Source organism: Triticum aestivum, chromosome 3A (genome assembly GCF_018294505.1).
Source record: "Triticum aestivum cultivar Chinese Spring chromosome 3A, IWGSC CS RefSeq v2.1, whole genome shotgun sequence".
Classification (NCBI taxonomy): Eukaryota; Viridiplantae; Streptophyta; class Magnoliopsida; order Poales; family Poaceae; genus Triticum; species Triticum aestivum.
In genome coordinates, this window is record NC_057800.1 from 481,900,554 (window position 1) to 481,972,642 (window position 72,089).

The window sequence follows — 72,089 nt, forward strand, 5'->3', positions numbered from 1 at the left end:
AGGCTAGACATCTAGGGTTTAGCCATTACAATCTCGTGGTAGATCAACTCTTGTAACCCCTATATTCACCAAAGTCAATCAAGCAGGACATAGGGTATTACCTCCATCAAGAGGGCCCAAACCTGGGTAAACATCGTGTCCCCTGTCTCATGTTACCTTCGATCCTTAGACGCATAGTTCGGGACCCCCTGCCTGAGATCTGCTGGTTTTGACACCGACAGGGGCACCGCATGATACGTCTCCAACGTATCTATAATTTATGAACTATTCATGCCAAGTTTACAATAGTTTTATATGATTTTGCTATGATTTTATTAGAACTAACCGGTCTAATGCTGTTTTTAGCAGAACTACCGTGGTGTTGTTTTTGTGCAGAAATAGAAGTTCCCGGAAAGCGATGAAAATCAACGGAGACTGGAAAAAATAAAAAATACTAGAAGAAAAATCTACAGGAGAGGAGTCCCGTGGGCCCCACGAGGGTGGGGGCGCGCCCACCCCCCTGGGGAGCGCCCCTGTGCCTCATGGACTTACTGTGGGGCCCCCTGACTTGTTCTCGATGCCAACCTCTCCTATAAATGCCCAAACCTCCAGAAAATAACCTAGATCGGAAGTTCCACCGCCGCAAGCCTCTGTATCCATCATCACCAGAGGCTATGGAGGAGGATGCCAAAGGGGCCATCATCACCATGAAGGTCAAGGACCAGAGGGGGAACCTCTCCACATCCAGGGGAGGCCATGGAGGAGGAAGCACAAGGGGGAGAACCTCTCGTCCTCTCTCTCGGCGGCACCGAAGTGCCATTGGGAGGGGAATCATCAACGGTGATCATCTTCATCAACATCACCATCATCATCACCATCCTCATCTCTTTTACGCAGTCCACTCTCCCGCACCCCGTTGTAATCCCTACTTGAACATGATGCTTTATGCCACATATTATGATCCAATGATGTGTTGCCATCCTATGATGTTTTGAGTAGATATCCTTTGTCTTTGGGTTGATTGATGATCTAGATTGGTGTGAGTTGTATGTTTTATTTTGGTGATGTCCTATTGTGCCCTCCGTGTCACGAAAGCGTGAGGGATTCCCGTTGTAGGGTGTTGCAATATGTTTATGATTCGCTTATAGTGGGTTGCTTGAGTGACAGAAGCATAAACCCAAGTAAGGGGGTTGTTGCATATGGGATAAAGGGGACTTGATGCTTTAATGCTATGGTTGGGTTTTACCTTAATGATCTTTACTAGTTGTGGATGCTTGCTAGAGTTCCAATCATAAGTGCATATGATCCAAGAAGAGAAAGTATGTTACCTTATGGCTCTCCCTCATATGAAATTGCAATGACGACCACCGGTCTTGTTAACGATTGCCTAGGATAATTCCGCACATCGACCCATCATTATTCCACACTCGCTATTTATAATATTTAGTAATATATTCTAACTTTTTGATAACAACACCTACTTTTATATTTTAGCTCTCCGATATCATGCAAAGTTATCCTCTTCATACCCACAACATAGTTTTATTTCTTGTTTCTAGTTGGAAGCAAACGTTCGGTGTACGTAGAGTCGTATCAGTGGCAGATAGGACTTGAGAGAATATTGATATTACCTTTACCTCCTTGTGGGTTTGACACTCCATACTTATCACTTCCACCTTTGGGAATTGCTACGATGATTTCCTGCACTTGGGGATTACCGAGCTCTTTTGGGGATGCCCAAGGCACCCCAAGTAAATATTCCAAGGATACTCAAGCATCTAAGCTTGGGGATGCCCCGGTTGGCATCCCATCTTTCTTCTTCAACAATTATCGGTATACCTCGGTTTTTGTTTTGTTCACACGATTTGTGTCCTTTGTGTTTTTTGTTTTTCCTTTAATACCATGCTTCCATGAGATAGCCCTTCATTGATTTATAGAATGCTTCATGTGCTTCACTTATATCTTTTAAGTATGATCTTATAGAATTGTTCTTTGTGCTTCACTTAAATCTTTTGAGTATGGTTTTATAGAATGCTTCTTGTGCTTCACTTATATATTTTGAGCTTGGATATTGGTTAGTCTATATTAATTGTAGAATGCTCCGTGAACTTCACTTATATCTTTTGGATTATGAATAATACTATAATGTAAAGTGGATTTGGAAGAGTTTCAACTTTATTTAGTAATGATTCCACTATTTCGGAGGAGGTTCCCATTGATTATGAGAACAAAGTTGTTATCTATGATGATTATTGTGACGACATGTATGCTATAAAGAATAATGTTAACCATGAAAATTGTCATCATGATTTTAATTTTCAATTGGATTATGCCTCACATGACAGTTACTTTGTTGAGTTTGCTCCCACTATTCCAAATGAGAAGAATTTTGCTTATGTGAAGACTAGTAAAATTTCTATGCTTGTAGATCATGAACATAATGCTTTAAGTGCTGGTTATATTGTTGAGCTCATCCATGATGCTACTGAAAATTATTATGAGGGAGGAATACATGCTTGTAGGAGTTGCAATAATATCAAGTTTCCTCTCTATGTGCTTAAAGTTTTGAAGTTATACTTGTTTTGCCTTCCTATGCTAGTTGATTCTTGTTCCCATAAATTGTGCGCTCACAAAATCCCTAGGCATAGGAAGTGGGTTAGGTTTAAATGTGCTAGTCATATTCTTCATGATGCTCTCTTTATGTTTCAATTCTTATCTTTTATGTGAACATCATTGAAATCATCATGCCTAGCTAAAAGGCATTAAAGAAAAGCGCTGTTGCGAGACAACCCAATATTTACCCTTAATGTTTTTGTGTGTTCTCATGATTAAGCTACTATAGTAATCATGTATTATAGATTTAGTTTCAATAAAGTTCCAAGTAAGACCTTTGGGAAGATTTGGGTGAAAGTTAATGTGATCTTGTTGTAAAAAACAGAAACTTTGCGCTCACGAGAGTAGCTGTCATGTTTTACAGAAGAGTGCGATTGATTTGATTCTTTTTTAAGAAGATTAATAGACAAATTCCTCACGCCCACCAATTTATTTCATATATTTTCGAGTAGAAGAAGGATGGTTTCTGTTCAGATCATTACAGACTGTTTTGTTTCTGACAGATTCTGTGTTCATTGCATAGTTTGCTTGTTTTCTATTTTCTATAGCTTATATTTCTCAATATAAATTGTAGAAATTATATGGTACAGTAGGAATTGTGTGAGAACAATTATTAATCTTGTCTTTTACAGTACCAAAATGAATGGTTTACTCTTTATCATACTAACCTATGTCACAAAGTTCCGTTAAGTTTTGTGTGATTGAAGTTTTCAAGCTTTGGGTGAGATATCGATATGAGGAGAATAAGGAGTGGAAATACCCTAAGCTTGGGGATGCCCAAGGCAACCCAAGGTAATATTAAATGAAGACTCAAGCGCCTAAGCTTGGGGATGCTCCAGAAGGCATCCCCTCTTTCATCTTCAAAACTATCGGTATACCTTACTCGGAGCTATATTTTTATTCGTCACATGATATGTGTTTTTCTTGGAACGTATTTTCAATTTTACTTTCTGTTTGAATAAAATCATTGGATCTGAAATCTTGAATGAAAAAGAATCCTCCCATGGCTAGTTAATTATTTGACTACTAAGTGTTCTTCACTTATATCTTTTTGGAGTAGTTTGTCATTTACTCACATGCTTCACATATATCCTATGAGTAAATGGTTGAATGAATTGAATATCATAAATCTGAATTTATATAAGTTTCATATGCTTACAACATGGGGAGTAATGACTTCACACATAATAAGTATAGGTAGTAAACTTATTGAAAGTTAGCAAACGCATAATTGGTCACTTGAACAATTCATGAAAGAATATTGAAGGAAGAGAGTTTTAACATATAAATATACTATCTTGGACATCTTTTGTAATTGTGAGCACTCATTAAAATATGCCATGCTAAAAAGTTGATGTTGGACAAGGAAGACAACTTAATGGGTTATGTTTTCCTATATTCGAAACGTTACATTTTCTTGGATCATCCAACATGTTGAGCTTGCCTTTCCCTCTCATGCTAGCCAAATTCTTTGCATCAAGTAGAAATACTACTTGTGCTTCTAAACATCTCTTAAACCAGTTTTGCCATGAGAGTCCACCATACCTACCTATGGATTGAGTAAGATCCTTCAAGTAAGTTGTCATCGTTGCATGCAATAAAAATTGCTCTCTAAATATGTAAGATCTATTAGTGCGAAGAAAATAAGCTTTATACGAACTTGTGATAGGGAAGAAATAAAAGTGACGGACTGTATAATAAAGGTCTTTATCACAAGCGGCAATATAAAGTGACGTTCTTTTGCATTAAGATTTTGTGCATCCAACCATAAAAGTGCATGATAACCTCTTCTTCCCTCTGCGAAGGGCCTATCTTTTACTTTTATCTTCTACCCTTATACAAGAGTCATGGTGGTCATCACCTTTCCTTTTTACACCTTTTCCTTTGGCAAGCACTTTGTGTTGGAGAGATTCAAATATATATATATATATATATATATATATATATATATATATATATATATATATCCACTTGGATGTAGGTTTTCATAAACTATTATTCGTTGACATTACCCTTGAGGTAAAAGGTTGGGAGGCGAAACTATAAGCCCCTATCTTTCTCTGTGTCCGGTTAAAACTTTGAACCCATAAATATCACATGAGTGTTAGCAATTATGAAAGATTAAATGATAGTTGAGTATGTGGAGTTTGCTAAATCAAAGATCTTACATAGACCCTTCCCGAAAATAAGATGAATTGCAATAGTTTGATGACTAAGAGCACGGTTTGTTAGTTTTCAAGAAAGTTTATGATCTATACTTTAACATGTGAATATCTTGTTACTTGATCATGAGAAGTTTCATGAGTTGAGCTACTGTTATGATATCTAATGATGCTAGAAAAAGTGATTGGAACTATCATTGATCAAAATTATGCACTTGCTAGCATTCACACTTCATAAATTATTTCTTTTATCATTTACCTACTAGAGGACGAGAAGGGATTAAGATTGGGGATGCTGATATGTCTCCAACGTATCTAATTTATGAAGTATTCATGCCAAGTTTACAATAGTTTTATATGATTTTGGTATGATTTGATTAGAACTAACCCGGACTGATGCTGTTTTTAGCAGAACTACCGTGGTGTTTTTGTGCAAAAATAAAAGTTCTCGGAATGCGATGAAAATCAACAGAGAATTTTTCTGGAAAATATAAAAAGTACTGGAACATAAATCTACCGGAGGGGAGTCCCGTGGGCCCCACGAGGGTGGGGACGTGCCCACCCCCCTAGGGTGCGCCCCTGTGCCTCGTGGACTTCCCGTGGGCCCCCTGACTTGTTCTCAACGCCAACCTCTCCTATAAATGCCCAAACCTCCAGAAAATAACCTATATCGGAAGTTCCACCGCCGCAAGCCTCTGTAGCCACGAGAAATCAATCTAGGCCCTCTGTCAGTGTCAAAACCGGTGGATCTCGGGTAGGGGGTCCCGAACTGTGCGTCTAAGGTGGATGGTAACAGGAGGCAGGGGACACGATGTTTACCCAGGTTCGGGCCCTCTTGATGGAGGTAATACCCTAAATCTTGCTTGATTGTTCTTGATGATATGAGTATTACAAGAGTTGATCTACCACGAGATCATAGAGGCTAAACCCTAGAAGCTAGCCTATGGTATGATTGTTGTTTTTTATCTATCGACTAGCCTGGCCCTGGTTTATATAATGCACCAGAGGCCTAGGATAACAAGAGTCCTAGCCTAATACGCCGGTGGGGGAGGAGTCCTTGTCTTGACTAGCAAGTCTTCTGGAATCTTCCTTGTATGCGATAGCTGTTCGAACTGGCCCATGAGTATACGGCCATGGGGGTCCTCGGCCCAATCTAACTGACCGGGAGACGGCGTGGTGAGTACCCCCTAGTCCAGGACACCGTCAGTAGCCCCCTAAATCGGTCTTCAAGTTGGGGACGCTCCTCGATTCTTCTGAAGTGTTCTTCATCTTTGGTCGTCGGTCTTGAAAACTGGTTCAACAAATCTTCTTCGATCTTGAGGATCACCATCGTGCATCGGAAGAGTTTATACATCGGGTATCCGAGGAGCCCCTTTAAGTTTTCGTCCTTTATCAATGCCTTGTTTACTTTTATGCCACGCATCAGGTTCGAAGTTGTTCAAATGCAGTCCGGCGCTGGAGCCCCTTTAAGTTTTTGTCCTTTATCAGCGCCCTCTTGCGTCCGAGCTCCAGCGCCGGACTGCATTCAAGGTATCTTTTTTAGACGAGTACCAACGCCGGACCGCTTCCGAGCTCCAACGCCGGAATGTATCCGAGCTCCAACACCGGACTATGTCCAAGCTCTAACGATGGACTGTATCCGAGCTCCAACGCCAGACTATATCCGAGGTGTCATAAATCACGTTGGTTCAAAAAAGTTGAAGGAGTTTAGCCGAGCTTAATGCCGGAAATGCCCTCTATGGAGCCAGCCACTAGCGCCCGAGCTTTATGCCGGACTGCTTCCGAGGTGTTGCACCACCCCGATTGTGGGCCGATTTTTTGTCAATATTTTTTATTGGTGCAATTTATTCTCTGCCGAGATATATAGCCAGTAGCCCTCAAGGTGTGTATTGGTCTAAAACCCGAGATGCACCTGAAGGATGACATAAAACCGCTGATCCCAGTAGCCGCTGAGACTCAGGTTGATTTGCAAAATCGGTCTGAGGACCAACTCCTAGCTCGACAGAATACTTCGGGACACAAAAAGCAGTGTGCAGAGTCCTCGAGACTCAAGTTGGGTGCGGTCGACCAACCTGAGGATCATAATCTCCTCGAAAACTATATTGCACTTAAATTTTCTGCACTGGATTGCCAATGCAGTAGCCCCCGAGACATTGGTCGGGTGGCAACACCAGATCAGGGTATCGATACGCCCCTTTTATATGATTAAATGATAAGGCCAAAGCCCAGTAGCCCCCGAGCCTTAATGCAGGCACGGGTGGCCGAATTAAGGATTGATATCCAGAGTAAAATCACAAATTATGTGTAATGATTCTATGTATCCAAGTACTTTACATCATTAATGCTCGGATCCGCATTATACAAAACTTTGTTGACTGACATCGGCTTCCACCTCCTCGGCCAGTAGCCGAGGAGTGTTCGTCCTACTTTATAAAGCCTTTATGAGGGCAAAGATTTACGACAAACAAGGCAATCTGGCCATACGATTTTATAAACAAAGGTACGCAGAGAGATATGTTATATTACTTGTTTAATATAAGAAATGTCTTCTAAAGAAAATAGTCCCGCTATCGGTTCCTTTCTTTGGGTTGTCATGCTAAGCATGATCATGAAACCTCAGCTCTAATGTAAGAGCAAAATATTGAGGATTTTGTTTGGGAGGCCAGTTACTAGCCCCCGGTAGTGTTCGGCGACAGTCGAGGTCAAGCCGTAAACACTTCGGCCAATGTTATGAATGGCCTGTCATTTAACACAGTCATCGGATCGCTGGCCCATTTACGTTTATTGTGACAGTCAGTTTTCAGCTTTCTCCACTGAGGTGCTTAACCATTTGAGCTGGAAGCACAATCGCAGTGGTTCTCCCTTTGCACACCTAGCCGAACAAAGCGGAACATAGGAGGCAAGCGCAGGAGCCGGGCAACCCAACTATTGACCGAAGACACAATTCGAAACCGATGCATATTTAGCAATATCCGAGAATGTTTTTGCCGAATCTCTAAAGGTGTCCGGCGTTGCACTGCGAGACTTGTGCTGAAAACACACAAATAGTTTAAAAGTGCCATAAGCTTGGAAAACCAAAAAAACGTCAGTAAAAACTTGATGTCCGAACAAGATCAAGTGTTTGGTGCCAATCCGAAAATTGGTCTTACTTTCGTGCTTTTGTCGTGCATTGATATGACACATCCGATCTCAAGACTTCAAGCGGGTTAGACTACGGCTGCAGCCTCCTATCCCGAAGGCGGAGTGCTGCTCGTTAGACCAGTTTAGCGAACTACACTCGAGCGGTCACTAGAGAGAAAATGGGTTATCTGGCTATTAACCACACACTCGCGTCGAAAAAGGAGTGATAGAAAATGATTTTGCGACGACCAGGAAGAAAACACATTTGCTATAAAACAACTCCTACAGATTTTAAGAGCCCCCAAGTGACTTGGGTAAAAGAATTTTATGTATAATGATTGTATGCACCGAAGTACTTATATCATATCTATGTTCACCCGAACTTTAAACGTGTCTTAACCGACCGTCGGCTTCTCCCTCTTCGGCCAAGGGCCGAAAAGTGTTATGTACTCCACCTGTCGAGAATATCGACGATGTTTCCGATAACCAGGCAATCAGGCCATAAGTCTGTAACAGACAAAGCGCGCTCAGGGAACTTATGCTATATTACTAACGAAGTGTAAGAAGCATCTTCGAAGAAAATAGTACCCCCACCGATACCTTTCTTCGGTTGCTCATTGTTACTATGAGACTTGTGCAATAGATTTTTTGTACTCATGAGTTCCGTTGTGTGCCGACCATGATTGAAAACAATAAGAGCGCTAGCTTTCGGCTTCACCCAGTCTGAGGTACTAACTCGGATGATCCGGTAGTAACAATCGCAGAGGTGCTCCCTTTACTCCCTAGCTGAACAAGAGAGAACGTAGGGGTAAGCACAGGAGCCAGGCAACCCAGCTTGCGAACCGCTTAGGTCAATATGGTGCATATTGTGGCGTAATACACGAACAATGAACGAAGTCGTACAAGTATAATCATATGCAAGAGGAAAAGCTCCATCAAGGGAGCCCCCAAATAAACGGGATATTTGAATATGCGCATCACAAACAAAGTTTTGACAAGGAACTTTTCACAAACAACTTTGTGCCGAAAAGTATAATGCTTGGTCAAACCGAACAAAATTTAAAACTGAGAGGTTTTTAGCATGAAAGCAACTTAGCTGGTTAATGTGCTTGGTGTTGATGACGCGATTCGGGCTTGTGGAGGGACGAAGACACCCATTGACCTGTGACAGATCCGACAAGGTTTGCAGTCCTCGGCATGGCCGAGGTCCCAACCCCCAGGCCCGAGGTGTCCGAGCAAGGAGTTCGGCACTCTGGAGTAGTGACCGCCTAACGCAGTCAAAATCGATTACCTACACACATTAAACAGCGCGGTCCAGGAAATAATATATATATATATATATATATATATATAATCCTTGCATAATTGCTTTATGAAAACATATTTAAAGAAATGTGGCCTGGCGCCGAAGCCAATGTCGATGCAGGGTGTCAGCGTGACGCAGACAAAGCCTAAATTTGCAGGGCGGTCCGGGCTCCGGATGCGGCATTCGCCGAACTATGTACGAAAACTGACCGAACCACCACGGGACCGTTTTTAATGTGGCCGCCATTTGATAGACATGTGTACAGATGACGGAACAAACCAGATTAATAATTCCTTAAGAAAAATAAACTCAACAAGCAAAAATTGTTAGGATTAATAGCACCTAGTTTATTTGTTGTAGCATTCCGAAGAAAAACGACTCCCAAAATCAGGAATCGATTCGCACACCCATTGCCTGATGGGCGATAAAGCGATGGCCTGGTGATGCTGGCAAAGGTTGGCTTGCCAAGGCGAAGCCCTCGGTCCAGCTAACGTGATGAAGCTGGTCGGCTGTTGACGCCGAAGTCACCGGAGTATGTTGATGAAGAAATAGCCAAGTCCCCGGTCTAGCTGAGGTGACGGAGCAGGCTGGTGAGGAGTAGTTGTAGCTTCCATGTCAGCCGAGGTGTTGAAGTAGTTCGCCGTGATGGACATTGGCTCGAAGAAGCAACAGTGCGGCCATGCCAGCCCATGTCGTAACTTGGGACGCGGCCAATGATGGTTTGATGAAGTGACCATGCGGTGATGCCGGTGTGCCTGCTCCATGTAATCCATGGGGTGGCGATGTTGGTGATGATTTATCCTTGGCAATTCCGAACTCTTATTTGGCTTGCCGAGGTGAGGATCCGAAGAAGTTGAGCTCGGCTTAAAAAGCGATGAAATGTCCAGCGCAGGTCGGCAGTCGTGGAGCTATATTGCCGAACTGGTTTGACACCAGCGTGATGGCGAAGATTACCTTAGAGGAGGATTAAATTTTTATGGGCACGTGTTAAAAAATGCACAATACCTTAGAAGAAAATTCATTTTAAAAAGGTTGTCAAATATCACGTTCATAAAGAAACATGAATTCGGGTAGGATCCGTGTTCACGCAGGAAACAGACCTGAAAAGTGATGCACTAATAGGAAGGTTCCCGAAATTTGGACGGTCGGATCAAGCTGAAATTTTGAGGGGTGGTAGATATATGGGAATTCTGCAGCCAATGAATGGTTGGATCTTCCAAAGGACTTCCGAGCTGGGCTCTCGAGACCACGCCCTAAACTCGTCCAGATTCCCGTCTGGATTTGACAGGGCTCCGATATATCGTAGATTGTCAGAGATTCCTCCATCGGAACTCGACGAAATTTTCCAGGGTTGTTGTAGACTCAATTCCTCACAATTCCATCGAAGTGATCGTTAAAACGACACTCGAGGAGGCGGTGGCGGCGGATACGCGTTCGCTGTCCAGAAAAACAGCACGGTCGCCCGAGGGCAATGTTGACGTTGAGCCCCCGGGCTCCATGGACGATTCCTCCATGATCTTGATAGAGATCGGAGTTGGTGTTGATGAAGGCCCTCGTCCAAACATGACGATCGGAGGCCGGGCACAGTCCTCGATCAAGCCAAGGTGACCAGTCGAGCCAGTGATGAAGATGCTGATGTCGCAGTTAATCTGCAGACAAGCCATCAATCCTTTTGCCGATCGCACAGCAGAACTCTCAATGAAAGCACCAATGTCGGTGTCAAAACCGCGGATCTCGGGTAGGGGGTCCCGAACTGTGCGTCTAAGGCGGATGGTAACATGAGGCAGGGGACATGATGTTTACCCAGTTTCGGGCCCTCTTGATGGAGGTAATACCCTACGTCCTGCTTGATTGTTCTTGATGATATGAGTATTACAAGAGTTGATCTACCACGAGCTCGTAGAGGCTAAACCCTAGAAGCTAGCCTATGGTATGATTTTTGTTTTTTTATCTATCGACTAGCCTGGCTCTGGTTTATATAATGCACCAGAGGCCTAGGATAACAAGAGTCCTAGACGAATACGCCGGTGGGGGAGGAGTCCTTGTCTTGACCAGCAAGTCTTGTGGAATCTTCCTTGTATGCGATAGCTGTCCGAACTGGCCCATGAGTATACGGCCATGGGGGTCCTCAGCCCAATCTAACTGACTGGCCCATGAGTATATAGCCATGGGGGTCCTCGGCCCAATCTAATTGACCGGGAGATGGTGTGGTGAGTACCCCCTAGTCCAGGACACTGCCACCCTCTTTGGCACCCTGCCGGATGGGGCCTTCATCACCGGAGGCTATAGAGGAGGATCCCCGAGGGTCCATCATCACCATGAAGGCCAAGGACCAGAGGGAGAACCTCTACCCATCGAGGGGGGAGGCCATGGAGGAGGAAGCACAAGGGGGAGAACCTCTCCTCCTCTCTCTCGGCTTCACCAGAGTACCATCGGGAGGGGAATCATCGCCGCGGTGATCGTCTTCATCAACATCACCATCATCATGACCATCCTCATCTCTTTTACGCGGTCCACTCTCCTGCACCCCTCTGTAATCCCTACTTGAACATGGTGATCTATGCCACATATTATGATCCAATGATGTGTTGCCATCCTATGATGTTTTGAGTAGATATCCTTTGTCTTTAGGTTGATTGATGATCTAGATTGGTATGAGTTGTATGTTTTATTTTGGTGCTGTCCTATTGTGCCCTCCGTGTAGCACAAGCGTGAGGGATTCCCGCTGTAGGGTGTTGCAATACATTCATGATTCGCTTATAGTGGGTTGCTTGAGTGACAGAAGCATAAACCTGAGTAAGGGGTTTGTTGCGTATGGGATAAAGGGGAATTTATGCTTTAATGCTATGGTTGAGTTTTACCTTAATGATCTTTAGTAGTTGCGGATGCTTGCTAGAGTTCCAATCATAAGTGCATATGATCCAAGAAGAGAAAGTATGTTAGCTTATGCCTCTCCCTCATATGAAATTGCAATGACAACCATCGGTCTTGTTAACAATTGCCTAGGATAATTCTGCGCACTGACCCATCATTATTCCACACTCGGTATTTATAATATTTGGTAATATATTCTAACTTTATGATAACATCACCTACTTTTATATTTTAGCTCTCTGATATCATACAAAGTTATCCTCTTCATACCCACAACATAGTTTTACTTCTCGTTTCTAGTTGGAAGCAAACGTTCGGTGTACGTAGAGTCGTATCAGTGGTAGATGGGACTTGAGAGAATATTGATCTTACCTTTGGGAATTGCTACGATGATTCCCTACAATTTGGGATTATCGAGCTCTTTTCTGGCGCCGTTGCTGGGGAGCAATAGCGTGGGGTTGATATTATCGTTGGAGTAGGAGAAGAAGGAAGAGGGAGAGGGACAGAAGGAAAGGGGGGCCGGGCCCCCACCCCAATTCAGATTGGGATTGTGGGGGCACCCTCCACCTGGCTGCCTCCTTCTCTCTTCCACTAAGGCCCATTGACTCCCCGAGGGGTTCCGGTAACCTCACGGTACTTTGAAAAATGCCTGAACTCATCCGGAACCATTCCGGTGTCCAAACATAGCCTTCCAATATATCGATCTTTATGTCTCGACCATTTCGAGACACCTCGTCATGTCTGTGATCACATTTGGGACTCCGAACTACCTTCGATTCATCAAAACACATAAACTCATAATATCGATCCTCATCGAGCGTTAAGCGTGCGGACCCTACGGCTTCGAGAACTATGTAGACATGACCGAGACTCATCTCCAGTGAATAACCAATAGCGGAACCTGGATGCTCATATTGGTTCCTACATATTCCACGAAGATCTTTATCGGTCAAACCGCATAACAACATACTTTGTTCCCTTTGTCATCGGTATGTTACTTGCCCGAGATTCGATCGTAGGTATCTCAATACCTAGTTCATTCTCGTTATTGGAAAGTCTCTTTACTCGTTCCGTAATGCATCATCCCGCAACTAAGTCATTAGTCACATTGCTTGCAAGGCTTATAGTGATGTGCATTACCGAGAGGGCCCAGAGATACCTCTCCGATACACGGAGTGACAAATCCTAATCTTGATCTATGCCAACTCAACAAACACCATCGGAGACACCTCTAGAGCATCTTTATAGTCACCCAGTTACGTTGTGACGTTTGATAGCACACTAAGTGCTCTTACGGTATTCAGGAGTTGCATAATCTCATAGTCATAGGAACATGTATAAGTTATGGAGAAAGCAATAGCAATAAAATAAACGATCATAGCGCTAATCTAATGAATGGATCTTGTCAATCACATCATTCTCTAATGATGTGATCACGTTCATCAAATGACAACTCATGTCTATGGTTAGGAAACTTAACCATCTTTGATTAACGAGCTAGTCAAGTAGAGGCATACTAGTGACACTCTATTTGTCTATGTATTCACACATGTACTAAGTTTCCGGTTAATACAATTCTAGCATGAATAATAAACATTTATCATGATATAAGGAAATATAAATAACAACTTTATTATTGCCTCTAGGGCATATTTCCTTCAGTCTCCCACTTGCACTACAGTCAATAATCTAGTTCACATCGTCATGTGATTTCACACCAATAGTTCACATCTTTATGTGATTAGTTCACATCTTCATGTGACTAATACCCAAAGGGTTTACTAGAGTCAATAATCTGGTTCATATTGCTATGTGATTAACACCCAATGAGTGATCATGTTTTGCTTGCGAGAGAAGTTTAGTCTACGGGTCTGCAACATTCAGATCTGTATGTATTTTGCAAATTTCTATGTCTACAATACTTTGCATGGAGCTACTCTAGCTAATTGCTCCCACTTTCAATATGATTCTAGACCGAGACTTAGAGTCATCTAGATCGGTGTCAAAAGCTTGTATCGACGTAACTCTTTATGACAAACTCTTTTATCACTTCCATAACCGAGAAATATTTCCTTAATCCTCTAAGGATAATTTTGACTGTTGTCTAGTGATCTACTCCTAGATCACTATTGTACTCCCTTACCAAAATCATGCTAAGGTATACAATAGGTCTGGTACACAACATATCATACTTTATAGAACCTATGACTGAGGCATAGGAAATGACTTTTCATTCTCTTTCTATTTTCTGCCATGGCCGGGTTTTGAGTCTTTACTCAATTTCACACGTTACAACTCAGGCAAGAACTCCTTCTTTGACTGATCCATTTTGAACTCCTTCAAAATCTTATCAAGGTATGTAGTCATCGAAAGTCTTATCAAAAGTATTGATCTATCTTTATAGATCTTGATGCCCAATATGTATGTAGCATTACAAGTAATTCTTCTTTGAAAAACTCCTTTCAAATTCTCCTTTATGATTTCTAGAAAAATCTACATCATTTCCGATCAACAATATGTCATTCACATATACTTATCAGAAAGGCTATAGTGCTCCCACACACTTTCTTGTAAATGTAGGCTTCTCCAAAAGTCTATATAAAACTATATGCTTTGATCAACTCATCAAAGTGTATATTCTAACTCTGAGATACTTGCACCAGTCCATAGATGGATCCCTGGAGCTTGCACACTTTGTTAGCACCTTTAGGATTGACAAAACCTTCCGGTTGTATCATATACAACTCTTCTTTAATAAATCCATTAAGGAATGCAGTTTAGATATCCATTTGTCAAATTTCATAAAATGTGGCAATTGCTAACATGATTCGGACAGACTTTAAGCATCGATACGAGTGAGAAAATCTCATCGTAGTCAACATCTTGAATTTGTCAAAAACACTTTTCGACAAGTCGAGCTTTGTAGATAGTAACCCTACTATCAGCGTCCGTCTTCCTCTTGAAGATCCATTTATTCTCAATGGCTTGCCGATCATCGGGCAAGTCCATCAAAGTCCACACTTTGTTCTTATACATGGGTTCTATCTCAGATTTCATAGCCTAAAGCCATCAGTCGGAATCTGGGCTCATCATTGCTTCCTCATAGTTCTTAGGTTCACCATGGTATAGCAACATGACTTCCACAATAGGATTACCGTACCACTCTTGAGGGAGTCCTGGATTGGGGGGTCTCTGGACAGCCGGACTATATCCTTTGGCTGAACTGTTGGAATATGAAGATACAAGATTGAAGACTTTGTCCCGTGTCCGGATGGGACTCTCCTTGGCGTGGAAGGCAAGGTAGGCAATACGGATATGTAGATCTCCTCCCTTGTAACCGACTCTGTGTAACCCTAGCCCCCTCCGGTGTCTATATAAACCGGAGGGTTTAGTCCGTAGGACAACATACAATCATACCATAGGCTAGCTTCTAGGGTTTAGCCTCTACGATCTCGTGGTAGATCAACTCTTGTAATACTCATATCATCAAGAACAATCAAGCAAGACGTCGGGTATTACCTCCATCAAGAGGGCCCGAACCTGGGTAAACATCGTGTCCCCTGCCTCATGTTACCATCCACCTTAGACGCACAGTTCGGGACCCCCTACCTGAGATCCGCCGGTTTTGACACCGACAAAGGGCCTAGATTCATTTCTCGTGGCTACAGAGGCTTGCGGTGGCGGAACTTCCGATACTAAGCATTTTCTACGCGCGGAAGAGTGAGCGGCGGCTTTAACAGCCGAGCACTAGATGGCCTCACCAACCAGAAAAATGACAGGTCGTCAATACCACGGACACGGCTAGACGAGTCCGGTGCACCATTACATATACATGAGATTGGTTTGATGATCAAACCCTCCTATACGGTACCAGGGGCTTCCCGCGTGTAATCAGGGCTAGTCCGGCTCAACTTGACTTATCTTGAATTTTAATGGTTTATCGATAATAACCAATTTTCTAGCACGGCAACTTTCACCTAAGTTCTTCTCTTTTACAGATGAAAATTGTGCTACACCCGTCCAGGACACGGCACAACAGAGAGATAGGCGCAGACATGCAACAGTGACCTACTCAAAGGTTTCTTTTTAGATTAAGACCCTGCATAAACCTTTTTTACCGTCTCTTGTTGTTCACATCCTCCGGATACTCAATACAACTGACGAGGATGCTGACGTTATTGGCATGTGGCCACGTCAAGATATTGCACGTACCTGGAAACCCGGGGTTTATTATTAAGGGCATTGTTTAGCCCGGCATATGTTATAAAGACCGAATACCTTAGGGAGTGTTCGGCGTCGCGAGTTTGGCCTTATATGCATCAGCTCCAAATCATGTCTTTGGTCAAATGTTGGGGTTGCCCGGCTCCCATGTTTTGGTACCTTACGTTCCGCTATATCGGCTAAGGTAGCACTAGGAGAACTACTGTGATTTTGCCCTGGTTCATCCGGATGAGCACCTTAGTAGAGAAAGCCGAAAACTGACTGTCATGATATAGCGCGAGACTGGTCAACCACTCGATGACTCAGCGGAATCTTCGGGATTCCTCCGCATTAACGAAGGGCCGTTTCTCGGTCATGTACGTACGCGCCCCGTATTTGGACGAGCGCGGAAGTACCAGGGGCTATACAGTAGCCCCATCATCAAACTCCTATGGCTAAGTGAAAGTGTTAAAGCAATATAGTCTGATTGCCTCGTTCGCTACGCTACCACCTCCTTAATGAACCAAGACGTTGCATCAAGTGTGAAAACTCATTTTTTGCGAACACCCCCGCATTATATGCGTGGGGGCGGAAGCCGACGACTGCAAACTTTCAGGTTATATACATATATACATAAACGGCCGCACAGGAGGCATCATAATACTTTCAGGCAAAAGTATAAACACAGCCTTGATAACTCAATAAAACATTGCTATTACAATGGGAGTACATGTCACTAGAACATAATATTCTTCGAGCACTGAGTCTCTATCGAATGAGCGCCTTCAAGGACTTCTTAAAAGTAGTGCTCGGCAGCCACTCGGCCCACGGCCGAACCCTGTGTTGCAACAGTGGTGGCCTCCATCTCTGCCCAGTATGTCTTGACACGGCAAAGGTCATCCGCGCACCCTCTATGCACGCCGACCTCTTCATAGCATCGATGTGCGGCACAACACCAAGGAATTGTTGCACTAAACTAAAGTAACTATTCGGCCTTGGCCCTCCCGGCCATAGATGATCCACAACAGACCTCATGGCAAGTCCGGACAATCTATGGAGCTCGGCCCACTCGGCCATTCGCTCATTCAACAGCAGCGGACGCACTGGAGCATGGAACTGTGACCAAAAGAGCTTTTCCACTATGCGATCTTTTTGATCCTTGAAGTACTCGGCCACATCAGCAGCACTTGCCGCCAAATCCACGTAGGCGTCCATAGAACTCCATAGTTGATCAAGAGGACCATACTTCGGATCTCCGAACTTAGTCTGCAACAAGAAGGGCTTCCCAGCCATGATATCTACAGCTTGATGCAGCTCCTCCTTCGTCGCTCTGATTTTGGAGCGGGCTTCCTTGGCTGCTACCATGGCCTTCTCCAGGTCCGTCGCCCTTGCTCGACTTTCTTTTTCAAGAAGTTGGTAATAGTCAGCGGCATCTTTCAACTCAACGGCCATCTTGGCTATTCTTTCCTTGCTCTGGCAATGTGCGGCCTGTTCGGCCCTCAACTCTTCAACCGCCTTTAGAGCAGCCACATCGCTATTCCTTGCTTGTTCCTTGGCTCGGGCAAGCTTCGCCCGGAGGGTCTCCATGGTGGCACCTCCATTTGCAGTCACAACATTTTAAAGATACTGGCATCATGCTCCTCTTACTATGTATTGATCACCAGATAAATCACTTACCCCGTGCCTTGCCAAGCCGCTTGTTGACAAGAACGATGTCGGCATCTACCACATCAAGTTGCCACTTTAGCTCGGCAAACCCATCAGTCCGGCTAGCCACCGGAGCTTCAGCCACCTGCACATAAAGGCGGTCTGGTTATTACCTGGGACTATTATCCTCTGTTTGCCGCCGTTTTTGATGACAACCAGAGTCTCAGGGGCTACTATCTCCATAGAGCACACCTAATGTGTGTGGTACTATCAAAAACATACACTATTTCACGTACCTCAAAGCCTTTCAGCAGACTCATAAAATCTTCATGCAATCCGCTTTCAGCGGATGAAATCCTTTCAATTACCGTACCCATTAGTGTACGATGTGCTTCTGAGATGGCCGCTTGCTCCAGAAGATCCTTCAGTGCGTCCGACCGCACACTGTGCGGTTCCGGACTCTTTCTATTCCTCTCTTTAGGAGCCGAATACTGAGGACTTCGGGTAGCCAAAGGATTACCCTCTGGCCTTGGCGGATTAGGAGAGACCCTCCGCGACGACACTTCAGGGTCGCCCGCCTCATGAGGCAGGGTGGCAGGGGGAGGCGTTTCGCTCTCCATCATCTCCGTAAGAAGATCCCCCGAAGACGAACTCTGTCGAGAAGGGTTGCGATCCGAACTACAAGATATAAGCTTCGGTTATTGTGTCCAGAAGTAAGGTAGGACACTTTCACTATTAAAATACCTTTTGATTACTTATGGCTCGGTAGAGGGCTGATCCCCGTGCGGACATTGTGCGGCACGAATACCCTCCGAGGCAGGACCCTCTGGTGAAGATTTCTTCTCCCATTTGGAAACCTTGGTTTCTGGATCTTCAGAGGTGGTCCTCTTCCTTCCTTGGGGAGAGGGAATGTCAGATTCTTCTCCTTGGTTATCCTCCCTCGCAAAGGCTCTCATTCCCCTGGTTGGGACGAGTAGCGAGTGAGGCCCGCTTTCGTCCTCTTTATTCCCCCTTCATCTTCCTTTGAGGGCACCTGATGAGGCGCCGGCTCGAGCATTCTGTCCAGTACTGGATTGGCCAAGCCTTCGGGAAGGGGGGGCCGAACACCTGATCATCTTCACCTTTGTTATCCAATCCTAGTCAAAGAGCGACTTTTCAGAATGATGTCATGATAAATAAAAGGACAACGTGTTTGGTCATGGGATTACTTACTTGGGTATCAGGGCGGTTGCAGCTCAGACCCGCATCCTTGGTGGTGTCCGGACACTCTATTTGGGGTCCGAAGAAAAATGTGTACATCTCTTTGAGCGTCATGCCAAGGAAGTGCTGAATAGTTCACGGTCCTTCCGGGTTGAATTCCCACATACAGAGGGGTCGACGTTTACAAGGCTGGACTCGATGAACTAGCATAACTTGCATTACCATTACCAGGCTGAAATCTCTCTCAAAGAGATCTCAGATGCGGCTCTGCAATATGGGCACATCCTTTGCTGGACCCCAGCTCAGCCCCTGCTGATCCATGACGTCAGTTGTGGTGGGGGGGCTGAGCGAAAGGCAGGGGCAGCTACCCACTTGGCACTTCGGGGAGCTGTGATATAAAACCACTCCCGCTGCCACAAACTAGACACCTCTGGGAAGCAACCCTCTGGCCATGAAGTATCAACGCTTTTGCTTATTACGGCACCTCCGCACTCTGCGTGCCGCCCCTCGATCATCTTTGGCTTCACATTGAAGGACATGAGCCACAAGCCAAAGTGAGGGGTAGTGCGAAGGAAGGCCTCACATACGACGATGAACGACGAGATGTGAAGGAGGGAATCCGGGGCCAAATCATGGAAATCCAGCCCATAATAGAACATGAGCCCCCTGACAAAGGGATCCAGAGCGAGGCCTAGTCCTCGGAGGAAGTGAGAGATGAACACAACACTCTCATTGGGTTCAGGAGTAGGGATGACCTGCCCTCGGGCGGGCAGCCTGTGTGAAATTTCGGCGGTTAGATATCTGGCCTCTCTCAGTTTCTTGATGTCCTCCTCTATGACAGAGGAAGGCATCCACCGACCTTGGAAGTTGGATCTGGACATGGTTGAAGGTCCGAAGCGCCTGACCTGAGCCTGGGGTGTTGGAACTCGAGGCGGGGGAAGGATTTGATTGAGCACGAGAGGAAAAAAGGACAGGTCTTGGCCTCTTTATAAAGAGGGTGAATGTCAAGCGTCCTCCTCGCGACCGTTTTGGACTCGCCTAAAATCGAGGAGTCATACCAATGGGCACGAGTGGGTTACCCACGTCCATATTGATGAGAATCCTGTAATAAGGGGGACACGATCTTTGCTTCGACATGACGTGTTAAGGAAACCGCCTCGCAATATGTGCAGTGTTGGTTGGGAAAAACGGTTTGGATAATGACCGGGCCATGACATAACGTTGTGCTGTCAAAACACCTTGGCAGATTAGATTTGTAGAAATATTATTCTCTGTACGGTGGTATGTGGAAATTGTTTTGCAGAGCTGGACACTATCCCTGGGTCCAAAATCTTCTGTGGAGTATTCGGAGGAGGAACCCTCTTTGTAATGCTGAAGACAATACTGCGCGCCGGACTCATCGTCATTGAAGCCTGATTCAGGGGCTACTCAGGGAGTGCTGGATTAGGGGGTCTCCGGACAGCCGGACTATATCCTTTGGCTGGACTGTTGGACTATGAAGATACAAGATTGAAGACTTCGTCCCGTGTCCGTATGGGACTCTCCTTGGCGTGGAAGGCAAGCTAGGCAATACGGATATGTAGATCTCCTCCCTTGTAACTGACTCTGTGTAACCCTAGCCCCCTCCAGTGTCTATATAAACTGGAGGGTTTAGTCCGTAGGACAACATACAATCATACCATAGGCTAGCTTCTAGGGTTTAGCCTCTATGATCTCCTGGTAGATCAACTCTTGTAATACTCATATCATCAAGAACAATCAAGCAGGACGTAGGGTATTACCTCCATCAAGAGGGCCCGAACCTGGGTAAACATCGTGTCCCCTGCCTCCTGTTACCATCCGCCTTAGACGCACAGTTCGGGACCCCTTACCCGAGATCCGACGGTTTTGACACCGACAACTCTGGTGCAGATCGTACTCTGGTTGACCTACGAGGTTCAGTAGTAACTTGATCTGAAGTTTCATGATCATCATCATTAACTTCCTGACTAATTGGTGTAGGCATCACTGGAACTGATTTCATTGATGAGCTACTTTCCAATTCGAGAAAAGGTACAATTACCTCATCAAGTTCTACTTTCCTCCCACTCACTTCTTTCGAGAGAAACTCCTTCTCTAGAAAGGATCCACTCTTAGCAACAAAGATTTGCCTTCAGATCTGTGATAGAAGGTGTACCCAACAGTTTCTTTTGGGTATCCTATGAAGACACACTTCTCTGATCTGGGTTTGAGCTTATCAGGCTGAAACTTTTTCACATAAGCATCACAACCCCAAACTTTAAGAAACGACAGCTTAGGTTTCTTGCTAAACCACAGTTCATACGGTGTCGTCTCAACGGATTTTTAGACGATGCCCTATTTAACGTGAATGCAGCTGTCTCTAATGCATAACCCCAAAACGATAGTGGTAAATCGGTAAGAGATATCATAGATCGCACCATATCTAATAAAAGTACAATTACGACATTTGGACACACCATTATGCTGTGGTGTTCCAGGTGGCGTCAGTTGCGAAACTATTCCACATTGTTTCAAATGAAGGCCAAACTTGTAACTCAAATATTCGCCTTTGCGGTCAGATCGTAGAAACTTTATTTTCTTGTTACGATGACTCTCAACTTCACTATGAAATTCTTTGAACTTTTCAAATGTTTCAGACTTGTGTTTCATTAAGTAGATATACCCATATCTTCTCAAATCATCTGTGAAGGTCAGAAAATAATGATACCTGCCGCGAGCCTCAACACTCATCGGACCGCATACATCGGTATGTATTATTTCCAATAAGTCAGTGGCTCGCTCCATTGTTCCAGAGAACGGAGTCTTAGTCATCTTGCCCATGAGACATGGTTCGCAAGCATCAAGGGATTCATAATCAAGTGATTCCAAAAGCCCACCAACATGGAGTTTCTTCATGCGCTTTACACCAACATGACCTAAATGGCAGTTCCACAAATAAGTTGCACTATCATTATTAACCTTTCATCTTTTGGCTTCAATATTATGAATATGTGTATCACTACAATCGAGATTCAATAAACAATTCACCTTGGGTGTGTGACCACGTAAGGTTTTATTCATGTAAACAGAATAACGATTATTCTTTGACTTAAATGAATAACCGTATTGCAATAAACATGATCCAATCATATTATGCTCAACGCAAACACCAAATAACATTTATTTTAGGTTCAACACTAATCCTGAAGGTAAAGGGAGTGTGCGATGGTGATCTTATCAACATTGGAATCACTTCCAACACACATCGTCACCCCTCAACTAGTCTCTGTTCATTTTATAACTCTTGTGTCAAGTTACTAATCATAGCAACTGAATCAGTATCAAATACCCGGGGGCTACTATGAATAGTAGTAAAGTACACATCAATAACATGTATATCATATATAATTTTGTTCACTTTGCCATCCTTCTTATCCGCCAAATATTTGGGGCAGTTCCTCTTCTAGTGACCATTTCCTTTGCAGTAGAAGCACTCAGTTTCAGGATTGGGTCTAGCTTTGGGATTCTTCATGGGAGTGGTAACTTGCTTGTCATTCTTCTTGAAGTTCCCTTTCTTTCTCTTGCCCTTTTACTTGATACTAGTGGTCTTGTCAACCATCAACACTTGATTCTTTTCTTCATTTCTACCTTCAACGATTTCAGCATCGCGAAGATCTCGGGGAATCGTTTTCGTCATCCCTTGCATATTATAGTTCATCACGAAGTTCCAGTAACTTGGTGATAGTGACTAGAGAACTTTGTCAATCATTGTCTTATCTAGAAGATTAACTCTCACTTGATTCAAGCGAATGTAGTACTCAGACATTCTGAGCACATGCTCACTGGTTGAGCAATTCTCCTCCATCTTGTAGCCAAAAAATACTTGTCAGAGGTCTCATTCCTCTCGACACGGGCATGAGTCTGAAATATCAATTTCAACTCTTGGAACATCTCATATGCTCCATGGCGTTTCAAAGCATTTTTGAAGTCCCAGTTCTAAGTCGTAAAGCATGGTGCACTAAACTATCAAGTAGTCATCATACCAAGCTTATCAAATGTTCATAACGTCTGCATTTGCTCCTGCAATAGTTTTTTCACCTAACGGTGCATCAAGGACATAATTCTTCTGTGCATCAATGAGGATAATCCTCAGATCACGGACCTAGTCCGCATCATTGCTACTATCAACTTTCAACTTAGTTTTCTCTAGGAACATATCACAAATAAAACGGGGAAGCTATATGCGAGCAATTGATCTACAACATAGATATGCAAATACTATCAGGATTGAGTTCACGATAAATTTAAGTTCAATTAATCATATTACTTAAGAACTCCCACTTAGATAGACATCCCTCTAATCATCTAAGTGATCACGTGATCCATATCAACTAAACCATGTCCGATCATCACATGATATGGAGAAGTTTTCAATGGTGAACATCACTATGTTGATCATATCTACTATATGATTCACGCTCGACCTTTCGATCTCAGTGTTCCGAGGCCAAATCTGCATATGCTAGGCTTGTCAAGTTTAACCTGAGTATTCTGCTTGTGCAAAACTGGCTTGCACCCGTTGTATGTGAACGTAGAGCTTATCACACCCGATCATCACGTGGTGTCTCGGCATGACGAACTGAAGCAATGGTGCATACTCAGGGAGAACACTTATACCTTGAAATTTAGTGAGAGATCATCTTATAATGCTACCGCCGTACTAAGCAAAAAAAGATGCATAAAAAGATAAACATCACATGCAATTAAAATAAGTGATATGATATGGCCATCATCATCTTGTGCCTTTTGATCTCCATCTCCAAAGCACCGTCATGATCACCATCGTCACCGGCTTGACACCTTGATCTCCACCAAAGCATCGTTGTCGTGTCACTAACTATTGCTTCTACGACTATCACTACCGCTTAGTGATAAAGTAAAGCAATTACATGGCGATTGCATTTCATACAATAAAGCGACAACCATATGGCTCCTGCCAGTTGCCGATAACAGTGTTACAAAACAAGATCATCTCATACAACAATTTATATAATCATGTCTTGACCATATCACATCACAACATGCCCTACAAAAACAAGTTAGATGTCTTCTACTTTGTTGTTGCAAGTTTTACGTGCCTGCTACGGGCTTCTAGCAAGAACCGTTCTTACCTACGCATCAAAATCACAATGTAGTATAGTGATTGCTTTTTGATCTTCAGAAAGAACCCTGTTCATTGAAACCGATTCAACTAAAGTTGGAGAAACAGATACCCACTAGCCACCTGTGTGCGAAGCACGTTGGTAGAACCAGTCTCGCGTAAGTGTACACATAATGTCGGTCTAAGCCGTTTCATCCAACAATACCGCTGAATCAAGAATCAACTAGTGACGGCAAGCAATATGTATATACCCACGCCCACAACTCCTTCGTGTTCTACTCGTGCATATAACATCTACACATAGACTTGGCTCAGATGCCACTGTTGGGAACTCAGTATTTCAAAAAAAATCCTACACTCATGCAAGATCTATCTAGGAGATGCATAGCAATGAGAGGGGAGAGTATGTCTACGTACCCTCGTAGACCGAAAGCGGAAGCGTTATGAAACGCGGTTGAAGTAGTCGAACGTCTTCGCGATCCAACCGATCAAGTACCGAACGCACGACACCTCCATAATATGCACACATTCAGCTCGGTGACGTCCCTCGTACTCTTCATCCAGTTGAGGCCGAGGGAGAGTTTCGTCAGCACGACGGCGTGATGACGGTGATGATGAAGTTACCTAAGCACTACAACGATATGACCAGGGTGGAATTCCGTGGAGGGGGGCACCGCACACGGCTAAACAATAAACTTGTGTGTCTATGGGGTGCCCCCTCCCCCGTATATAAAGGGGGGAGGAGGAGAGGGCCGGCCCTCATAGCGCGCGCCCAAGGGGGGAGTCCTACTCTCCTTAGGAGTAGGTTTCCCCCCTTCCTAGTTGCAGTAGGAGAAGAAGGAAGAGGGAGTGGGAGAGAAGGAAAGGGGGCCCGGCCCCCCACCCTAATTCGGATTGGGCTTGGGGAGCGCCCTCCACCTGGCTGCCTCCTTCTCTCTTCCACTAAGGCCCAATAAGGCCCATTGACTCCCCGGGGGGTTCCGGTAACCTCCCGGTACTCCGGAAAATGCCCGAACTCATCCGGAACCATTCCGGTGTCCAAACATAGCCTTCCAATATATCGATCTTTACGCCTCAACCATTTCAAGGCTCCTCGTCATGTACGTGATTACATCCGGGACTCTGAACTACCTTCGGTTCATCAAAACACATAAACTCATAATACCGATCGTTAACGAACGTTAACGAACGTTAAGCATGTGGACCCTAGGCGTTCAAGAACTATGTAGACATGACCGAGACTCATCTCCGGTCAATAACCAATAGCAGAACCTGGATGCTCATATTCGTTCCTAGATATTCCACGAAGATCTTTATCGATCAAACCGCATAACAACATACGTTGTTCCCTTTGTCATCGGTATCTTACTTGCCCGAGATTCGATCATCGGTATCTCAATACCTAGTTCAATCTCGTTACCGGCAAGTCCCTTTACTCGTTACATAATGCATCATCCTGCAACTAACTCATTAGTCACATTACTTTCAAGGCTTATAGTGATGTGCATTACCGAGAGGGCCCAGAGACACCTCTCCGATACATGGAGTGACAAATCCTAATCTTGATCTATGCCAACTCAACAAACACCATCGGAGACACCTGTAGAGCATCTTTATAGTCACCCAGTTACATTGTGATGTTTGACAGCACACTAAGTGTTCTTCCGGTATTCGGGAGTTGCATAATCTCATAGTCATAGGAACATGTATAAGTTATGGAGAAAGCAATAGCAATAAACTAAACGATCATAGCGCTAATCTAACGATTGGGTCTTGTCAATCACATCATTCTCTAATGATGTGATCACGTTCATCAAATGACAACTCATGTCTATGGTTAGGAAACTTAACCATCTTTGATTAACGAGCTAGTCAAGTAGAGGCATACTAGTGACACTCTATTTGTCTATGTATTCACACATGTACTAAGTTTCCGGTTAATACAATTCTAGCATGAATAATAAACATTTATAATGATATAAGGAAATGTAAATAACAACTTTATTATTGCCTCTAGGGCATATTTCATTCAAGATTTTATTGTTCTTGATATTGATTACAATCTGTCTTGTCCAATTATTCTTGGTAGACCGTTTTTACGCACTATCGGTGTCGTGATTGATATGAAAGAAGGCAATATTAAGTTCCATTTTCCCTTGAGGAAGGGTATGCAACACTTTTCTATAACAAGAATTAGGACACCTTATGAATCAATCATGAGAGCATTTTATGGATCTTGAAATAAAGATGACAAAACTTAGATCCTTGATTTATGCCTTGCTAAGGGCGTAAAACTATAGCGCTTGTTGGGAGGCAACCCAATGAATAAAATTTATTTTTGCTTTTTGCTTTCTGTTCTTGAGTGTTTGCACAATTATGCTACTATTATAATTGTGTTTTTTGTGTTTTAATTAGTGTTTGTGCCAAGTAAAGCCTTTAGGATCTTCTTGGGTGATAGTTGTTTGATCTTGCTGAAAAAACAGAAACTTTTGTGCTCGTGAAAATAATTCTCATTTTTAACCAGAGAGTGATAAAATACCCATTCCTTTTTCAGTAGATCAGTATACAAATTGCTCAGGTCGACCTAATGTTTCAGAATTTTTGGAGTTACATAAGTATTCGAAATAGTCAGATTGCTACAAACTGTTCTGTTTTTGATAGATTCTGTTTTCTTTGTGTTGTGTGCTTATTTGGATGGCTCTATGGTTTTATTTGATGAGTTTTTGCCATAGAAAAGTTGTAATACAGTAGATATAATTCAAGAAACAAAATATGAATTAGTTTAATACAATACTTATTGTAGTGATTTATTTTCTTACACTAATGGATCTCACGAAGGTTTTGTTGAGTTTTGTGTGATTGAAGTTTTCAAGTTTTGGGTTATCTTACGATGGATGAAGTAATAAGGAGTAAGAAGAGCCTAAGTTTGGGGATGCCCAGGCATCCCAAGCTATTACAAAAAATGAGCAAGCAACTAAGCTTGGGGATGCCCCCGAGTGGCATCCCCTCTTTCTTCTAACGACCATCGGTATTTTACTCGAAGCTATATTTTTATTCGTCACATACTATGTGTTTTGCTTGGAGTGTCTTGTATGATATGATTCTTTGCTTGTTTTATTTTGTGTTTTAAGTCTTGATTCCTTGCTGGACACACCTATTTGAGAGAGCCAAAATTATGTCTTGACTTGTTAGAATTGCTCTCTATGCTTCACTTAAATCTTTTATGAGCTATGGACTTGCTCTAGTGCTTCACTTATATCTTTTTGAGCACGGTATGCTTTAGTATTTTTGAAGAAATTATCTCTTGCTTCACTTAAATTAATTTGAGAGAAAGAAAAAAATTATGCTCATGATATTCACTTATATTTGTTTGAGCTTGTGAAAAGCAACATATGAAAATTAGTTCCAAAGTGATAGATATCCAAGAAGGATATAATAAAAACTTTCATCAAGATCATTGGACAAAATAAACTTGATTCTTAGTAATAGTTTTTAGATATGATGATGTGATATGTGAGTTATGTTGATGAGTAATTATGCTTTAGGTAGAATATTGGTTTTAAGGTTTGTGATTCCCTATGCAAGCACGAAAGTCAATAATTATGCAATGAAATTATATCCTACTTGTGGTGCATTATTCGGTGTTAATTATGGTTAATGCTCGCTTATGAGATTATTTGTTTCCTGGTTTGTCGCTTCTCAATCTTTTGCTAGCCTCCATTTTGCACTAAGTATGATTTCTACTTGTGCATACAAAAACCTTTAAACCAGTTTTGCCACATGAGTCCACTATATCTACCTATATGCAGTATTCTTTTAACGTTCTAAGCAAATTTGTATGTGCCATCTATAATTTTCAAAATAAACTTCTCTTTTGTGTGTTGGTATGGAGGGCAACCGTGGAAACAACTAGCCATGGAAAGTGAAAGTATGGTTGAAAAAGGAAAAAAAATTCTGTTTGGGGACCGCCAATGATATATCTAGCATGGAAAGTGTTGGGAACTCTAAGTCATTTTCGTTGGTGGGAAGGATACACCTCCCTAAATGTTTTTATCTCTAAATTTTTCGCTTTGAGCTCTGGCACCTCTACAAATCCCTACTTCCCTCTGCGAAGGGCCTTTCTTTTAATTTATGAAATTTTTATTTTTGAATTTGAGTCTCCATCTTCTCTTATAAAAGCACCAACTAGGAGGCACTATGATCGTACTTGAGCATTGGGTGTAGTTAATATGCGAGTGTGTCTCATGAATGGATCAATGATTAAGCATGATGGGCTAGGCATAGCTTATTTTAGCATTGATATTTTGAAAGACATCGTGCTTGTTGATATGCTTGAGTATTTAAATTATCATGTCAAAAATAGACTATTGCTTTGAATCACATAAAAGTACAAATGTCCATGCTATAAATAAAAGATTATGATATGACATGATAGGCAACATTCCACATCAAAAATTATGTTTTTATCACTAACCTACTCGAGGACGAGTAGGAGTTAAGCTTGGGGATGCTGATACGTCTCCAACATATCTATAATTTCTGATCGTTCCATACTATTATATTATCAATCTTGGATGTTTTATAATCATTTTATAGTCATTTTATATCATTTTTAGGTACTAACCTATTGACATAGTGCCAAGTGCTAGTTGCTGTTTTTGCATGTTTTTTACATCGCAGAAAATCAATAACAAACGGAGTCCAAATGCCACAAAACTTTATGGAGATTTTTTATGGACCAGAAGACACCTAATGGGCCAAGGCTGCGCCTGGGGGTGCTCTGAGGAGAGCACAACCCACCAGGCACGTCAGGAGGCCCAGGCGCGCCCTGGTGGGTTGTGCCCACCTCGGGTGCCCCCTGGACCGCCTCTTTGCTCTATCAATACCCCAATATTCCCAAAACCCTAGGAGAGTCGACGAAATATTGATCCAGCCGCCGCAGAGTCCAGAACCACTAGATCCAATCTAGACACCATCTCGGATGGGGTTCACCACCTCCATTGGTGCCTGTCCGATGATGCCTGAGTAGTTCTTTGTAGACCTTCGGGTCCGTAGTTAGTAGCTAGATGGCTTCCTCTCTCTCATTGAATTCTCAATACAATGGTCTCATGGAGATCCATATGATGTAACTCTTTTTGCGGTGTGTTTGTTGGGATCTGATGAACTTCGAGTTTATGATCAGTTATATCTTTTTATATCCACGAAAGTATTTGAGTTTCTTTGATCTCTTTTATGCATGATCTCTTGTAGCCTCATATTTCTTCTCCAATATTTGGTTTTTTTTGCCAACTTGATCTATTTATCTGGCAATGGGAAGAGGTGCTTTGTAGTGGGTTCGATCTTATGGTGCTTGATCCCAGTGACAGAAGGGGAACCGACATGTATGTATCGTTGCTAGTAAGGATAAAACGATGGGGTCTATCTCTACATAGATAGATCTTTTCTACATCATGTCATCGTTCTTATTGCATTACTCCTTTTCTCCATGAACTTAATACACTCGATACATGTTGAATAGCGGTCGATGTGTGGATTAATAGTAGTAGATGCAGGAAGGAGTCGGTCTACTAATCTTGGATGTGATGCCTATATAATGTTCATTGCCTGGATATCATCATGATTATTTGAAGTTCTATCAATTGCCCAACAGTAATTTGTTCACCCACCGTTTGCTATTTTTCTCGAGAGAAGCCACTAGTGAAACCTACGGCCCCCGGGTCTCTTTCTCATATTATTTGCCTTTGCAATTTACTTTTCCCTTGCATTTATTTTCAGATCTACTAAACCAAAAATACTTTGCTACACTTTATTTTATTTGCGATCTATTTATTCAATCAATTACAACTTTCTCCCTTCCATGCACCAATTTCTGGCGTTGTTACCTGAAAGGGATTGACAACCCCTTTAACACATCGGGTTGTGAGTGGTTGTTATTTGTGTGCAGGGGCTGTTTACGTTGTGTTGCTTGGTTCTCCTACTGGTTCGATAACCTTGGCTTCATCACTGAGGGAAATATCTGCCGTCATTATGCTGCATCATCCCTTCCTCTTCGGCGGAAATATCGATTTAGTCCTAGCCGACATCAGTGGCCTCCTCATGGCTCTTCTGACATGCACTCCAAGTCTCCTAGGTGTCTTCTGGTCCAAGAAAAATCATCGCAAAAGTTTTGTTCCATTTGGACTCCGTTTGGTATTCCTTTTCTGCGAAACTATAAAAGAGGAAAAAACAAAAACTGTCACTAGGATCTAGGTTAATATGTTAGTCCCAAAAATCATATAAAAACATATTAATGCATATAAAACGTCCAAAACAGATAATATAATAGCATGGAACAATAAAAAATTATAGATACGTTGGAGACATATCAACTGTCAATGCTAAAATAGATTGCCTTAAAGAAACTGTCATTGTTAATTTTGGTGATGTGTCTCATGAGTTTAATTTATCTAAGTTTGTTAGAAAATATCATGACAAAGAATCACCTAGTAAAGATGAAATAATTGGTCTTGGTTCTATTGCCGTACCTCCTACTGATCCACTAGAACAATATTTGCTAGACCATGAAAATGATATGCACTTGCATGAAAGAAATGAAATAGATAAAATATTCTTTGAACAACAACCTCTCCTTAAACACAATTTGCCTATTGACATTACAAGAAACCTATTAATTCATGACAGTTTGAGTCCGTCATCGATCAGGGGAAAATCATCGTGGATGTACTTCGATGACGGATTTGAAATCTGTCATGTATCACACATCATAATTTGACACTGTAACCTCCCACTATGGATTTTGACCATCATGGGTCTGCCCCTAGGCCCGCTCAGCCCAAACTAGGCTCGAGCCTCTATGACAGAACAAGCAGTCATAGAAATACGCCACGTAGGATTTGAATTAACTGATTGGAATGACGTGGCTGCCTACATGTACATTATTTGTCGTCACATGAACCGTCATGGATTTAGAAGCTATTTAAATTTTGTCCATCCAATTATCCCATTTAAATTCAGTGCAATTTTGAGACAACACTTTTTTAGCATAATGCATCACACTAATCATAATGTCAACTTCGACCCAAGATAATGTATTTCCAAAATGACATATAGTACACAAATCATGTAGTATTTATACAAGCATCCATCGGTACATGCAATACATCAGTTTACAAAATCCTTAGTAAAATGATAATTTGCAACATTAGTTGACAAAATACAAAAAAGATCAAAGTTAGGAACTAGCACAATCTAGTTTACATCAACAACACATAAAAGTTTCTTAAAGCCCCTTAGTTCCACCTCATAGCTCATTCTGTTAGTTCTCTCAAAAAAGTTGCTCTCCATCAAATTCAATGTAATGCAATACCTACAGATAGGATTAAGCACATCAGAAGCATCAAGGGAAATGGATTAGGAAGGAAAACATCAAGGAGGAACAAAAATCTTACAGATCAGGGGAAACTATCACAACAAATAGCGTGGTTCTGGGCTTGGTAGGTACTGTCCTAGAAGCCCTTACAAAACTATCTTCAATGATTCAAATCAAGATATCTTAGTTAGATGATCAGATGCGAGCTTCACATCATGTCCAGAACATGCATATTGTCTACTCTCGCAGAAACAACCATTACGGATAAATGTCCTAAAAGTTTCTTAGAATAAGTACATTATAAGATGTTAGTAACATAATAGCCTTGCCTAAAAATTTCCAGGTCCACAAAATATATTACCAATCATGGTTCATGAGTTCTAATTTTCACAAATATCGAGCAAACAATTTCACAAACTAAAGATTGGAACGACAACCTGGTGAAATATATTTATCAAAACTCAATGGAGTGACCGTGTTAGAGGTCTGAATGTAACAGTGATTTCCAACTCCTCGTGCATTCTAAAAATCTATTGAGATATGTCATTATGTGGGAAAGGACAGATCCTCTACTAAGAAAAATGAGAACCATAAAATGTATTTAGTTTCCATGACTAGAAGCAAACAATCTAGTTCATTTGCTACCAAGATTTTGCTTGGAGAAGGTAATAAAAATGGCACTAATGATTATCATTTTAATATCTTGTTGTCCACTACAACAATCCAGCCAAGTCTCTCTACTAGATAAGAGAACGATCTTTGGTTAGCTCACTTTATATGGTATAAATGTACTTAACTCACATATGTGCAAAGCAAATGAAATGAGCTTGTTTGCCAACAAGCTGGGATAGTATCCTGTGGAAAGCAAACAAAATGAACACATGACAAGAGCAATGGGAATAAGGGAGGAGGATTCCTTCAACATTTGTGGCTGAGGCCGACAACACCTTCGCCGGAGCTAGCCCAAACCAACCCAAACAGCCTGATGAACCACTTCTCTATTCTACAATGAACCCCTTATCTATTCTACAGTCCTTCCTACACATTCATAAATGGATGGAACAAGTATTAACCTATAAAGAAGTGACCTGAATAGCAGTTATGAACCAACCATATAATTTGTGGATTTTTCAGAGATTATAACATCTACAGAAGTGTCCTAAACAACAGTCATGCAACATCTTTTTTACATGTTTCTTCAACATTTTGCTTCCTAAAGTACACATTCTAAAGTACACATACTTATTTCTCTTGCGTAAAAATGTATGTTCACATGATATTTAGAACTGCAAGAGGGAAATGATCATAGAACTGTTGTTTGTAGGTTGCTATTATTGTATATATATATTTGATGAACATTATTTGGCATCACAAGTTGACCACGGACAAAGTATATATATTTTATGAGTCTATATTTATTTGTGTTAAGAATCTATTTTTGTATGTTCATTTGAGATCTTTATGATTTCAAGCAATCATCTACTACACTTGTAGTAAGGAAGTGTACATGTACAACTCTGTTGCGGACATGCTACTTTTACTTCTATCTGAGGATTGCATTTAATATTATCTTGGAAGATAACACCAACAAAATATCTGGATACTGCACTAGTACGTACATGGTAATTCAAATGTAAACACTCAAACCAAAGTATCATATAAAAGGAGATTATATTTCACACAAACTTGACTGAAACTAAATCAGAAAAAGCCATGTAAACAAGACCACGACTAGAAATATGATGTGCCACTTTCAGGTATTGGAATTTTGAAACAAGAAAGGCATTGAGTACATGACAGCAACCACGGACATGGAGTATAGGAAGAATTAGGGAGGAGTTTTGTTCAAAATAAAAGCCAAGGAGCGGCTGTGTATAGACTCATCGACGCATACAGATGGGCAGTGATCATTTACTACAGGTACCATCTCGGTCTAGACACTGTGACGCCCTGATAGTTAAGCTACAATAACCCTCTACTAATGATGCCATGTCACCCCTGTTACTGTTGTTAATCTTGCGGTGAATAAAGTCCCATTCAAATTCAAATTCGAATAAAAAGTGAAATTCTAAACTTCTCAAACATGAACACTAAAATGTTCTAAATGTAGCAAATAAATCATGGGTAATATTGGTGGAGAAATCAAACTTTTATAAAGTAGCCAAATGCTCTAAAATAAATAAACGATGGCTTAAACTATTATTTTAATGCCTTTAAAATAGTAGATATGTTCTAACTAAAATTATTTGGGTACCAAACTTTTGCTGGCAGCAGTATATTTAGAAGAACTAATTTAGATTCTAATTATATAATTTACAAATTTAAAGTAAATTGGAAAATAGGATAAAATAGAAAAGAAAGACAAACATAAAAGTAAAGTAAACAAAGAAAAATATATGAACCCCTCCCCCTCGACTGGTCCATGACCCATTGGCCAAGCGACCGGCCGGCCTAGCCGACCCACCCCGCATACCCCTGGCCTACTAGGCCAACCCCCTCCCACCGCTAACCCTAACTCCCCCGTCCCGATCCCCATCTCTCACTCGTCTCCCTCCCAACGCCGCCACACACCCAACACCCCCAGCGCCAGGGCAGACAGGCCGGCTGTCGGTGTCAAAACCGGCAGATCTCGGGTAGGGGGTCCCGAACTATGCATCCAAGCATCGAGGTTAACAGGAGGAAGGGGACATGATGTTTACCCAGGTTCGGGCTCTCTTGATGAAGGTAAAACCCTACGTCCTGCTTGATGGACTTTGATGAGTATAGGGGTTACAAGAGTTGATCTACCACGAGATCGTAATGGCTAAACCCTAGATGTCTAGCCTGTATGATTATGATTGCCTCTATGGACTAAACCCTCCAGTTTATATAGACACCGCAGGGGGCTAGGGTTGTACAGAGTTAGTTTACAGAGAAATGCATCTTCATATCCGCACGCCAAGCTTGCCTTCAACGCCAAGAAGAGTCCCATATGGACACAGGAGAAAGCCTTCTATCTTGTATCTTTGCAGCCCATTAGTCTGGCCCATGTTACATAGACTGGACGCCTGAGGACCCCCTAATCCGGGACTCCCTCAGTAGCCCCTGAACCAGGATTCAATGATGATGTATCCGGCGCGCAAGTTGTCTTCGGCATTGCAAGGCGGGTTCCTCCTTCAAATACTCCAAAGTAGTTGATCCACAAGAACTATGTCTGGATCTGTTTTAACAGTCACAATATCGCTGCCACAAGGGCATAATACTTAATCAAAAAACACGATATGTCTTTGCTGACAGCTTTTGCTGGTGAGACGTTACGTCTGGCCTCTTTATTATTTCGAATCGGTTTTCAATCTCCCATTTTGCGTTTCGAGACGCAGCCTCCAGTGACACGTCTTGTCAAAACAGAGATCGTGTCCTCTAATCGCGGGATCTTCATCAATACAGGTTTGGGTAATCCAACCGTGCCGTCCACACCACCCCTCGGGAATAGGCGAGTTTTAAGGCTCGTGGGGGGCGCTTTATATTACTGCCTTTATAAGGAGATAAGAATCCACCTTTTCACCCTGCGCCTCCTTCTTCCTCAGTCCATCCACCCTCAAGCTTCAGAGCCCAAGCTTCGCCCCTCTCGTCCCCAGAAGGCATTCAAGCCATGTGTGGATCTGGAGCGCAGGGCAAGTGGATGGCCTCCTCCGTCACAGAGGGGGACATCAAGGAGCTCCGAGAAGCGGGGTATTTGGCCAAGGAAATCGCCCATCGGCTTCCGGCCAAAAAACAGATCGTCCCTACTCCGGAGCCCGACGAGAGGTTAGTATTTATCCCTCATTTCCTCCGCGGATTAGGGTTTCCCCTCCATCCTTTTGTCCGCGGCCTTATGTTTTACTACGGGCTAGATTTCCATGATATAGCTCTGAATTCCTTCCTCAACATTTCAGAGTTCATCGTCGTATGTGAGGCATTCCTCCGCATCCCTCCCCACTTTGGCCTATGGCTCGAGGTTTTCAATGTGAAGCCAAAAGTGGTGGATGGTCAACACGTGGAGTGCGGAGGTGCCATGGTGAGCAAGCTTCCAACGTTACTTGGCCAAAAGGCACCTTCGTGGAGACCGTGAAGGGGAGGCAGTAGGTGTGGTTCTACGTCACAGAACCCCGTGACTCCACATGGGCCGCTCCTCCTGAATTCAAGTCCGGGCCTCCACTGCGGCTAACATCCTGGCTCAACAAGGGCCTGGACTGGGCGTCATCCGACAAGGTGACGATGCTGCAAAAGCACATCAAGATATGGTAGACAAGAATACCAGTCTCGCCAGCGTAATCCAGGTAATGCTCTTTCACCGGATTCTCCCCTGCCAAAACCGGACTCGGCACATGTGGGAGTTCGACCCGAACGGTCACCGGAATCTGCGGCGATTCTTTAGCACGGAGCACGGAGACATGTGGAAGTTGCTGTTCAAGACCCAAAAGACATGGCCAGAAATGATCGAGGGTCTTAGCCTTGACTGTACTCACACATCATCTCCCGTAAGTTTTTATGATAACTTTATTGTTTGCCAATCCAAGGGGCTTACTAAGCTTTCCATTCTTCCCACTGGGATGGACGAAGAAGGCGGAGCAGATTCACTGTCCGGCTCCTCTACCCGAAGACCCAGCCATCCCTCTATTAATGAGGATGCTGGTTCCGGCGTCATATCAGGCGCCGGAAAAGCGGGCCAAGAAGAAGGGCAAGGAGGCCAAAAGCGGTCTCCGCCATAAAGGTGCTTCGGACGTAGTGTCCGAAGACACCGAGACCCACTCCTCCCTTGACGAAGATGAAGGGGAGGAGGAACAAAGTGAATCTCCCCTTAAGAGGGGAAGAAGAAAAGGGTGGCTTCCGTGGATCTGGAGGCGGAGGCATCCAACAAAGGGAGAATCTCCCTCACGGATGACACTGAATCGGACACCGATGAATGGCGCCCCAGGCCGAAGCCCCTGGCCGGATCGTAAGTACCCCAAAGGCACTTGTACTTATATATCTATTCGGCTTTCCACTTTATGATCTTTAAAATACTGCATTACGCGCTGCAGTCCGGCTCACGTCCTCCCCCAACAATCCTCATCTTTGGGGAATTCATTGGATCCAAACGTGAGGGACAGCAGGTCGCCTCCGCCGGCCTCCTCCCCCAAAGCTACGGATAATGCCTAAGTGTTGTCCTGAAGGACCCTTCCGGGTCAGGGGAAGGTGCGGGGAGCTTCCACGGTGGCGCCAGAGGGCGATATCCTTGCTACCAAAAACATGGGGGAATCGACCCCATGGAGACTGACGACGACGGTACAATTCGAGCCCCAACCGAATATCATTTCGGAGACCTATATGGCTCCAAAATCAGGTGGGCAATGTCCTTCAAAAGAAGGGGGTGAGCAAATCCCACCGGCAACCTCAGTCAATCCGGAGGCGCTGGATACTCTGGTGGAAGCACTTTAAAGTGCCATCATTGTTGAAGAACATCGTACCCTTATTGGTACAGTGATTGAAAGGGTTCGGTCTGCCAAAAGTGGATTGAATGAGGCCTATACTAGCCTTCTTAGAGGCTTTGAGGTACGTAATATAATACCTTTTGGCTATATGAGAAAAAGTGTCTGTGTATAGATAGTAGCCCCTGAGACTCTATTCGGTTTTCACAAGGAAAGGCCGAAGAGAGGATCTAATGTATCAATCAGGAGATTAACACACATATCTATTTGAACCAAGCAGGCTGGGACGCAGGCGTCATCTACCCAGGTCGCCGAAGTGTCTGAGCTGAGGCAGAAGTTAGTGGAAAATCAAGGTATGTGATACCGAAAATGCTCTTGAAATAATATAAGCAATAATTTTCCATCTTAATGAGTCTTGTAACTTTGCTCATAGCTGACGCGTCTGAGGTCGATACCCTCAAGAGCGCGCTGGCCGAGGCCAAGAAAGAGGTGGAGGAGGAACAAGCCGCCCGCCTAAGACATGAGTCAAGGGTGGAGGAAGTCCAGCAAGAGCTCAAGGATGCTATAAGAAAATGTGAGTCCTTACTCCTTAGAGCACAAAATTTCGGATCAAAAATCTGAACTTGCTAAGGCCCTCCAAAGTGCTCAGGAGGCTCGGACTGAAGCCCAAAATGCCTGCCGGGAGATCTAGGAGGCGAAGCAAATTGCGGTTGGTAAGACCTTTAACATGCAGAGCAAATTTGCGAGGAAAAAATATCTCTTACTGACCCGGATTTGGAGTTCTCCAGGAGAGTTTGCGGACGTGCCCTGGAGTGTTGCCGATGCTGCGGAGTTCTTCCGAGCTGAAGAAGGGAGCTCGACGGAAAAGCTATTCTGGTCGCAATACCATGCGCCTGAGCATCCCATGCCCCTTAGCGACTAGATGAAGTAGTTGACCGAACTGCATAGGGTGGCCGGATTGGCCATGAGGGATTTTATAATCCACCTGTGGCCTGCCGAACCCATACCCAACAGCTACTTCGGGCTCATGAAGTGGCTGGTCAGTGCCTGCCCCCGGCTTGATGCCGTGAAGTGGTTAGTCTGCATCGAAGGTGCGCGGATGGCCTTCACCCACGTCAAAGTGCAATGGGCGAAGATGGACGCCGTCAAGCTCGCAACCAAGGGACCTCCTGCAGGCAAAGAGCACCGTACGCCGGAGCGGTATTTCAATGATGTCCTAGAAGGATCCCGCATTGTAGAGGGCTAGTGTTCGAAGGACATCATTTTTGAATGAATGTATCCTACGTTGTCCAATCATGTACTATGAAACAAGGCTTATGTATGACGTGTTGCTTGCTTTATTTTAAAATATTTTCCTCCTGTGCGGCCGTTTACGATATTTGAGAGTTGGCCAGTCATCGGACTCATCCCCCATGTAGGTAGTACGAGGGTGTTCACGATAGCACCTAAACACACTTCACCCAGTGTCTTGGTCTGTGAAGGAGGTGTTAGTGCAGCGAACCTGGCAATCAGACTATATGGCTTTATCGTTCTCACTTAGCCATAGGAGTGTTATAATGGCAGTATAGGTGCAGCCCCTAGTATTGTTCGGTTATCCAAACTTGGGCGATGTGGATGCCCGACCGATTGAAGGCCGACCTGTCGCGTAATGCGGAAAAATTGCAAGAGATTTATACTTAGTCACTGAATAGCTGACAATCATTTTTCGGCTTCCTCTACTAAGGTGTCTATCCGGATGAACCGGAAACACAATCGCAGTAGTTCTCCCTTTACTACCTTAGCCGAACAAGTGGAACGTAAGGTAGTAACCACAGGAGCCGGGCAACCCAAGTATTGACCAAAGACATGATTCAGAGCCGATGCATATAATGCTATATTCGGGACACCGAATTGCACTGTGAAAGTGTTTGGACTTTGTTTAGTTTAAAAAATAACGTATGTGGCTCAATAGAGCTCCTAGCAATTTTAGTCGTACCGAGGTGTACATGACAATCGGATAAAAACCGGGAGACACAGATTAAGAAATAGGCCAATACCTCATAGGTTGGGCTAGAAACTGTTTCCATTATAGTCTGATTGATACGTGAAAACATATACATGCCGAGCATAGGGGAAAGTGTGTATGTGTCCTGAAACCGGATGAGGTGATCTTTAAAGACCCTTTAGGTACTCTGCCACGCGTCTACGCTGCTTTTTCCCTTGGCGTATTGTCCTTCAAGAGGATCATCGATCGGTGTTTTCATGATAGGCCTCGAAAAGAGGCCTTGGTACCGTCGAAAAAGGTGACGTTGGTTGTAAGGAACCTGAAAAAATAAAAATAAAAAAGGAAATATGAGTGTCCAGATAGGGTCTAGCCGTATTGTGGACTTTATCTTTATTATGCCTCCATCCTTTCCCATGGTATCTTTAGTGCGTAATTATGCACACGTGGTACATATGCCACAATTTGTAGGGGCTAAGATGGAGGCTGAATTGCTAATCGAGCTCCTGACGAGCTGGACTATCATACTGTGGGGTAGTCCGGGCTCGTTTGACAGTGTCCGAATCTTGCCCGCCGATGTAATAGTCAGCTTGATAAGGCCGCCCTGTACTTCTGCTGCCAAGGCCGCGGTGTGCTCCTCAGTAGGAGGGAGCGCTCCATGTTTCCGTTGACCGTCATAACGCCGCGTGGTCTGAGAATCTTGATTTTGATAGGCATAGTGTGGGACCGCATTAAAGCGAGCGGACGCGGTTCGTCCGAGCAGTGCATGGTAGCCACTGCGAAAGGGGACGATGTCGAAGATCAAATCTTCTCTTTGGAAGTTGTTCGGCGAACCGAAGACAACCTCCAATGTGATTGAGCCCGTGCAACGGGCCTCTACACCGGGTATTACTCCTTTAAAGGTAGTTTTGGTAGGCTTGATTCTTGAAGGATCAATACCCATCTTGTGGACTGTGTCCTGATACAGCAGGTTAAGGCTGTTGCCGCCGTCCATGAGGACTCGCGTAAGGTGGAATCCGTCAATGATTGGGTCGAGGACCAGTGCGGCCGAACCTCCATGACGGATACTGGTCAGATGGTCCCTGCGGTCGAAGGTGATCGGACAGGCCGACCATGGGTTGAATTTTGGGGTGACTGGCTCTATCGCATAAATGTCCCTTAGCGCGCGCTTGCGTTCCCTCTTGGGGATATGAGTGACGTATATCATATTTACCATTTTGACCTCGGGGGGGGGGGGGAATTTCTTCTGTCCCCCTTTGTTTGGTTGACGAGGCTCCTTGTCGTTGTCGCTAGGCGACCCTTTCTCCTCATGTTCGGTATTTAACTTACCAGCCTGTTTAAAGACCAAACAACTTCGGTTGGTATGATTGGCAGGCTTGTCGGGGGTGCCGTGAATTGTGCAGGGTCGATCGAGTATTCGGTCCAAGCTGGATGAGCCCTCTCTATTTCTTTTGAATGGCTTCTTCTGCTGATCGGACTTAGAGCCGCTGAATCCGGCATTGACCGATGTGTCTTTGGTATTGTCATTATTGCTACGACGCTTGTATTTGTTGCGTCGGGCCTGCCGTTGTTATTCTTAGCTTTAGAAGTGCCAGGTTCGCTTGTACTATTACTGCTACGGGCTAGCCAGCTGTCTTCCCCCATGCAAAAGCAGGTCATGAGTGTCGTGAGGGCTGCCATGGACTTCGGCTTCTCTTGGCCGAGGTGTCGGGCGAGCCAGTCGTCATGGATGCTATGCTTAAAGGCCGCTAGGGCTTCGGCGTCTGGACAATTGACAATCTGGTTCTTTTTAATGAGGAACCTAGTCCAGAATTTTTGGGCGGACTCTCCAGGCTGCTGGATAATATGACTAAGGTCATTAGCATCTCGAGGCCAGATGTAGGTGCCTTGTAACTTGTCTTTGAAGGCATCCTCCAGGTCTTTCCAGCTTCCGATAGAGTTTTCTGGGAGGCTATTTAACCAGTGCCGAGCTAGCCCCTTAAGTTTTAGGGGGGAGGTATTTGATGGCGTGTAGATCATCACTGCAAGCCATGTGAATGCGGAGAAGAAAATGTTCAATCCATACTGCTGGATATGTTGTGTGGTCGTATGATTCAATGTTCACAGGTTTAAACCCTTCTGGGAACTGGTGCTCCATTACCTCATCGGTGAAGCATAGGGGGTGTGCGGCACCTCTTTATCGGGCCATGTCATGACGCAGTTCGGATGATGTCCGTATGTGGTTTTCGGCCCAGGCGTGGTTGTGCTTGTCACGCCAGGATTGATAACCGTCCTCTCGCACTGGAGCATGCCCCCACGATCCATATATCGATCTGGTTTGACTTGCTCTATTTTCCAGGTCTTGTCGTAGGTCATATGTGTATCCCTGCGCTATTGTTTCTCTGCTTTTCGGTGAGGTGATGTGGGCTGGTGTTCGGCTAGAGTTGTCGTTATGTCCCGACCGCGTGGTGGTCAGTCGGGTCCATTAGCAATGTTACGCGCGGGTGGTATGGGCTCCAGCGCCTCATCGTCGAATTGGGGTGGCAGCTTATGCTTCAGGTAACTCTTTGTTGGGAGTTCGAGGCCGTATTCTTTGGTTGCCAGGACATTAGTCCATCTGTCGTTGAGCAGATCTTGGTCAGCTTGGAGCTTCTGTTGTTTCTTTTTTAGGCTTCTTGCTGTGGCTATTAGTCGGCTCTAAGCGCTCCTGTTCAAGAGGTTCTTCTGGCATGATAAAGTCTTTGTTGCCGAGGCTCACGTCATCCTCAGAGAGTGATAGATAGTTACTGTCCACCGAATCTTCATTCCCTGCTTGTCGTTAGGGTCGACTTGCCCGTCCTCCCGATCATGCTGTTCGGATGTTGGTTCGATGGGGTCTTCTTGGTCTTTGGCGTTCTCCAGAGTGTCATCGTCTCCGGTACCGGTATTGTTGTCTTTTCCGCGACGCGATTTAGAGCGGCGCCGTTGACGTCGATGCTTTTGTGGTATTTCAGGAGGTTCATCCTCGACTGGGTCCTTCTCATCATCGTCGTCACCTTTTTTAGGTGTGTCCACCATATACACGTCGTATGAAGAAGTGGCCGTCCAGCGTCCGGTGAAAGGCGGGTTTTGGGCCTGCTCCTCTCCGGCATCGTCGTCCATACCATCGATGTCTTCGGAGACGTAGTCGAGCATGTCGGTTAGATCCTCGACATTGGCTATAAAGTGGGTAGTGGGTGGGAAGTAAAATTCCCTATCTTCGGCCCCTAGTCTGGGCTGGGCGCAATTCAGAAGCGCTTCCTCTGTGATGGCGAGGGGTCGGATTAAGTCTAGAGCCTCGTTTAAGAGCGAGGTTTGGATGGGGACCGAAGTTCCCTGGCCGAGCTTGCATGACGCGGTTTTCGGGGGTTCGGAGCTAGTGTCCGGAGAAGAGCCCGGCTTTGTGATGACTGTCAGCGACGTTATCCCCTCCGGTTCTTCAGTGTTGAGCTCTATAGCCGTAGAGAGTCCGGCGGGCTCTAGACTCCGTGTTCGGACCTGGTGACGTGCTCCGGATCTAAGGCCGGAGTGGTGGTTGGAGCCGTGAACCCTTGGACGATCAAGTCTCCTCGGATATCAGCGACATAGTTGAGATTTCCAAAACGGATATGGTGACCAGTGGCGTAGCTGTCGATCTGGTCCAGGTGGCCAACCAAGTTGGCACGCAGTGCGATGCCACCAAATACGAAGATCTGACCGGGGAGAAAAATCTCGTTCCCGACATCATTGTTGTAGGTGATCGATGGAGCCATTGATCCTTTTGCCGAAAGCACAGTGGAACTCTCAATGAAATCACCAATGTCGGTGTCAAAACCGGCAGATCTTGGGTAGGGGGTCCTGAACTATGCATCTAAGGATCGAGGTTAACAGGAGGCAGGGGACACGATGTTTACCCAGGTTCGGCCCTCTTGATGGAGGTAAAACCCTACGTCCTACTTGATTGACTTTGATGAGTATAGGAGTTACAAGAGTTGATCTACCACGAGATCATAATGGCTAAACCCTAGATGTCTAGCCTGTATGATTATGATTACCTCTACGGACTAAATTCTCCGATTTATATAGACACCGGAGGGGGCTAGGGTTGTACAGAGTCGGTTTATAGACAAATGAATCTTCATATCCGCGCGCCAAGCTTGCCTTCCACACCAAGGAGAGTCCCATCCGGACATGGTAGAAAGCCTTCTATCTTGTATCTTCGCAGCCCATTAGTCCGGCCCATGTTACATAGCCCGGACGCCCGAGGACCCCCTAATCCAGGACTCCCTCATTGGCGCCCGATCCCCATGGCCTCGCCTTCCCCACTGCTCTGCTGCGAGCCGAGGCTACCCTAGCCTCCTCCTCTCCTACCTCGCGCCACTCCCTCTCCCCGCAACCGCCCGACCGCGCCCCATCCACGTCGCCCGCTTCCCCGTCATCCTCGTCGTCCGCCGTGAAGCTCCGGTCGATCCTGCTGCTCTGGCCCTCCCTAAACCCCCTCGCGCTTGCTTGTGGATCCCCCGGTGAGCACCACCCCATTCCCCATTGTTTTCCCCTTGTTTTGTCGCGCATAGCTACCCCTACCACCATGGCCGATGCTCGCCTCCGCCATTCGCATCGCCACCGCAGCCACAACACGTGAAGCTCATGACCAGGAGGCCAACGAGCCCCTTCGTGCCACTTGTTGAGCCCCGCAGCATCGCCTCCGTCTAGCTCCCGTAGGCACCACCCGCCTATCGCCGTTACACCGGTCAGCTCCGGCCACCCCAACTATCAGTGCTCGCTCCTTTGGATGCGCCACATCACGACGGTCCCGTAGGAACAAACTGCGACCAAAATGGTCGCCTACAGCTCGTTTCCGATGAGGTCCAGGGCTGCGCCGCCGTGTTTTTGCTCACTAGAGGCGCACTTGCATTCAATCCTGATAGTGGGCTCGACTTGTCAATAGTTTAGTTAGGGGCTAATCACCGTTTAGTTAAAACTCTGATCACTGACATGTAGGCCCCACCATAGTAATTAAGTAATCTACTAATTTAATTAATTGGTTAACTAATGTGTCAATGAGAGATGGGTCCCACTAGCTAACTAACTTAATTAGTTAAATTAAGCCCCTGTTAAAATGCTATGTCAATGACATGGGGGCCCCTGGTTAATTTGACCAGTCAATTGGTCCATAGTTGACTCCTGACTAGGCAGTCATCTGGGCCCACTAACAGCCACACAAGCACACCTAGGATGAAACTCATAACACTTATATTTAATATAATTTCGTATTAAATAAATACCAGAAATTCAGAAATTGATATAAAACTTTGAAAATTAATATAAAATAAACCATACCTCGGATGAAAATACTTTGTACATGAAAGTTGCTCAGAAAAACAAGACAAATCCGAATACGCACTCCGTTCGTCTGCCACGCGTCCCTAGCATAGCGAACCTGCAACCTTCCTCCTTTGGTTCGTCTATCCGAAAAAGCCAACCACCAGGAATACATTCCCAGATGTTTCTCCCCTTCGCCAATATCACCTACTACTGCATTAGGTCACCCCTAGCACTGTGTATTGCCATGTTATGCTTTGTGATGCTTTGATTGCTCTATTATATATTGTGTTCCCCCTCCGTTACTTCTTTCCGCTAGACCCCGAGACTGCTGGCGACCCCTAGTTCAACTACGGTGTTGACGACCCTTCTTGCCAGAGAAACCAGGGAAGACCCTCCCTTGATCAACTGGATATCGCCTATTTCTTCTCTCTACCGCTTGCATTAGAGTAGTGTAGCATGTTACCACTTTTGGTTAATCCTATTCTGCAGCATAGCCTGTCATTGTTGCTACAGTTGTTACCCTTACCTGCAATCCTAAATGCTTAATATAGGATGCTAGTATTCCATCAGTGGCCCTACATTCTTGTCAATCTGCCATGCTATACTTTCGGGCCGTGATCACGTCGGGTGTTGATCATGGGTATATACTATATACTTTACATGATACATGTGGTGACTAAAGTCGGGTCGGCTCGTTGAGTATCCGTGGTTGATTCACGGATTGGGGGCTGAAAGGACATACTTTCCGGACGGCCCTCTGTGTGTATCTTTGTGGCGGAGCGACAGGGCAGGTTGAGATCACCTAGGAGAGAGGTGGGCCTAGTCCTAGTCAGCGTTCGTGGTTGCTTCAAAATAACACGCTTAACGAGATCTTGGTATTCGATCTAAGTCTGGCTACAAGCCTATACGCACTAACCAACTACGCGGGAACAGTTATGGGCACTCGACGTCGTGGTATTAGCCGAAGCTCTTTTGACGTCAGCGACAGAGTGGCGCGTGCCGGATTGGACCGTAAGCCCGCGCTTGTATTAAGGGGGCTAGGTCTGCTTCCGGCCGCCCTCGCAACATGTAGGAGTGCAATGGATGATGGACCCAGACCCCAGTGCGCTTAGGATTTAGACTGGTGTGCTGACCTCTGTTGAGTCTAGGTGGGGCTGCAACGTGTTGATCTTCCGAGGCCGGGCATGACCCAGGAAAGTGTGTCCGGCCAGAGGGCAATGTGTTGCACCCCTGCAGGGAATATTATTTATTCGAATAGTCGTGTCCCTCGGTAAAATGATGACCCGGAGTTGTACCTCGACCTTATGACAACTAGAAACGGATACTTAATAAAACACACCCTTTCAAGTGCTAGATACAACCCGGGATCACTCTCTCACAGTGCGACGAGGAGAGGATCGTCGGGTAGGATTATGCTATAAGATCATACTTGGTGAACTTACCATCTACTCTCTTCTATATGCTTCAGGATGGAGGCTACCAGAAGCGTAGTCTTCGATATGATTAGCTATCCCCCTCTTATTGTGGCATTTTGCAGTTCAGTCCACAGATACTACCCATTTCATTGATACCAGTACTGTTGGAAATATGCCCTAGAGGCAATAATAAATTGGTTATTATTATATTTCCTTGTTCATGATAATCGTTTATTATCCATGCTAGAATTGTATTGATAGGAAACTCAGATACATGTGTGGATACATAGACAACACCATGTCCCTAGTAAGCCTCTAGTTGACTAGCTCGTTGATCAATAGATGGTTACAGTTTCCTGACCATGGACATTGGATGTCGTTGATAACGGGATCACATCATTAGGAGAATGATGTAATGGACAAGACCCAATCCTAAGCCTAGCACAAAGATCGTGTAGTTCATATGCTAAAGCTTTTCTAATGTCAAGTATCATTTCCTTAGACCATGAGATTGTGCAACTCCCGGATACCGTAGGAGTGCTTTGGGTGTGCCAAACGTCACAAAGTAACTGGGTGGCTATAAAGGTTCACTCAGGTATCTCCGAAAGTGTCTGTTGGGTTGGCACGAATCGAGACTGGGATTTGTCACTCCGTGTAAACAGAGAGGTATCTCTGGGCCCACTCTGTAGGACATCATCATAATGTGCACAATGTGACCAAGGAGTTGATCACGGGATGATGTGTTATGGAATGAGTAAAGAGACTTGCCGGTAACGAGATTGAACAAGGTATCGGGATACCGACGATCGAATCTCGGGCAAGTACAATACCGCTGGACAAAGGGAATTGAATACGAGATTGATTGAATCCTCGACATCGTGGTTCATCCGATGAGATCATCATGGAACATGTGGGAGCCAACATGGGTATCCAGATCCCGCTGTTGGTTATTGGCCGGAGAGTTGTCTCGGTCATGTCTGCATGGTTGCCGAACCCGTAGGGTCTACACTCTTAAGGTTCGATGACGCTAGGGTTATTAGGAAGACTTGTATGTGATTACCGAATGTTGTTCGGAGTCCCGGATGAGATCCCGGATGTCACGAGGAGTTCCGGAATGGTCTGGAGGTAAAGATTTATATATGGAAAGTTGTTGTTCGGGTTCCGGGAAAAGTTTGGTTTTTTCCGGTATTGTACCGGGAAGCTTCCGGAGGATTCCGGAGGTCCGGAAAATGTTCCACCACGTCCAATATAGCAGCATGGGCTGTAGGGGGGCTCCCTAACCTTAATGGGCCAAGGGCACCAGCCCCCCCAAGGCCCATGCGCATGGGAGAGGGGAAACCCTAAGGGGGAGGGCCTCCACTTGACTTGGGAGGCACTCCTCCCCCCTTGGCCGCTGCCCCCAACCCTAGATGGGATCTAAGGGGGGCCGGCCCCCTCTCTCCCCACCTATAAATAGTGGAGGGGTGGGAGGGCGGCCACACCCTTGAACCTGGCGTAGCCCCTCCCCTCCAATACCTCTCCTCCTCCGCGTGAGCTTACCAAAGCCCTGCCGGAGAACTGCCACTCCATCACCACCACGCTGTCGTGCTGCTGTTGGACTCTCTTCCTCAACCTCTCCCTCCTCCTTGCTGGATCAAGGCGTGGGAGACGTCTCCGTTCCGTACATGTGTTGAATGCGGAGGTGCCGTCCGTTCGGCGCTAGGATCATCGGTGATTTGGATCACGACGAATACGACTCCATCAACCCCGTTCACTTGAACACTTCCGCTTAGCAATCTACAAGGGTATGTAGATGCACTCTCCTTCCCCTCGTTGCTAGATTACTCCATAGATTGATCTTGGTGATGCGTAGAAAATTTTAAATTTCTACTACGATCCCCAACAGTGGCATCATGAGCTAGGTCTATGCATAGTTTCTATGCACGAGTAGAACACAAGTTGTTGTGGGTGTCGAGTTTGTCAATTTACTTGCCGTTACTAGTCTTATCTTGATTCGGTGGCATCATGGGATGAAGCGGCCCGGACCGACCTTACACGTACTCTTACGTGAGACTGGTTCCACCGACTGACATGCACTAGTTGCATAAGGTGGCTAGCGGGTGTCTGTCTCTCCCACTTTAGTCGGATCGGATCCGATGAAAAGGGTCCTTATGAAGGGTAAATAGAAATTGGCATATCACGTTGTAGTTTTCGCGTAGGTAAGAAACGTTCTTGCTAGAAACCTATAGCAACCACGTAAAATCTTGCAACAACAATTAGAGGACGTCTAACTTGTTTTTGCAGCATATGCCTTGTGATGTGATATGGCCAAAAGGATGTGATGAATGATATATGTGATGTATGAGATTGATCATGTTCTTGTAATAGGAATCACGACTTGCATGTCGATGAGTATGACAACCGGCAGGAGCCATAGGAGTTGTCTTAATTTATTTATGACCTGCGTGTCAACATAAACGTCATGTAATTACTTTACTTTATTGCTAAAGCGTTAGCCATAGTAGTAGAAGTAATAGATGACGAGACAACTTCAAGAAGACACGATGATGGAGATCATGATGATGGAGATCATGGTGTCATGCCGGTGACAACGATGATCATGGAGCCCCAAAGATGGACATCAAAAGGAGCAAAATGATATTGGCCATATCATGTCACTATTTGATTGCATATGATGTTTATCATGTTTTACATCTTATTTGCTTAGAACGATGGTAGCTTAAATAAGATGACCCCTCACTAAAATTTCAAGAAAAGTGTTTCCCCTAACTGTGCACCGTTGCAAAGGTTCGTTGTTTCGAGGCACCACATGATGATCGGGTGTGATAGATTCTAACGTTCGAATACAACGGGTGTTGACGATCCTAGCATGTACAGACATGGCCTCGGGACACATGCGAAACACTTAGGTTGACTTGACGAGCCTAGCATGTACAGACATGACCTCGTAACATGGAAGACCGAAAGGTCAAACATGAGTCGTATAGAAGATACGATCAACATGAGATGTTCACCGTTGATGACTAGTCCGTCTCACGTGATGATCGGACACGGCCTAGTCGATTCGGATCATGTTTCACGTAGATGACTAGAGGGATGTCTATCTGAGTGGGAGTTCATTAAATTAATTTGATTAGATGAACTTAATTATCATGAACATAGTCTAAATTGTCTTCGCAAATATGTTGTAGATAAATAGCTCATGTTGTAGCTCCATGTTTCAATACGTTCCTAGAGAAAGATTAAGTTGAAAGATATTGTAAGCAATGATGCGGACTAGGTCCGTAGTCCGAGGAGTGTCCTCACTGCTACACAGAAGGCTGATGTCTTTGATGCACCGCTCGATGTGCAAACCCCTACAACATCGTCTGTGGATGTTGTGAACACCTGACAGACACATTATGATGACTACCTGATAGTTTAGTGCACCATACTTTACGGCTTAGAATCGGGATTCCAATGGCGTTTTGAACGCCATAGAACATATGAGATGTTCCAAGAGCTGAAATTGGGATTTCAGGCTCATGCCCGTGTTCAGAGGTGTGAGACCTCTGACAAGTTCTTTTGCCAACAAGATGGAGGAGAATAGCTCAGCTAGTGAGCATGAGCTCAGAATGTCTGGGTGCTACAATCACTTTAATCAAGTGGGAGTTTAACTTCCAAATAAGATAGTGATTGATAGATTTCTCTAGCCACTATCACTAAGCTACTAGATCTTCGTGATGAACTATGACATGCAAGGGATGGAATTGATCCCGGAGCTGTTCGCGGTGCTTAAGACCGCAAAAGGTAGAAATCAAGAAGGAGCATCAAGTGTTGATGGTTTAACAAGACCAGTGGTTTCAAGAAGGCCAAGGGCTAGAAGGGAAACTTCATGGATGGCAAACCAGTTGCCGCTCCAGTGAAGGAACCCGAGGTTGAACCCAAACCCGAGACTAAATGCTTCTATTGTAAGGGGAACGGTCACTAGTAGCGGAATTACCCCAAATGCATGATAGATAAGAAGGCTGGCAACTTCAAAGTATATACGTGTTATTAATGTGCACCTCACTAGTACTCTTGGTAGCACCTGGGTATTGGATACCGGTTCAGTTGCTATTATTGGTGACTTGAAGCAAAAGCTACAGACTAAACGAAGACTGGCTAAGGGCGAGGTGACGATGTGTGTTGGAAGTGTTTCCAAAGTTGATGAGATCACCATCGCATGCTCCATCTGCCTTCGGGATTAGTATTGAACCTAGATAAATGTTATCAGGTGTCTACGTTGAGCATGAATATGATTAGATCATGTTCATTGCAATACAGTCATTCATTTAAGTTAGAGAATAATGGTTATTCTGTTTACATGAATGATACCTTTCATGGTCATGCACCCTATGTGAATGGTTCATTGAATCTCGGTCGTGGTAATACACATGTTCACGCAAAAAAGATGTAGAGTTAATAATGATAGTACCACTTTCTCATGGCACTGCCGCTTAGGTCATATTGGCGTAAGATGCATGAAGAAACTCCATGTCGATGGATGTTTGGAGTCACTTGATTTTGAATCAGTTGACACATGCGAGCCATGCCTCATGGGCAGGATGACTAAGACCCCGTTTTCAGGTACAATGAAACGGGCAAGTGACTTGTTGGAAATCATGCATGCTGATGCGTGTGATCCAATGAGAATTGAAGCGTGCGGTGGATATCGCTATTTTCTCATCTTCACTGATGATTTGGGTAGATATAGGTATATCTACTTAATGAAGCACAAGTCTGAAACGTTTGAAAAGTTCAAGCGATTTCAGAGTGAAGTTAAGAATCATCATAAAATAAGATCATGTTCCTACAATCTGATCAAAAGGGGATTTTCTGAGTTATGAGTTTGGCAATCACTTAAGACATTGTGGAATTGTTTCACAGTTGAAGCCACCTGGAACACCACAAGGTAATGGTGTGTCCGGACGTCGTAATCGAACCCTATGAGATATGGTGCGATCTATGATGTCTCTTACCAATCTACCGTTTTCATTTTGAGGTTATGCGTTAGAGACAGCTGCATTCACTTTAGATAGGACACCATCTAAGTCCGTTGAGACGACGTCATATGAACATTGGTTTGGCAAGAAACCAAAGTTGTCGTTTCTTAATGTTTGGGGATACGATGCTTAGGGCTTCAGCCGGAGAAGCTCGAACCCAAAGTGGACAAACACATCTTCATAGGATACCCAAGGGTGACAGTTGGGTATACCTTCTATCTCAGATCCGAGGGCAAATTGTTTGTCGCTTAGAATGGGTCCTTTCTCGAGAAGGAGTTTCTCTCGAAAGAATTGAGTGGGAGGAAGATAGAACTTGATGAGGTTGTCGAACCTTTATTTCAACCAGAAAGTGATGCAACACAGAAAGATGTTTTCTATGGCGCCTACGTCTGTTGAATATGAAGTTAATGATAGTGATCATGAAGCTTCAGATCAAGTTGCTATCGAACCTCGTAGGTCGACAAGGATATGTACTACTCCTGAGTGGTACGGTAATCCTGTCTCAGATATCATGTTGTTGGACAACAATGAACCTACGAGCTATGGAGAAGCGATGGTGGGCCCGTATTCTGATAAATGGTTAGAAGCCATGAAATCCGAGATAGGATCCATATATCAGAACAAAGTATGGACTTTGGTGGACTTGCCCGATGATCGGCAATCCATTGAGATAAATGGATCTTTAAGAAGAAGACAGACATGGGCGGTAATGTTACCGTCTATGAAGCTCGACTTGTGGGAAAGAATCTTTTCACAAGTTCAAGGAGTTGACTACGATGAGAATTTCTCACCCGTAGAGATGCTTAAGTCCGTCGGAATCATGTTAGCATTAGTTGTATTTTTCGATTATGAAATCTGACAGATGGATGTCAAAACGAGTTTTCTTACCAGTTTTTCGTAAGAAAGAGTTGTATGTGATACAATCAAAGTTTTGTCAATCCTAAGGATGCTAAAAGGTATGCTGGCTCCAGCCATCCTTCTATGGACTAGAGCAAGCATCTCGGAGTCAGAATATATGCTTTGATGGAGTAATCAAAGCTTTTAGGTTTATACAATGTTTGCTAGAAACTTGTATTTACAAGAAAGTGAGTGGGAGCATTACAACATTTTTGATAAGTATATGTTGATGACATATTGTTGATTCAAAATGATGTAGAATTCCTGGAAAGCATAAACGGTTGTTTGAATAGTGATTTTCAAAGGAAGACCTGGATAAAGCTGCTTACATATTGGGCATCAAGATCTATAGAAATAGATCAAGACGTCTGATGATACTTTCAAAGAATGCACACCTTGACATGTTTTGAAAGAGTTCAAAATAGATCAATCAAAGAAGGGGTTCTTACCTGAGTTGTAAGGTGTGAAGTTGAGTAAGACTCAAAGATTGACCACGACAGAAGAAACAGGAAGGACGAAGGTCGTTCCCTATGCTTTTGTCATAGGCTCTATATGGTATGCCATGCTGAGTACCGCACCTGATGTGTGCCTTGCCACATGTCTGGCAAGAGGGTACAAAGGTGATCTAGGAGTAGATCACCAGATAGCGGTCAAAATTATCCTTAGAGGAATAAGGAAATGTTTCTCGGTTATGGAGGTGATAAAGAGTTTGACATAAAGAGTTACGTCGATGCAAGCTTAACACCTATCCGGATAGCTCTGAGTAGAGATACCAGATACGTATAATGGAGCAATAATTTGGAATAGCTCCAAGTGGAACATGGTAGCAGCATCTATGATATAAAGTTTTGCGAAATACATAGGGATCTGAATATGGCAAGACCCGTTGACTACAACCTCTCTCACAAGCATAACATGATCAAACCGAGAACTCTTTGAGTGTTAATCACATAGCGATGTGAACTAGATCATTGAGTCTAGTAGACTCTTGGATGTTGATCACATGGCGACGTGACCTATGAGTGTTAATCACATGGCGATGTGAACTAGATTATTGACTCTAGTGAAAGTGGGAGACTGTTGGAAATATGCCCTAGAGGCAATAATAAATTGGTTATTATTATATTACCTTGTTCATGATAATCGTTTATTATCCATGCTAGAATTGTATTGATAGGAAACTCAGATACATGTGTGGATACATAGACAACACCATGTCCCTAGTAAGCCTCTAGTTGACTAGCTCGTTGAGCAATAGATGGTTACAGTTTCCTGACCATGGACATTGGATGTCGTTGATAACGGGATCACATCATTAGGAGAACGATGTAATGGACAAGACCCAATCCTAAGCCTAGCACAAAGATCGTGTAGTTCGTATGCTAAAGCTTTTCTAATGTCAAGTATCATTTTCCTTAGACCATGAGATTGTGCAACTCCCGGATACCGTAGGAGTGCTTTGGGTGTGCCAAACGTCACAACGTAACTGGGTGGCTATAAAGGTTCACTCAGGTATCTCCGAAAGTGTCTGTTGGGTTGGCACGAATCGAGACTGGGATTTGTCACTCCGTGTAAATAGAGAGGTATCTCTGGGCCCACTCGGTAGGACATCATCATAATGTGCACAATGTGACCAAGGAGTTGATCATGGGATGATGTGTTACGGAACGAGTAAAGAGACTTGCCGGTAACGAGATTGAACAAGGTATCGGGATACCGATGATCGAATCTCGGGCAAGTACAATACCGCTGGACAAAGGGAATTGAATACGGGATTGATTGAATCCTCGACATCGTGGTTCATCCAATGAGATCATCGTGGAACATGTGGGAGCCAACATGGGTATCCAGATCCCGCTGTTGGTTATTGGCTGGAGAGTTGTCTCGGTCATGTCTTCATGGTTCCCGAACCCGTAGGGTCTACACACTTAAGGTTTGATGACGCTAGGGTTATTAGGAAGACTTGTATGTGATTACCGAATGTTGTTCGGAGTCCCGTATGAGATCCCAGACATCACGAGGAGTTCCGGAATGGTCCGGAGGTAAAGATTTATATATGGAAAGTTGTTGTTCGGGTTCCAGGAAAAGTTCGGTTTTTCCGGTATTGTACCGGGAAGCTTCCGGAAGGTTCCGGAGGATTTCGGAGGGGTCCGGAGTTCCGGAAAATGTTCCACCACGTCCAATATAGAAGCATGGGCTGTAGGGGGGTGCCCTAACCTTAATGGGCCAAGGGCACCAGCCCCCCAAGGCCCATGCGCATGGGAGAGGGGAAACCCTAAGGGGGAGGGCCTCCACTTGACTTGGGAGGCACTCCTCCCCCCTTGGCCGCTGCCCCCAACCCTAGATGGGATCTAAGGGGGGCGGCCCCCTCTCTCCCCACCTATAAATAGTGGAGGGGTGGGAGGGCGGCCACACCCTTGAACCTGGCGCAGCCCCTCCCCTCCAATACCTCTCCTCCGCGTGAGCTTGGCGAAGCCCTGCCAGAGAACTGCCACTCCATCACCACCACGCCGTCGTGCTGCTGTTGGACTCTCTTCCTCAACCTCTCCCTCCTCCTTGCTGGATCAAGGCGTGGGAGACGTCTCCGTTCTGTACGTGTGTTGAACACGGAGGTGCCGTCCGTTCGACGCTAGGATCATCGGTGATTTGGATCACGACGAGTACGACTCCATCAACCCCGTTCACTTGAACGCTTCCGCTTAGCGATCTACAAGGGTATGTAGATGCACTCTCCTTCCCCTCGTTGCTAGATTACTCCATAGATTGATCTTGGTGATGCGTAGAAAATTTTAAATTTCTGATACGATCCCCAACAAATACATATGTAGTGTAGATCCTTGCTTGCGAGTACTTTGGATGAGTACTCACGGTTGCTTTCTACTTCTTTTTCCCCTTTCCCGGTTATTGCGATCATTTGATGGAGTCCAGGAGCCAGAGGATCCCGAGGATGTTTCAATGTGGAGTACGGCTTCGAGGAGTAGTTAGGAGGTCCCAGGTAGGAGGCCTTGCCTTTTCGATCGTTGCTACTTTTGTGCTAGCCTTCTTAAGGCAAACTTGTTTAACTTATGTCTGTACTCAGATATTATTGCTTCCGTTGACTCTTGTGTATTCGAGCTTATGTATTCGATCCCTCAAGGCCCCTGGCTTGTAATATAAAGCTTGTTTTATTTTAATTTGTGTCTAGAGTTGTGTTGTGATATCTTCCCGTGAGTCCTTGATTTTGATCGTACACATTTGCGTGTATGATTGAATCAGGGGCATTACAAGTTGGTATTAGAGCCGACTGCCTATGGGAATCCCCCTCCCACACTCCTTGGTCGAAGTCGAGTCTAGACATTGCAAAACTTTTATAACATGGTTGTGTGCCTTACGGGCCCATGTCGCCATTGGGTGGTATTAGGACCTTTTATTCCTCATCTATACTCTGGGGTTCTAATCTCTCTCCTGTTCGGGTTAAATTGTTTTACTGACTCTAACTCTAGGTTCTCGCAATTACTTCCCTCGGAGAGCTCATTCATTCCAGATAATGGCCTGCTTCACCAGAAGATTCAGAAGATACTCATCGGTGTTTTCCCGACCCTTGTGCACCCCGCCCTTGCAATTCCCTACCACCAATATATCCATATGGATAACGACATACATTTGTCGCTCATACAATCTTTTCTAGTTACTCTTGTTATTAGAAGGTACACCGAAATCTTTATATATACTCCCAGAGAATTTGACCACCGTAACATGGAGAAATCCTCTGTTCTTGCTTCATGTTGTTTTTCTAACACATCTAGATCACCATGGCCACACCAAGCTCCTCCAAGGAGAAGCTCTTCGAGAGGGTAATCAATCCCTACTTGTCGGAGGTGATGAAGCACCCTCAAGCCATTGAGATGCGTGAGGGGGTGCTCCACATCCAGGATGTTCAAGTACCCAAGAATACGGGAACATGGAAGCCAGGCTCGAGGCGGTGGAGCAGGAGATCTTCAAGTGCCAAGGGATGGTGGAGCATGGACTTAGTGCCAATCACCTCATGATTACGGAATTCAGTCGTGATCACAAGGTGGATGGCTGGTCTATGAAGGACATCATCTTCACCTTCAACGAGCAAAACAATTTTCTACAAAGACAAATCTATGATCTTCAAAATCAAGTCTTTGAGTATGAGGCATGGTTTAAAGGTATGAGTTTAGTTGCCAGTTGCAGGACTCAGGAGAGTTGTGCTTCCTCTTATGATGGCGAGCCGCTACCATGGAAGCCGGAGGATAAGCTCGCTACTACCATATCACCACCACTATCATCATCTTCCCAACCAAAGGAGACTTGAGTACATGGGTATGGGAACTCCCCTTGGCTTTTGCCAAGCTTGCGGGAGATGCCCCGATATCGTATCACCATCACTTTTATTACCTTTACCTATCTTAGTTTGATCTTTAGCTATTTCCTGATTTACCTCAATAAAAGTTTAGTATGATCTATTTTTGAGTGCTAGTTTCGTGATCTATATATCTATGTAATCGAGTGAGAGTTATATATAATAAAGTTTAGTTTGAGTTTTTGCTTCTTTACTTTTATGTTCAATCAAAATAAAAGGAAATAAAAAAGATCATATTCTGATCTTATGGTAAGTAATGACATCACATAAGGAAAAGTATAAGTGGTAAAATTTGTTGAAAGTTGACAAACATAGCATTGGTCAATAATGCAATTCATGGAAGAATTAACAAGGTAAGAGAAGATTCACATGCAAATACACTATCTTGGGCATCTTTTATGATTGTGAGCCCCCACTAAATATCTTATGCCAAACTGTTGACGTTGGACAAGGAAGACAATGTAATGATTTATGTTTGTTCATATTCACATAGAATTTATATTGTCATAGATCCTTCAACATGTGATGCTTGTTCAATGTCTTTGCTAGCCAAAACTCTGCACTAAGTAGAGATACTACTTGTGCATCCAAAAAACCTTAAACCCAAACTCTTGTTTTGAAAGTCCACAATACCTACATATGGATTGAGTAAGATCCTTCAAGTAAGTTGTCATCGGTGCAATAAGGCAATAAAAATTGCTTCTAAATGTGTTTGATCATTTAGTATAAGAGAAATTAAGCATTGTACCAACATGTGATGGCAAAGTAATAAAAACGATGGACTGCATAATAAAGGTTGCTATCATAAGGGGCAATATAACATGGCGTTCTTTTCCTTTAAGAGATTGTGCATACAAACCAAAAAGCACATGACAACCTCTCCTTCCCTCTACAAAGGGCCTATCTTTTACTTTTATGTATTTACTTTTTATGCATGAGTCAAAGTAGTTTCCTCTATTCCTTTTTATTATTTTCTCTTTGGCAATCATCATGTGGTGGGGAAAGATCTAGGCACATATATCCAGTTGGATGTGAGTGATCATTAGTTATTATTATTGACATCACCCTTGAGGTGAATAAATTGGGAACCGAAATTACAAGCCCCTATCTTTATATGTGTTCGGTTAAAACTTTTTGCTCATATATATGTCGTGAGTGTTAGCAATCATAGAAGATTAAATGATGGTTGAGTATGTGGACCTGCCAAGAGGCTCCGATACATGACTCTTCTTGAAAATATGATGAATTGTAGTTGTAAAGTTGGTTGAGAACATAGTTTGTTGGTTTTCAAAAAAGTTTATGATTTTTACTTTATTGTTGATGAATTGTTACTTGTTCATGAGAAGTTATATGATAGAGCTTTATGATAAAGTTTGTTGCTATTATAATAATAAGCATTATGCTACTATGTCTGTATTTTGTTTTTATCAACACCTCTCTCTCTCTAAACATTAGGACATGATTTTTTGTATCGGCTTTTGCTTGAGGATAAGCGAGGTCTAAGCTTGGGGGAGTTGATACGTCCATTTTGCATCATGTTTTCCTACTTTTATTTTTAATGTTTTTATGCATAATAATGCTTTATGGAGTAATTCTAATGCCTTCTCTCATAATATGCAAGGTTCACAAAAAGAGGGGGAATACCGGCAGCTGGAATTCTTGACCTAAAAAAGCTCTGTCAGAGATACCTATTCTGCACATCTCCAAATAAGCTGAAATTTTATTGAGAATTATTTTGGAATATATAATAAATAGTGGAGCAAATAACTACTAGAGGGGGCTTCTGTTGGGAAACGTAGCATGCAATTTCAAAAAAATCATATGCTCATGCAAGATCTATCTAGGAGATGCATAGCAACGAGAGGGGGAGAGTGTGTCCACGTACTCTCGTAGACCGAAAGCGGAAGCGTATGACAACACGGTTGATGTAGTCGAACTTCTTTGAGCTCCGACCGATCAAGCACCGAATGTACGGCACCTCCGAGTTCTGCACACGTTCAGCTCGATGACGTCCCTCGCCTTCTTAATCCAGCAAGGTGTCAAGGAAGTAGATGAGTTCTACCAGCACAATGGCGTGGTGATGGTGAGGTGATTGTCAGTGTCAAAACCGGCGGATCTCGAGTAGGGGGTCCCGAACTGTGTGTCTAAGGCGGATGGTAACAGGAGGCAGGGGACACGACGTTTACCCAGGTTCGGCCCTCTCGATGGAGGTAATACCCTACGCCCTGCTTTATTGATCTTGATGATATGAGTATTACAATAGTCGATCTACCACGATATCGTAGAGGATAAACCCTAGAAGCTAGCCTATGGTATGATTGTTGTTGTCCTACAGACTAAACCCACCGGTTTATATAGACACCGGAGGGGGCTAGGGTTACACGGAGTCGGTTACAAGGGAGGAGATCTACATAAACGTATTGCCAAGCTTGCCTTCCACGCCAAGGAGAGTCCCATCTGGACACGGGATGAAGTCTTCAATCTTGTATCTTCATAGTCCAATAGTCTGGCCAAAGGATATAGTCCGGCTGTCCGGAGACCCCCCAATCCAGGACTCCCTCAATAGCACTGAAACAAGCTTCAATGATGATGAGTCCGGCTCGCAGATTTGTCTTCGGCATTGCAAGGTGGGTTCTTCCTCTGAATACTCCATAGAAGATTTTGAACACAAGGATAGTGTCTGGCTCTACAAAACAAGTTCCACATACCACCGTAGAGAGAATAATATTTCCACAAATCTAATCTGCTGACACGTTTAGCAACATGACATCATACCATGGCTCGGTCATTATTCAAACAGTTTTTCTCAACCAGCACTGCATATATCGCGAGGCGGTTTTCTTGACACGTCTTGTCGAAGCAAAGATCGTGTCCCCCTTATTACGGGATTCTCATCAATACGGACGTGGGTAACCCAATCGTGCCCGTTGGTATGACTCCTTGATTTTAGGCAAGTCCCAAACGGCCACGAGGAGGATGCTTGATATTCACCCTCTTTATAAAGAGGCCAAGGCCTGTCCTTTTTTCCCTCTCATACTCAATCGAATCCTTCCCCCGCCTCGAGTTCTAACACCCAAGGCTCAGGTCAGGCGCTTCGGACCTTCAACCATGTCCGGATCCAACCTTCAAGGTCAGTGGATGCCTTCCTCTGTCACAGAGGAAGACATCAAGAAGCTAAGAGAGGTCAGGTATTTGACCCTCGAAATCTTGCACAGGCTGCCTGCTCGAGGGCAGGTAATTCCCACTCCCGAACCAGGCGAGAGCGTTGTATTCAGCTCTCACTTCCTCCAAGGGCTAGGCCTCGCTCTGGATCCCTTTGTTAGGGGGCTCATGTTCTATTATGGGTTGGATTTCCATGACCTGGCCCCGGATTCCCTCCTTCACATCTCGTCATTCATCGTCGGGTGTGAGGCCTTCCTCCGCATTACCCCACACTTCGGCCTGTGGCTCAAGACTTTCAATGTGAAGCCGAAGATGATCGAGGGGCGACACGCAGAGTGCGGAGGTGCCGTAATAAGCAAAAGTGCTGATGTTCCATGGCCAGAGGGCTCCTTCCCAGAGGTGTCCGGTTTATGGCAACGGGAGTGGTTTTATATCACAACTCCCCGAAGTACCAAGTGGGTAGCCCCCTGCCTTTCGCTCGGGCCCCCCACCACAACTGACGTCATGGATCAACAAGGGACTGAACTGGGGGCCAGTAAATGATGTGTTGATATTGCAGTGTCGCATCTGAGATCTCCTTGAGAGAGATGTCAGCCTGGTCATGGTAATGCAAGTCATGCTAGTTTGTCGAGTCCCGCCTTGCAAACGTCGACCCCTCGTATGTGGGAATTCAACCGGGAAGGACCACGAACTATTCAGCAGTTCCTCGGCATGACGCTCGAAGAGATGTACAAATTGTTCTTCGGACCACAAATAAAGTGTCCGGACACCACCGAGGATGTGGGTCTGAGCTGTAACCGCCCAGATACTCAAGTAAGTAATCCCGTGGCCGAACACACTGTCTTTTTATTTATCATAACATCATTCTGAAAAGTCACTCCTTGACCAGGACTGGGTAACAAAGGCGAAGATGATTAGGTGTTCGGCCCCCCTTCCCGAAGGCTCGGCTAATCCAGTACTAGCCAGAATGCTCGAGTCGGCGCCTTATCAGGCGCCCTCAGGGGAAGATGAAGGGGGGAATAAAGAGGCTGAAAAGAGGCCTCACTCATTATTCATCCAAACCGGGGGAATTAGCGCCTCCGTGAAGGAGGATAACCAGGGAGAAGAATCTAAAATTCCCACTCCCCAAGGAAGGAAGAGGACCACCTCTGAAGACCCGGAAACAAAGGTTTCCAAACGGGGGAAGAAATCTTCGCCGGAGGCTCCTGCCACGGAGGGTACTTTTGCCGCACAGTGCCCGCAAAGGGATAAGCCCTCTATCGAGCTGTAAGTAACCGAAAGGTACTTAATATTAAAAATATCCTACATTACTTCTGAAGACAATAACCGAAGCATATATCTTTGTAGTTCGGATCGTAGCCCTTCTCAATAGAGTTCGTCTTCCGGGGATCTTCTTCCAGAGATGATGGAGAGCGAAACACCTCCCCATGCCACCCCGCCTCATGAGGCGGGCGACCATGAAGTGTCGTCGCGGAGGGTTTCTCCTGATCCACCAAGGCCAGAGGGTAATCCTTTGGCCAGCCGAAGTCCTCAGTATTCGGATCCTAAAGAGAGCAACAGAAAGAGTCCGGAACCGTCCGGTGTGCGATCGAACGCACTGAAGGATCTTCTGGAGCAAGCGGCCATCTCAGAAGCGCATCGTACGCTAATGGGTACGGTGATTGAGAGGATTTCATCCGCCGAAAGCGGGTTGCACGAAGCTTTTTATGAGTCTGCTGAAAGGCTTTGAGGTACGTGAAATAGTGTATGTTTTTTACAGTACCGCACACGTTAGGTGTGCCCTATGCAGATAGTAGCCCCCGAGACTCTGGTTACCATCGAGAACGGTGGCAAAAAGAGGATCATAGTCCCAGGTAATAATCAGGCCGTCGTCATGTGCAGGTGGCTGAAGGTCCGGTGGCTAGCCGGACTGATGAGTTTGCTGAGCTGAAGCGGCAATTTGATGCGGCAGATGCTGACATCGTGCTTGTCAACAAGCGGCTCGACGAGGCACAGGGTATGTGATTTCTCCGGTGATCAACACATAGTAAGAGGAGCATGATGCCAGTATCTTTAATATGTTGTGACTGCAGATGGAGCTGCCGCCGTGGAGACCCTTCGGGCGGAACTTGCCTGAGCCAAGGAACAAGCCAGGAATAGTGATGCAGCCGCTCTAAAGGCGGTCGAAGAGCTGAGGGCCGAATAGGCTGCGCATTGCCAAATCAAGGAAAAAATAGCCAAACTGGCCGTTGAGTTGAAAGATGCCGCCGACCGTTACCATCTTCTTGAAGAAGAAAAATGAGCGAAGGCGACGGACCTGGAGAAGGCCATGGTAGCAGCCAAGGAAGCCCGCTCCAAAATCAGAGCGGCGAAGGAGGAGCTGCGTCAAGCTAGAGATATCGCGGCTGGGAAGCCCTTTTTGTTGCGGACGAAGTTCGGAGATCTGAAGAATGCCCCTCTTGATCAACTATGGAGTTCTGCAGACGCATACGTGGATTTGGCAGCAAGTGCTGCTGATGCGGCCGAGTACTTCAAGGATCAAAAAGACCGTGAAGTGGAAAAGCTGTTCTGGTCACAGTTCAATGTTCCAGGGCGTCCGCTGCTGTTGAATGAGCGAATGGCCGAATGGGCCGAGCTCCATAGGTTGTCCGGACTTGCCATGAGGTCTGTTGTGGATCATCTGTGGCGGGAAGGGCCAACGCCGAATAGTTATTTTAGTCTAGTGCTATAATTCCTTGGTGTTTTGCCGCACATCGATGCTATGAAGAGGTCGGTGTGCATAGAGGGTGCGCGGATGGCACTTTCCCGTGTCAAGACATACTGGGCAGAGATGGAGGCCACCACTATTGCAACCCAGAGTTCGGCCGTGGGACCAGTATCTGCCAAGCACTACTTTGAAGAAGTCCTTCAAGGCGCTCGTTCAATAGTCTCAGTGCTCGAAGAATATGATGTTCTAGTGACATGTATTCCCATTGTAAAAAACAATGTTTTATTGAATTTTAAAGGTTGTGTTTATACTTTTGCCTGAAAGTATTATGATCCCTCCTGTGCGGCCCTTTATGTATATATGTACATAACCTGAAAGTTTGCAGTCGTCGGCTTCAGCCCCCACGCGTATAATGCGGGGGTGTTCGCTAAAAACGCGTGTTCACACTTGATCCAACATCTTGGTCCATTAAGGAGGTGGTAGCGCAGCGAACGAGGCAATCAGACTATATTGCTTTAACACTTTCACTTAGCCATAGGAGTTTGACGGTGGGACTACTATATAGCCCCTGGTACTTCCGCGCTTGTCTGAATATGGTGCGCGTACGTATATGACTGGGAAACAACCCTTCATATATGCCTGGGAAACGGCCCGAAGATTCCGCTAAGTCATCGAGTGGTTGACCAGTCTCACGCTTTATCATGACAGCCAGTTTTCGGCTTTCTCTACTGAGGTGCTCATCCGGATGAACTGGGGCACAATCGCAGTAGTTCTCCCGGTGCCGCCTTAGCCGATACAGCGGAACGTAAGGTAGCAAAACACGGGAGCCGGGCAAACCCAACATTTGACCAAAGACATGATTCGGAGCTGATGCATATAAGGCCAAACTCGCGACGCCGAACACTCCCTAAGGTATTCGGTCTTTATAACATATGCTGGGCTGAACAATGCCCTTAATAAAAAAAACCGAGTGTCCATGTACGTGCAATATTCTGACATGGCGAAATGCCAATAACGTCAGCATCCTTCTCGGTTGTATTGAGTATCCGGAGGATGTGAACAACAAGAGACAGTAAAAAAGGTTTACGCAGGGTCTTAATCTGAAAAGAAACCTTTGAGCGGGTCCCTGCTGCACGTCTGCGCCTATGTCTCCGTTGTGCCGTGTCTTGGACGGGTGCAGCACGGTTTTCATCTGTAAAAGAGAAGAACTTAGGTGAAAGTTGTCGTGCCAAAAAATTGGTTATTCTCGATAAACCATTAAAATTCAAGATAAGTCAAGTTGAGCCGAACTAGCCCTGATTACACGTGGGAAGCCCCTGGTACCGTCTATGAGGGTTTAACCATCAAACCAATCTTAGGTATATCTAGTGATGCGCCGGACTCGTCTAACCATGTCCGCGATCGTGACGACCTGTCATTTATTCTGGTTGGTGAGGCCGTCTAGTGCTCGGCTATTAAAGCCGCCGCACGTTCTTCCACGCGTAGAGAACGCTCAATATTTCCACCAACTGTGATGGTGCCACGTGGACCAGGCATCATAAGCTTAAGAGAAGAGTAATGTGGTACCGCATTAAAACGAGCGAAAGTTGTTCTTCCGACACTACAAAAAAATACACTTACGTGATGATACGTGTTTGTCATAGTAGGTCGCATTTTTGGTCATGCATGTACATCCATGACAAATTTATGACAGAATCAAGATAGTCATACTTGTGCTGTCATAGAAGTGTTCCATGACATTACCAAAATTATCATCACGGAAGTGTCCACTTCCATGACGATAAATCACGCGTCACAGAAGTGCTTTCGTGAAGGGTGACTGACACATGGCATCCACCGTAACGGAACGCCGTTAAGCTATCGGGTTGGGTTTTGGATCCGATAACCCGTTAACAGCTCCGACCAATGGGGATTTTCCACGTGTAAAATCATCATTGGCTAGAGGAAACACGTGACAGCTCATCGTTGGGACATATGTCATCCACTCACTGGACAGAAGGCGCCTATGATACGTCGACACATGGCACGGCCCAACAGTCGCCCATTCTTGTGAAAAGGCCGGCCCATTTGACTTGGTCAAAAGCTGGCGGGCCGGCCCATGGAAAGCCTGTTAATGGCCTCTTTGCATATAGCCCATTTACAGCCCGCTAACCCAAGGCCCGTTACGCCCTATCCGAATTAGGCCCAGTAGCTTCATCTGGGCCCTCCAATATGATTCCAGCCCGTTTTCAGTTCTGGCCCATGTATAGCCCATGACGTCTTTCGGCCCATATGAGGCCCTTTGTAACTCTTGGCCCATTAGTGGCCCATGCTGAAACTGGCCCGTAATGAATAGTGTATTACTTTACACCCATTCACGGCCCGTGGTGAAACTGGCCCGTAATGAACAGTGGATCACTTTATACCCATTAACGGTCCGTTATTCCGTTGGGTCGTTGAGGGAGTCCTGGATTAGGGGGTGTCCGGATGGCCGGACTATACCTTCAGCCGGACTCCTGGACTATGAAGATACAAGATTGAAGACTTCGTCCCATGTCCGGAAGGGACTTTCCTTGGCGTGGAAGGCAAGCTTGGCGATACGGATATGCAGATCTCCTACCATTGTAACCGACTCTATGTAACCCTAACCCTATCCGGTGCCTATATAAACCGGAGGGTTTTAGTCCGTAGGACAACATACATACACATCAACAATCATACCATAGGCTAGCTTCTAGGGTTTAGCCTCCTCGATCTTGTGGTAGATCTACTCTTGTACTACCCATATCATCAATATTAATCAAGCAGGACGTAGGGTTTTACCTCCATCGAGAGGGCCCGAACCTGGGTAAAACTTCGTGTCCCCTGCCTCCTGTTACCATCCGGCCTAGACGCACAGATCGGGATCCCTACCCGAGATCCGCCAGTTTTGACACCGACATTGGTGCTTTCATTGAGAGTTCCTCTATGTCGTCGCCATCAGGAAGGATGCCTCGCCCCGTCTTTAAAGACAGTACTGTTGCTAAGGGAGCTTTGGCTGTCGGCCAAACCCTCCGGCTAGGTGGTTTTCTTATGACCGCCTGTTCGGCTTCAGCGCCGACAATGACCTCTCGAGCCATCGAAAACAATCTTCATGTCAGCTTGGAACTTGCCGAGCAGTTAGATCCAATGGAGCTTTCCTCCATAAACGAGCTCTTGGATCGCTTCGCCGCCCTGGGAGTCGCTACGGATTATGACCAGATCGGGCCTAAAACCAATCTGAGAGAGATTAACTCTCCCCAAGTCACCCATCACGTTGCCGTGGTAGAGGGACAGTGCGGCGACTCTTCATCTATCTTAAGGACTCGCTGCGTCCGGATTCCCGATCCCTCCAAGCCGGATACCCGCGGAGGGGAGGATATCACCCAAGACCTGAACTTAGAGTCAGGCGATGGGCTGGATTCATTAGACAACATCCAGGAATCCAAATTTTCGAGTTCGAAAATTCCTCGGCCTCTGAGCCTTAGATGGGGTGAGGCTTCGGATTTAATTCCACCCACCCACCCCAACATAAGCGATCTATCCAAAATCAGGCAAGACCCCGATGAAACAGTACATCATTACTAGGCCAGATTCCTCTTAGCTAAGAACATGCTAAGGGACTGCCGTGAGGAAGACGCAATCTCAATCTTCTGCGATAATTGCACGGACAAGGGAATACTCAATGCCATAAGTCGCCGTGATATTACACGCTTCGCTGACTTGGCGTCCATCGTACGAAAGTACTGTGCGATGGAAAGCACCTGGAAAACCGAAATAAAATTTTGGGACAATCCGGCCCTGAATACAAACCCAGTCCGAAATAAAAGGGTGCATCATCACCAGTCACCCGGGTCAAGCACTAAAAAGCAAAAACCCTCTACAGGGCATGGAACCGTACTGGAAGGATGGCTTAATGGACCCTGTAAAATTCACAGTACAGAGGACGCCACACCAACTCACAGCCTCAGAGCATGTTGGATACTCCGGCAGGTGGCCAAGATTGGCGAAAATTTCCTAATTCCGGAGGCCACAGAAGGCCACCCCAGAGACACCAATACGATATTAACAGTCTTCGAGACTTTCGCATCAAATAATATGCAAAAAAGGACACTCCACAACCTTGATGAAGTCTACCAAGTAGCAACAATAAACCCATGGAATGACACGGCTATTACCTTCAACGCCAGTGATGAACCTAAATTCCGAACAGCCCGAGCACCAGCCGCATTGGTCCTTAGTCCAATAGTGGACGGCTTTCGTCTTACCAAGGTACTCATGGACGGCGGCAGTGGATTGAACCTCATTTACGAGGAGACCCTTCAAAAAATGGAAATAGACTAGAACCGCATCGAGCGAAGCAGCACAACCTTTAGAGGAATAATCCCTAGTCGGGAAGCGTGCTGTACAGGAAAAATCACACTAGATGTAGTGTTCGGCACGCCGGATAATTACAGGTCCGAAGAGGTCACGTTCCAGGTGGCTCCGTTCAGCAGCGGGTATCATGCTCTGCTAGGGCGGGAAGCGTTTACAATCTTACAAGCAATACCCCATTACGAGTACATGAAGCTCAAGATGCCCGGGCCTAACGGGATCATCACTCTCAGTAGTGATCCGGACATAGCACTCCGCGCCGAAAACAAGACAGCCGCACTGGCCCTCGAGGCACTATCCGAAGCCCTAGCGGCTGAAGAACTGACTGCGCTGCGCTCTACGGTGAATAGGGATGATGTGGTACTCGACAAAAGATCCAAGTCCACCTCCTTTAAACCAGCGAACGAAATAGTCAAATTCCAAGTCCATCCAACGGACCCCAATAAAACAGCTTCCATCGGGGCACAGTTAAACCCTGATGTCGACGCCGCATTGTGAGAGTTCCTACGAGAGAACTGGGACATTTTCGCCTGGCACCCTTCAGACATGCCAGGAATCCCACGCAGGCTGGCCGAGCACAGATTAAATATCCAAACAGGATTCAAACCTGTCAAACAGGCTCTTCGGCGTTTTTCCGACCCTAAGAGACAGGCCATGGGAGAAGAGCTAGCAAAGCTATTGGAGGCCGGATTCATCAGAGATATAAAACAACCGTACTGGCTAGCAAACCTGGTGATGGTACCAAAGAAGGACAAATCCTGGCGCCTGTGCGTTGATTTTAAAGACCTTAACAAGGCTTGCCCAAAGGATCCCTTCCCCCTCCCCCGCATCGATCAAATTATCGACGCTACCGCAGGACACGATTCGTTGTGTTTCCTCGACGCATATTCTGGCTACCATCAAATCAAGATGGCAGAACCTGACCAAGCCGCAATGGCATTTATCACACCATACGGGCCATTCTGCTTCAACACGATGCCCTTCGGGCTCAAAAACGCCGGCGCAACATATCAGCGCATGATTCAGACATGTCTGGCAAGCCAGATCGGCAAAAACAGTGGAGGCATATGTAGATGATGTGGTCGTCAAAACAAGACATGTTGAATCTCTAGTAGACGACTTGAGGCTCACATTTGATAACCTCCGAACATACGACATCAAGCTCAACCCGGAAAAATGCGTTTTCGGCGTTCCAGCCGGAAAGCTCTTGGGCTTCATTGTATCCGGTAGAGGAATTGAAGCAAATCCAGCCAAGATCCGAGCTCTGTCGCAACTGGATATCCGAAAGGACCTCAAACAAATACAAAAGTTAACCGGATGCATGGCGGCTCTAAGCCTCTTTATCTCCCACCTGGGAGAAAAGGCCCTACCCCTTTACCGCCTCCTTCGGTGCACCGAACACTTCAAATGGACGGACGCAGCCACGGCCGGACTCGATGAAATAAAACCCATACTGGCAACAAACCCAGTCTTGGCCGCGCCAAACATTGGCGAACCAATGCTATTATACATTGCAGCAACACATCAGGTTGTAAGCGCAGTGCTCGTCGTCGAACGAGAAGCGGACGGACACAAATTCCCCCTTCAAAAGCCGGTCTATTATGTGTCCACTGTCCTCACTCCCTGCAAATCACGGTACCCACATTATCAAAAGATTGCGTACGCGGCATTCATGGCATCCCGGAAGCTACGCCACTACTTTCAAGAGTGTTCAATAACAGTAGCCTCGGAAGTACCACTTAACGATATTATAAACAACCGTGACGCAACGGGCTGGATTGCGAAATGGGCCATCGAGCTCCTCCCGTTCGACATAACTTATAAGCCACGACAAGCCATCAAGTCACAAGTCTTGGCCGACTTCGTCGCAGAATGGACGGAGGCCGAACTCCCTAAAGAGTACGACACATATTCAAATTGGATCATGCATTTCGACGGCTCCAAGATGTTGGCGGGACTAGGGGCTAGCGTCGTTTTGACGTCCCCCACAGGAGACACATTTCAACACATAATACAGATTATGTACACGGACTCCAACAATGCAGCCGAATATGAGGCCCTTTTACATGGTCTCCGGATGGCAGTATCCATGGGCATCCAACGCCTAGAGGTGTGCGGGGACTCGAACCTCGCAATATCCCAAATAAATGGAGACTTCGATGCCAAGGATCCAAAAATGGAAGCTTATCGCAACGCCGTCCTAAAAATGTCAGCTCGGTTCGAGGGGTTTGAATTTCACCATATAGCCCGGGAAAATAATCAGGCGGCAGATGTCCTGGCACGCATCGGCGCAAAACGCGATGTAGTCCCCCCAACATCTTCTTAGAAAGGCTGTTCAAGCCATCCGTAGCATGGGAATGGGAGCCGAACAATAACAGCCCGAACCCAACCGCACTGCCCGACACCAAACATTCTGACACAATCGGAGGCTCGGCCAATGAAATAACACCTTCAGCCCACGTAATAATGGCCGTCATCGCCCCGTGGACAGAACCATTCCTCGCCTACCTTACTAGGCAGGAACTCCCCGAGGACCAAAATGAGGCACGCTGCATAGTGCGGCGATCCAAAGCCTACAGAGTCCACGAGGGAGAGCTTTATAAGAAAAGCACTACCGGAGCCCTTCAAAGGTGCATCTCCGAAGAGGAGGGCGGAATCTCCTGGCTGAAATTCATGCCAGACTCGGCGGTCATCACGCTACAGCCCGGTCCCTTGTAAGCAAGGCCTTCCATACACGCTTTTATTGGCTAACGGCCTGGGCAGACGCTCAGGACTTAGTCCAACGATGCACCGGTTGCCAGCTCTTTGCAAACCAAAGCCACATTCCATCCACCGCCCTCGAAACTATCCCCATTACTTGGCCCTTTGCGGTCTGGGGGCTTGACATGGTGGGACCCCTTAAAGGCGGAACCCACAACCAAAAATACTTACGGGTCATGGTGGATAAGTTCACCAAATGGATAGAAGCCAAGCCTGTTAAGACGGCCGAATCCGGACCGGTGATAGACTTTATATCCGGGGTTGTACACCGTTACGGCGTCCCCCACAGCATCATCACTGATAACGGCACGAACTTCACAGCCGACGAGGTAAAACTATGGTGCAAAAACATGGGCATCAAGCTCGATTATGCTTCCGTCTATCACCCACAAACTAATGGCCAGGTCGAACATGCAAATGGTCTTATCATGAGCGGCATCAAACCCAGATTAGTGCGGTCCCTCAAGGAATCTAACACGCACTGGGTAGAGGAGCTTGACTCCGTACTCTGGGGGCTGCGGACCACGCCGAATTGCACCACCGGATACACACCATTCTTTATGGTGTACGACGCAGAGGCAGTTTTGCCTTGCGACGTAATTCATGACTCACCTCGAGTGTGCATGTACGAAAAAAGAGAAGTCGAGCTTGATCGGCAGGACAGCTTGGACGCATTGGAGGAGGAGCGTGACGTGGCAAAAGCCCGTTCCGCATTCTATCAACAGCAGGCTCGAAGATACCAAAGCAGAGAAGTACGGGCCAAAAATTACAATGTTGGTGAATTAGTTCTACGACTACCGGATAATAAAAAGGACAAACTCAAGCCTAAGTTGGAAGGTCCCTTCATAATTGACCAAGTCCTGACTGGTGGAGCGTACCGCCTGCGGGACGCATCGGATAACCGACTCGAGCCAAACCCATGGAACGCAGCCCGTCTCCGAAGATTCTATGCCTAGCGCCGGACTCTGTGTTCATCTCCTTCCTCTATCTATTTTTTATATATTTTCTATCTTACATTTTTCTTCTTCTTCTTCTCTCTCTCTCTTATAGCCTCTAAAGGCTCATAAAGTGACACGCTATCTGCGCTCATTAAACCTGGGGGCTTCTTTAAACAGAAGCTTATTCATACGGGCTTCATGCCCAACACATGTGTCACACTTCCGCATGTACCTTTTATTCACCATTATATGCATCAATATGACTTAAGTTTTGGCCAAGCTGGGTTGCCTGGCTCCTGTGCTTACCCCTACGTTCCCGATTGTTCGGCTAGGTGGTAAAGGGAGCACCTCTGCGATTGTTACTGCCGGTTCAGCCGGACATGTACCTCAGACTGGGTGAAGCCAAAAGCTAGCTTTCTTAAGGGAATATTCGGTCGGTGACCTAAAGATGATCTTTTTTTATCTATACGCCCCCAGATGTTTTTCCTGCATTTCTTTTTGCAGCATGGACATGCACCTTAGGGCATGCCTCCCAGGGAAAGGAACCCCTAACGGAACTACTCTCCCTGGAAGATGTTTCTTACTAACCATGTAATATAACATAACTAGTCGGGCACTTGTCTGTTCACGCCCTAATGACCCCTACGCCTAGTCTCCATGCATTCCCCGGTTCCTATATAACTGCATGGGAATTCGGACACACTCCGGACCGTCAGGTCCCGAGGCTGAAGCGAAAAGGTCGGCCATGACAAATGATCTACAATCCGGCTAGAAGGCATTATAAATGTCAACTAAATTACATCGTCATTTTGACTGGTTGTATTCCTCTTCAATACTGTCTAACAGGCTATCTAATTTACAGTCCTACTGGGAATACTTTGCGGCCAACTCTACTTGGCCGTACACTAAGCTTACAGGGATCTCCTTCCCATCAGGACCTACAGGACCGACCTCGGCCATGTGGTTGGGCTCAGCCTTTGCGTACCACGTCTTCACCATGGCCCAGGCCTCCCTAGCACCTTGACGGCAGGCTGATATCTTCCACAATCGGAAGCGTCGTCGTGCTCCCTTTAGCTTCTCCGCAAGCTCTCCAAGACCTTCGGGCATGGAGACGGATGGCCACAGGGCCTGGGCGACGCCTCGCATCGCCTGCCGAACTCGATCGAGCAGTTGCGAGAGCTCGGGAAGAAGGTCACCCGTAGAACCAGACATCTCCTCTGCAGGACGACCTGTTAGCATACCTATAGACATTGCTCTGTTAGTCGACTTCCCCTCTGAGCTTTCTTTCAAAAGGTTTGTTCAAGCACTTACTAAATATGCCGCGCCGAAGTCGCTGATTCTCCTTCACGGAGTCTGACAGCTGGGCACGAACATCGTTCAGCTCGACGCCCAGCCTGGTGTTGGCATCTTGGAGATCATTCTTCTCCCCCATCACCTTTATCAGCACCCTCTCAACAGCCTTTAGCTAGTGTAGGAGGTGTTGCCTTTCCGGATTCAATCCGGCGCCATCTGCAATTTATTTGTCAGATTCGCACCAAAGTCGTGCTTCACAAAATACTTATCTTTCGAAGTGTATATTACCAGAGGGGGTCTCCTTAGCCTCCCTGCCGCGGCTAGTGCGGCCTCAAGTTGGGCTTTGCACTCTTCTAGCTCCTTGGACAGTAGGGAATTCTTTTCCGTAAGAACCTGCATCACAAATGATCCTTAAATCAGTTATTCTAACTGTTTCAAGTCTTGGGGGCTACTGGTATATATATAATTACCAAAATTTTCTTACCCGTATGTCTTTTACATATTGCTCCGTGGCTCTGGCTAGACCATCTTGAGCGGCACGGAGGTACGCATCTCCCGACTTGAAGGCATCTAACGCCTCTTGGGAGAAACAAGCGTCGTGAAGAATTGTCTGGCGACGCATGTGGTTCATGGCACTCTCCACCTCAGAGTTGGTGGCAGACAACCCGTCCACATCCTCCATCGGAGGAGCATCTGATGCGCGCCTTGTGTTCGGCCCCGCTTCTGGGCCAGGCTTTGGAGCCTGGCTGGTGGAGTCGCGATTGGCGGTCTCTTTGAATATAGTTCGGCGAGGTCTCTTTGTCCTGAAGAGAGCACAAGTGTTAATATGCCTTGA